Below are 60,509 nucleotides of genomic sequence, written 5' to 3'. Positions count from 1 at the left end.
ACACTAGTGAAGCACGAAGAGCCAAGGCTTCACCTCCTCCAGCACGGGTTCACTATTCACTCAGGAGGAAAGTCGGGTTGGTGGTCTGTATGGGTCGCCGGCGTGTGGACGATTTGGCTTCAGCGAAATGAAGTGCTCTTCAAGGCAGGGACTGTAAATGCAGAAAGGGTACTGAACCTAATGCAAAAATATTAGTGACTTTCTTTTGAAAAAAATCTTTAAAAAATTAATATATCATATAAATTATCAATTTTTATATTAATCTTTTAGTTTTTTGAGCTGCGAAATTATTTATCATATTTTTATAATTAAAATATTTCACTTTTAATAGATAAAATAGTTAACACATTCAATCTATCTTATAACATTGTTGACCTTCGATACGATTTGAACAATTTTAATTTTGAAAAACTTCTTTCAACAACAGCAATTATATAGAATGACAATAAAATTATATTAATAATACACACGCACGACTTGCACGCACGACACACGCGCGCGCACACACATGCCTGTTAATATATATTGTTTGTAGCATAATTGTAGCTACCTTCATGAAGAGTTAGGGACATATATGTTGTGATAGCTACCTTGCGTGAAGCACCAATCTCCCTCCCTCTTATCCACTTTAATTGGAATGACTTTTGTCTCATTGAGCGGCTGGCATAATTTTTTTTAATCTATTTTATGCAGTTTTAATTCGTAAAGTTTCAAGCAAGTCACACTCATTTGTATCAGTTTGTGTACTGTGTTATTGAATTATAAAGTGATCATGGAAGTGCTTAATAAAGGACCTTTCTTGGATGAGTTAATTGAAACATTGTAAAGCAATTTAGGCCTTGTAAAAGCACATCAGAGAATGTCAATCTTGGCCAGGAGTTAATTCATATCATATGATTTGTGGTATCTCTGTTTTAAACTTCCCTAGGTTCAGGTGGATGAATTTATACCTTATCTTCATGATGAAGTAATGGAAGTTGAGCACAAGAGTATTACAATATACAAAAGATGAACTTATCGAGATTCACAAAGGAAAATAATCTCATACATGAGAAAGTGATAATATTCAATTTCTAAAATGTATAGAAGCATCTGCTCATGGAACACCACATCTCTAGTGACATATATGATGTTTATGTATACTTTTGGTAAATAAATGAATCAACAAACAATCTAAAATTGAATTCAAATCATTTTTAGGTTCTTTGCGAAAAATCTAAAAGTGACAAGTTTCAGTAATGTATATGATAGAAGTTCTGCAAAAATTTAGAGATTTTGAAAAAAGTGGAATAGAAGACTAGTTTATTACATTAAATCCAATAAAAATAAACAATAAATTAAGTTTAAGCAATAATTAAACTACAATATATGAGGACTTTCTAAACTGCCATTCCTAGGTTTGGTGTTTGCTGCAAGCTTTGAAAAATCTATTACCAAGTACATTAGACTCTCAAACATGTAAATTATTCATGTTTTGTATAAATTTCATTCTAATGTCAAAGACTAAGAATCTTACATTCTCATGGGAGTAAACGTTACTTCTAACTAACACTTCATTTTTCTACATTTTCATTTTTTTAATCATATAGTTTTTAAAAATGTTTCTGAGAATGATGAACACGGACTAAACATAGCTTTTATGTTATGCGATTTTCACACATTGGACATGGTCTATTTTGTGATGCATATTCAGACACGCAATTTGCATGATATGTGTGTCTGCATGGATAATTGAGAAGTATGTAATCGTCTACAAAAGTATATAAACATATGACACACTCAGTTAGATTGAACGAGAGTGAGTTATCTGAATGAAAAGATAACCTACTCAATTCAATCGGAGGTCGTGCTTGAGCACGTGCTTCAGCATATCTTATTAAAATAATTTTGTATAGTAAATATGTAAATACACATATAGCAAGAAAAAAAAAGTACAAATTTAATAATTTTTTGATAATGATCTCCACCACCTTCTTTTCTTTGACGAGATAATTAAAGTCATTTCCCTGGAAAAAAGAAAGAAAGATATATTAGAACCTTCATCAACTTAAGCAGATTCAGATCCTCTCCTGCAAAGGTCCTCTCTAGCGCCCCTCTAGTAGGAATTTCAGCCAATGGATTAATCCAATGACACCAAATAATCACGCACGGACTTGGTCAGTGCAGGTGTCCAGATTACTTACACGATAATATATGTAAATCTTATTTTCTTATATAATCGTGTTTTGTTTTTTTCAAATTACATGTTTATTTTATCAAATAGCCGAAAGAAAAATTTAAAAATAAAACAAATTAAGCAATATATGAAATTATATATGAACAAGTTTAATTTTTACTTGTTGAAATAAATAACTTGAACCCAATGGGTGTTAATCGAAGTGGTAAAAAATGGTTGTTTTAATTTATAAGTCGAAAGTTCGATTCCTAGGAGCTACAATCTTAGAAAATCTTTGACGTTCATCACACGCGGGTCGAAATTGAGAGAGCAACTTTAACACACTAAAAAAATTTTAATTTATTCGTATAAAGATAAAATTTAAAAAGAGAAAAAAATTTACCTTGATTTTGATATGATCTCTTAGGCATAGAAAATTAGGTTGTCTAATTCACGCGAGATAAATATAATGTGCTCTAGTGTTTCTTACCCGTGCGTTGCACGGCAAATTTTACTATTGTATTTGATACATTAATTGAAACTTTTATTGTAAAAAATTTAAGATAAAATAAAAGTATAATTATAATAAGGATGCTGACCTTTAAAAACATAAATTGAGACCCTCAATTATAATGTTTTGTTCTCATACATCTATATATCAAATATAAAGATACCAAAAAATAAAGGAATTAATTGATCAAAATCTTCAAGTCTTTTCGCACATGTAAGGAAAAAATTATTTTTGCTTACCAAGATTTAAATACATAAATTTGGATATATTAAGTTGGGACCAACAAAATGAAACAACACTATTAGCAAATGATTAAATTTAATTTAATAATTGAATCTTTATTCGATGGAAGTGAAAGAAAACGTGACCTTGAACCATATGCAAATATTTCATATGACTTCATCAATAGTTTTCTTTCCATAACAACCATACTTATCTCTTGGCTTCCTTATCATTCTGTTAACAACCGTTGTTGAATCACACACAAATCATATTGTATTGTTCGCAATTCATTTTAAGGATTATACACAAATCAATACCCATATCACCTAGTATGTTTACCTGTGCATTGCATGGAGAATTTTTCCCTGAAACTTTTAAAATTAATAAATGTAAATACATTAAAACGCATGCTAACACGTAAGTAGTCAAACTTCTTGTAGAGAATATTAGGATCATAGATGCTCAACCTAGCATTGTCTCCCCATAGCCCACAGCCCCTTACACACATCAATGGATGGGGTCTCCCTAGTGTCATCAGTGTCCTTGTTGAAAGCAAAACCCAAAACAACAATCTTCTATATTGAGACTATGTTGAATATTGAAGAAACCCTCAGTTCACGAATCGAGCTTTCTGGTAGTCATTCACCTGACCTATTATTTCTAGCATTCTGGTCAGGCAAATGGAGAACAATGAGGAGTGACCATTAGCTTCACATGTGACAAATCTTTAGTAGTTTCAAGCCACCGATATTTATGAAAAGGTTGAGGGGCTAGAAGGGTGAAGTAAACGACTGAAAAATAAATGTCACAAAAATCAAAGTAAAAACCGTGTAATCTAGAATCCATAGAGACATGTATTCTCATATAAGAGAAATGAAATGCAATGCACACAGACATTCATGTTGTCAATAAAGGAAGGAAGGAAGGTCATTGTAAAGCAGTTTTAACTTAAACTTGAGCTAAAAAATTTGCAATCAGGTTCTAAAATATTGTGCAAGTAATTTTACCTTATAGTGGAATATGGTAAAAAGTTCAGGCCAGAGAAAGCAATATGCATCAAAGTCACCCGTGATGTGAAGTAACGAAAATCTGATCTAGAAAGTGATTTTGTTTTCATAAAATTTCAAGCCTGCTCTTTTTATTTTTACCAAATATCACAAACTGTCAGTATGCTGACTGCAAAATATAAATCAACAGTCATCAACTTCTTCAATGAATTAACGAAACAGGATGAAAGAGGATTAGGACCTCTGGAAGCTAAAAACTTATATAGAAGATAGAAAACACACTCACATTGTTTTCTAAGAGGCCCCAACCGTCATCAACCAAGTTCAACATAAATATCTTGTTTGATCTTCAAAATATAATCAAGTGTATCAACAGCCTGAGTGAAAAGTTTCAATGGCAAGACAAACCTTGAAACATAAATATCAGTTTAGAATTCTAAGAATGGTTATAACCACAAAATATGCAGACTCAAAAGTAGTTCCCTAGAATAATAGATAAAGAAGTAAAAAAATGAACTAAAAAGTATGAGCATTTATCCAGAAGCTTAGGAAAAAACATAGGCTGTCTTCTAACCAAAGACTTCAATGAAAAAAATCCCGACTGAATTTATAAGGTCTAAGAATGTATAGAGGAAAGGAAATTGAACATAAGGAAATCCTAGTAGAATGCCAAACATCTAGTTTTATGTTCACCATGAGAAAACACTTCCTTTGCTACTCTTCCTAATTCATCTTTGAACAATTTAAAATATGACACTAAATTTATAAATATAACCATTGAAATAAAAGCTAACCAGAGAATGCAAAGTAAATACAATCATTGATATAAAAGCTCAACTTGAAGCTAACCAGCGAGTGTAACATTGAATCTAGGACAATGCAGAGCACATACAAATATAAATACAACTAAACAGATAAACTGATTCGACTCAGAAGTGTTGAGCATCAACACAACAACACATCTATATATAAGCCAGTGACTACATCTGAAGCTTGAAGTATGTGTTCAAACGAAATCCTCCGAATAAAGTGTAGTGGGGTGCGAGTATAGTATAACTCAAAAATCTCGAAATCAACCGAAGATCAATAAAATAGATGCTAGAATATTTGAGTAACAAAGTACATGAGGTGTTTTTGAAACCTAATCTATGAACAGTAAAAAGTGTCCTCGGTATTAAGGAAGTAGAAGATACTGGCAAGGTCTAAAGATTGACCAGCTATAAGATTAAGATTTTCAATTTACATAGCTAGATAAGGTAGGAACATAACAAAGAGAAAGATTAGTCAGTGAGACTATATAATCCAAAGAGAAAAATCTAGTATTCTTAAGGTTCAAACCTCAAAACAACCAAAATAAATACATCACGAATGGAATTTGACTAAGTGGAACTGAATCCAACGTTCAAAGGTCAAGGCTCTTTGTCAATTAAAGTTTCAGATTCAAAAATAGGCTACACTGAGAAACCTTATACTTTTAAATTTCTTCCTATGAACGTTCAAACTTGAAAATTTTAACTATACTGATAGTTCTTTGTCATTCAAAATTTTCAGTATCCTGTGGTAGCAGAGGAGTGGCTATCTGTTAAAAGCAAATCCTTTTTACTATCACTTCAAATAATATGTACCAAGAAAATTAGGGACGGAATGCAAGTACTTCTACTTGGTAGATTAATCACTTATGTATAAAAAATAAAAAGGTTGGTATAGTCCTTTTTCACATATTCGAAATGCTTTATAAAAGAGAAAAGAAACATAAGGGAAGGAGGATAGTTCTTGAAATTTTTTGATGAAATGTTTTTTTTAAGTATGAAGGGGTTACAAAATCTTAGCCATTTAGTAGAAACCAACACTGCATGAGGTGGATTATCATAAAGCAGGGACATTCCAACTCTTTTATTGTGAATATGTCTAAGCAAGAGCAGCTGCCTGTTATGCTTGAGGCAGGTGTTTGCAAGGCCAGAGGCAAAGCCATTACAGCGCCAAGTGGAAATGGCTTTTTATTTATGTATCAAAGGTAAGAAATGAAAACAATAAAGGCTTGTGTTAATTATATAAGCAAAAAGAAGATGACAATCAAGATTACATCATTATTGAGGAAGAAGAAATTTCTGAAATGTGAAATACAGAAAGAGCGAGAGGGAAAGAGAGCCATGCCTTGGATAAAGAATGAAGCTGGTGGCTGGTGAAGTTCACATTGGAGCCAGAAAATCACTGACGAAAATGAGGTTGTAGCTTGCTGTGTCAATTTAAAACTGCCTAATAAATGCAAATAGACTGATTGAGTAAAAGCAAGTAGATTGAACTCAAAAATAGGAACCAATGCAAAAGATTTCAGTTGAGATTATAGATGAAATTTAGGGATTTGATAGACGAATTTGTGCAAACATAGTTGACATAACGAAAACAATGAGAAAAATATTGATCGAGTAAAATGAATTTTTAGATAGGTACCTACATTGTTTCTAAAGCATGTCTCTAAATTGAAGTCATGATAGATACTTCTAGTTGTAAGCTTCAAAGAAAGGAACTGCAAGAAAAGCCATAATTAAGGCTAATATAAAAAGATTAGTAACTCAAATGACTCTTACATTAATCCTCCATGCATCCCTCCCACCACAGAGTTTTCCAAGGATTGTTAGTTCCCGCTGAATGAGAAATTGGTATTAGTATTGAGATAAGATATGCAAGAACAAAAGCACAAAGAACTCTTGATATATGTCAACACAAATGCAAATAGCTGAATGTGAGAACATTGGCAAGGAGTGGGTTATACACATTGAGCAAGAATATAGAATGGAAATATGGAAGGGGTGAGGATTAAGGAAATAAGCAAGCAAGTTGGAACAGAACAATTAGCTAGATCCAAAGATAATTCACGAAAATTAACCCAATGAGATAAACCTTTGCATTTGTAGTACATGTATGTTGTATGGGTACAATTAGCTAGCTCAAAGTCTAATTAAGAGAACAACTACTGGAGAAACCTGACCTAATAGTGTGCAACAAAATAGCAGCAGAGAAAAATGGTAGTAATATGCATAATACAAATGGGTAGATGCAATCATCACGAAAAATAGAACCAAAATTTATTAATGACTGACTAATAGAGAATTAAGCTATTAAAAACCACATGTTAGCACACAATATGTGAAGTCATGTTCCCATAAACACCACATAACATTTCTCTGCATTTGAAGACCTTGACCATTGTCATATAAAATGCACTTTATTCATTTAGATGGGAACAAATTCAAGCTTGATTAAAAATATTTGCAATCACTCGACCATGAATGAAATATGAAATACATATGTAATAGAAAGCACTGAAACAAACAGGACAGAACTAAACTTACATTATGATACTGCTTTGGGCATGACATTACTCTCTTTTGGACTTATCTCTTTTCATCATCAATATCAATACAATAAATTTTTCTGCACCTGGTGAAATACAATAAATTGAAAGTGAAATATCAACTTGGATGGCAGATTCACATCACACATAATCGAGTTGATCAAAATTAAATGTATCAGCCGAATGAAAGCAAGAGAGACCAAAACTCCACTCGACTAATAGACATGCATTGAGTGAACGATGTACAATTTTATGGTCTCAAGGTGCGTATAAAGATTGAAGAGTTTGATGGTCGTAGATCAGAACTTGAGACCATATACATGGCACTCCTTAAAGAAAATATGGTAAGGTTTCATTGTTTCAGTATTTCCTGTACTTTTGCAATGTATATTTACAGCTTCTACCTAATAACGGTGATACCCTATTTGAATTGAAGGATCATTGCTGGATTCTAACTTGCCTGAAACATTAATAGATTTGTTTGTGTCTGCACATTGATGCATTTTGTGAACTGATATTTGTAGGAAATTTAGAATTAGAATATTGTTCCTCTTAGGCCTTAATGACACTCATTTCCCATAAGTTGCACAACTGGTTCCAATACAACGTTGTTCCCTTAATGTATATGTGATTTGTTTTTGATTCATACATCTTTTATTCACTTTTTCTCTAACTCAATTTTGCATTGATAGGAATTTTCTTTATCAATCTGACTGAATTCTTCTTTAATTTACAGGAGGGTAAAGCAAGGCACAAAGTTGAGAAAAAAGGTTTAGCATGTTACTCCTTGCCAGAACAGCTCCTACTCAAATCCCTCATCTCATTCGGACTTCAAACCCAACCAATTCAAGGTTCTTTTTAACAATTTCTTTTAAGACATCTTTTAATTTTTATGCATTTTCATCCATCAAATGCCTGTAGTAGTAAATGTTACTTGAATAATTAAATATCATATTGCAGGAATGCAAAGTAGCATCCTTGCCTTAGCTCTTCCTAATAATAAGTTCTTTCAAGATCCAATAGTTTGCATGCCTTCTGCAATTTTTGTATATTCCCCATTCCAGTTACACATCTATTACAACCATACTAATTCTAAATTTCTATGTGCATAAAAGGACGTCTATGTAGAACTCTAAAATTTCATGTATCTTTGTGCTAATTGTGGCTTGAATATGTGCAGAATTTGAGCAACAATGTTCGTCTCATGGTTGATATTCGTCGTCGTCGTCCGCCACATCGCCACCTAACCAGGTATTTTCCGTTTTCCCTTTTTTTCCAATTGCATTATACGTAACAAAAATATGTTCTAATAATATGGGTTTAGAAATCATTTGGGAATGAAGTGTCTCTGAAATTTTTTGTTTACATGCTTTGGATGCTATTGAAGGAGTACATACATTCCTGAATTATTTATGTTCTCTCATGTGATATTCTTCTACAGCTCTGGGTCTGATTGCAGCTGGTGCTTTTGTGGCGATTGGGCAACTTTCTAAGCCAAATAATTTTGTGTTTCTATATGTCAAAGAGTTTGATAAGAAAGCCATTATTCAATCTTGTTGTTCCTTTGTTTGGTTGTCTGCATTTTAGCTAAGTATGTGTGTGCCAACTTGTCGGACCCGATGTTGTAACAGCTTGCCTATGACATCTGTCCCTCAGTATCTGCTGTTAGTTGATTATTTGGTTATCTGTGAAGCTTTGTTTTTCAAGTTAGGTTTTGCTGGAAGCTTCTGTGCGCCGTCAAGGGATATTCCTTGTGTAATCAAACCCGATTCAAGGGGGTTTGATTTGGAGCTATTTATGGAAGTTGGAATCTGCTTATTTACAAGGATCTGAAGCAGATTTGTTACTTGGTTGTTTTCAATTAACAACTTCCTGTTTTGTGTATGGGTCTGCTCTTTCAAGCCCAATGAAGACAAGGCCTTGAAGACTATATATGAAGACTCAAGACCTAGTCTCGAAAAAAAAAGAACATATTATTATATTAGGGTTTTCATTGAGTTCATACTATTTTGTACTCTTAACAGCTTTATGCAATAGTTGTGAGCTAAGGGTGAGTGTCTTTCTGTGTGATCTTGAGATCTGTCTTTGTAACTCATACTTGAGTTCAATCACTGTGGCAGTGATTGTGAGAGAGGGTGAGAGGAGGTTCTCATACTTAGGGGGAGACCTAAGTAATATTCCACGGGTAGAGATAGGTAGAAAATATAGTTGAATTGGGGCAGTTCTTGTGAGACCTTTTATGTACAATTTCTCTATAATAGTGGATTATCTCTCTTGGGTGAAAACCCTCCAGACGTAGGTGATATTGCACCGAACTGGGTTAATAATTTCTTGTGTCTTTTAATTGTTGTTCAGTTGTTATCTTGTTGCATTATTTGCTGAGTTGTTCATATTGTTTTACAAGATGTCTTAGACATTTGGTAGAACATCCGAGTTACACTTGCCAGAATTTCAATTGGTATCAGTGCAGGCACCCCCTGTTCTACTTTTGGGTGATAATTCTGGTATTATGCATAACAACAAGGAAGGAGGATCTGTTCATAGGCCACCAATCTTGGATGGTACTAATTATGACTATTGGAAAGCTCGTATGGTAGCATTTTTTAGATCCATTGACAGCAAGACATGGAAATCCATTGTCAAAAGGGTGGAAACATCCTGTGAAAAAGTGACAAAGAGGGAACTTCAACCACTGAGTTGAGGCTGAAGAAGAATGGATCAAAGAGGAAGATGATGAAGCCTTAGCAAACTCAAAAGCACTGAATGTCATCTTCAACGGAGTGGACAAGAACATGTTCAGGTTAATCAATACCTGCACTGTGGCTAAGGATGCCTGGGAAATCCTCAGAGTAGCTCATGAAGGTACCACAAGAGTAAGAGTGTCAAGACTTCAACTTCTCACCACTCAGTTTGAGAATCTGAAGATGAAGGACGATGAAATTGTGTCAGAATTTCACATGAGGGTGCGCGACATGGCAAATGCATCATTTGCACTTGGAGAACAAATGTTTGAGGAAAAGCTTGTCAGAAAAATTCTCAAATCTTTACCCAAGAAAGTCGATATGAAGATGACAGCAATTGAGGAAGCTCAGGATATTGGCAGCATAAAAGTAGATGAATTAATTGGTTCATTACATACCTTCGAGATGTCCGTGAATGAAAGGTCAGGCAAGAAGAGCAAAAGCATAGCCTTTGTATCAAATACTGAAGATGATGATGCAAGTGAGAAAGAGTCTGATGAAAATCTATCTGAAGCAATAGCTATGCTTGGGAGAAAATTCAACAAAGTAATGAGGAGGTTTGAAAGAAGACCTAAACCAAATGTGCCAGACAAGCGGTCTGATATCGGAAAACACTCTGGCTTTGCTCGTAGAAACAAGGAAGAAGACAAATCCAACAAAAGCAAAGGTGTCATGTGTCATGAATGCGAAGGATATGGGCATATCAAGGCAGAATGTGCAACTTATCTAAAGAAACTGGGTAAAGGAATGGTGGCAACTTGGTCTGATGATGATACAGAAGAAGAAGAACCTCAGGTCATGGGTCTTACTGTGAAGTGCAACTCTGGATCAGAATCAAGTGATGGTGAAATATCTGAGGAGGAACTTGCTGAAACCTACAAACTTCTATTCAATAACAGGAAGGATGCTTGTGAAAAAGGAATGAAATTGGAAGGAGTTGTCAAGAATCTAGAAGTTGAGAAGCAGAATTTGCTGATATTGAATGGCAGCCTTCAAGAAGAAGTCATTGTGCTGAAGTCAAAAAGCAGAATGGTGTCTCTCTATCTACTGCTGAGGCTGAGTATATAGCTGCTGGAAGTGGGTGTACTCAACTATTATGGATGAAGCAGATGCTGAAGGAATACAATGTCGAGCAAGATGTCATGACATTATTCTGTGACAACTTGAGTGCCATCAACATTTCAAAAAATCCAATTCAACATAGCAGGACTAAGCATATTGACATTCGTCATCACTTTATCAGAGATTTGGTGGAAGAAAATATTATCACTCTTGAGCATGTGGAAACAAATAGGCAGTTAGCGGATACTTTCACAAAAGCACTAGATGCGGCTAAGTTTGAGGAGTTAAGAGGAAAATTGGGGATTTGTGTAATAACTGACTTATAGCAGTTATTGACACATGTCAAGGGCAACGACTATAATTTCCTCTATTTAACCGCCCTTGCTGCGGTTGAGGAAGACACAGAACTTATTTGTCTTGGTTCCACAAACTTGATTTATTCTCTCTCTTTGTGTTTTCTGCACTCTAACGGTTATTTTGGTAAGTGTGTCAAGTTGCTCTCAATCATGACTCAAGATTCAGGAAAGAAGATCGTTGCCGGTCCCAAACCTATCAAGAACTCATATGGAGTCAAATTTCTTGGTTTGAAGACTGCATCTTCTACTCCCTCTAGGGTTACTCGTTCTTCTGCAAAAATTGTCACTCCAGAATCGTCTGGACCAGCCAAGAGGACAAGGAGTATGAGGATCAAGCATGTTGTCAAGCGAGGCACAGGGAAAGCTTCAAGCGTTCAGGACATTTCAGAAGATTCCATTCCTGATCCACCGGTTGATGATAATCAAGAAAGCGATGTCGTCGATGCTGAAGCAGATCAAGTTATCCACAATGTCTTAGAGACTCTTGCAGATGTTGCCACGGCACAGGATGTCATGCCAAATGTTGAATCACAGGATGATCGTGATTCTGAACCAAACTCTGAGGCAAACCCTAGTGAACTTGATACTGAGAAGGAAGATGATACTGATGTTGCTAGTCAGGAATCTTCAAGTGAGAAGACTCCCTCTGTTGAAATTCCCCATGAGAAAACCCCTGAACCTTTGTCCAAGAAAGGTAAGAAACAAGTGTCTGTTGCCTCTGAAGAAGAAGACTCTGATGATCAAGAAGTGCACAAGAAAGTCATTGCCTCTGCTAGTAAGAAGGCCACAGTTTCTACAAACAAGAATGTTGCAGGTTTGAAAGAAAAGAAGAAAAAGGTTCCTGGTTCTCAGACTCCCAAGACTCCAAAAGCATCTCAGGTCTCAGTTCCTGAGAAGAAGACAAAGAAGGACAAGAAAGATGAGAAGATTGTTGCATCCACTGGAAAGAAGAGGAAACATGTTGCTGAAACTGACTCTGAGCTAGATGTTCCTGACATCACCACTACGGCCAAGAAAAGGATCAAGGGGAAGAGAATTCCTTTGAATGTTCCCGAGGCACCAATTGACAATGTATCCTTCCACTTTGCCAGTTCTGCACAAATTTGGAAGTTTGTTGTTTAGAGAAGGTTAGCCATAGAAAGGGAGCTTCATGCAGATGCCTTGGAACTCAAAGAGATCATGGAACTGTTGGTTGATGCAGGTTTGATGAAGACTGTCAAGGACATTGGCAGATGTTTTTCTCAATTGGTTAGGAAATTCATTGTGAATATCCCTACTGACTGTGATGATGAGAGTAGCCCCGAGTTCAGGAAGGCCTATGTTAGAGGAAAGTGTGTTAATTTCTCTCCTGAAGTTGTTAATGAGTTTTTGGGAAGAAGTCCGGTTGCTGGAACCGATGAAGAACCTGATTTAAATAGGGTTGCTAAGACCCTTACTGGCAAGATGGTCAAGAAGTGGCCAAAGAAAGGATTGCTTCCCTCTGGGAAGTTAACTACCAAGTATGTTGTTCTTTTCAAGATTGGGTGTGCAAATTGGATGGCCACCAATCACCTATCTGGTGTAACTCCTCCCCTTGCAAGAATGTTCTATCTGATTGGCACTGGTGGTGAGTTTGATTTTGGCAAACTGGTTTTTTATCAGACTCTGAAGCATGCAGGCTCTTATGCTGTGAGACTGCCCATTCTATTTCCATGCCTATTGTCTGAACTAATTGTCAAACAACATCCTCATGTTGTGAGGGCTGATGAACCACAAGGTAAGAGACCTTTGCCTCTCAAGTTTGATTATCGCTTGTTTGCTGGGACACATGTTCCAGACATTGTGCTATCTGCAGTAAAGGGTTCTGCCAGTACCAGTGGTACTCAGGCAGTTGGTGCAAGCAAAGATGATATTTTGGCTGAATTGAGGGTTGTCTCCAAATCCTTAGATGCCACTATTCAGGCTTGCAAGATTAGGAAGCGGAATGTGGACAAGCTCATCAAAGCCACGACACAGGTTCCTACTGCTGGTGCTGAGGAAAGTAATATTGAAGAATCTACTGAGAATGTTGAGGATGACAATGCTGATGTTGAGGAAGAAGAGGCTTAGTATGAAACTGCTGGAGAGGATGATGATGAGTCTGACAGGGAAAATGAGGAGTATACTGCAGAAGAGAAGGAGGATGTAACTGGTTCCACCAGTTCTGGCCCTCGTAGCACCTCTCCTTAGTTATTTTTTTTTCTTTTGGATGTATTTGCTACAGTCTTGTGTGGCTCTATACCTACTACATTTGCTCCTGGTCTGTAATAAGCTTCTGAGTACTGCTCTTGGATTCTCTCAACACTAGAATGACTTTTCTATAATAGCATGATTTTTCTTCTTTGAGCCTTTGCCAAATTGAGCTAATAAGGGGGAGTAATGGATGTATGCAGTAATTGTTGAAGTAGTTGTAGTTCTTGATGATGCTGATGTGATGTGATCTTCTGCTGTGAGTTGTACTCTGTTTGTTTCTAGTCTTTGGTACTGCATCTGGGTATTCATAGCTGTTGATAATAGCTTTGTTGTTGAAGAATGTTTTAAGCTATTTCAAGCTACAAGTGCTTCTGAAGAGTCTTTATGGTAGTGTAGTATATTAGCTAAAATTTGACAAAGGGGGAGATTGTTATTCCTTTGTTTAGTTGTCTGCATTTTAGCTAAGTGTGTGTATGCAAACTTGTCGGACCCGATGTTGTAACAACTTGCCTATGACATCTGTCCCTCAGTATTTGCTGTTAGTTGATTATTTGGTTATCTGTGAAGCTTTGTTTTTCAAGTTAGGTTTTGCTGGAAGCTTCTGTGCGCCGTCAAGGGATATTCCTTGTGTAATCAAACCCGGTTCAAGGGGGTTTGATTTGGAGCTATTTATGGAAGTTGGAATCTGCTTATTTACGAGGATCTGAAGCAGATTTGTTACTCGGTTGTTTTCAATTAACAACTTCTTGTTTTGTGTATGGACCGTGTGCTCTTTCAAGCCCAATGAAGACAAGGTCTGGAAGACTATATATGAAGACTCAAGACCTAGTCTCGAAAAAAAAAAAGAACATACTATTATATTAGGGTTTTCATTGAGTTCATACTGTTTTGTACTCTTAGCAACTTTATGCAATAGTTGTGAGCTAAGGGTGAGTGTCTTTCTGTGTGATCTTGAGATCTGTCTTTGTAACTCATACTCGAGTTCAATCACTGTGGCAGTGATTGTGAGAGAGAATGAGAGGAGGTTCTCATACTTAGGGGAGACCTAAGTAATATTCCACGGGTAGAGATAGGTAGAAAAGGTAGTTGAACTGGAGCAGTTCTTGTGAGACATTTTATGTACAATTTCTCTATAATAGTGGATTATCTCTCTTGGGTGAAAACCCTCCAGACGTAAGTGATATTGCACCGAACTGGGTTAACAATTTCATGTGTCTTTTAATTGTTGTTCAGTTGTTATCTTGTTGCATTATTTGCTGAGTTGTTCATATTGTTTTACAAGATGTCTTAGACATTTGGTAGAACATCCGAGTTACACTTGCCAGAATTTCAAAGTTGGAGGTTTCCCATCATCCCGCTCTTCTGTATGCGTTGCTTCCTTTAATCAGTTAGTCCAGATTTCATCATTTATGCCCACTTGAGAGGTAAGATAATTCTTTGGTTTCAGCTTGGTGTTTGACTCATGGGAAATTCTCTCAATCCTTTTGAAATTTGAAGTATTATTACTATAAATTACTTATATGATCAACTATGATTCTGTTAGAGATATTATTTTTTATTCAGCCACATTTTATCTTATATCTTCTTATTTCTTATGAGATGTTATGTATCAGGAACTTCAGATTTCACAAGTCAATACATTGGTAGAAACCGGGTAGCCATTTCAAAAGCTGTTTTGTTAGTCTGAAGTTTGCATGGCTCATTGGATTTCCATTATTATTTTTAATTGTTACTGCAGAGGGCATTGCTAATAGGTGATAAGAACTTTGATCAACATGCAAGAAGCTGAGAATTTCATGTGCAAGATCTTGCCTAACTCTCCCTCTTCAAGTACACAATATACACAAGGTAAAGACAACATCAATAGTAATGTTACACAACCAGTTAACAGTTGAATTTATCTTAATTCTTAAGTCATGCATCATGATTATTACCAACAAGGCATTCGTAAGCTACTGCCAAAGTTCCTATATTAAGCACTATATTCAATTCATGTGCAGGAGGACTCATGTTCAAGCTACCTCAAAGAAATCTACAGTATGCGACATCCATAACATTCCTCCTTACAACCTATTCCAAGTATATGGCATTTAACAAGTACACATTTAACTGCGGCAATGTTTTAGGCACTCCAAGCACCTTAAGAAGCGTAGCTAAAAGACAGGTAAGCCTTTCGTCCTTTCTGAGTTCAATTTACCATGTGTTTGTCTTCATTTGGTTCTCAGGAAACAATATGTCTTGAAAAGTGAGGTTCCAGGCTAATGTCTAAGATCTAGGTGCAATCCATTGACCAAAGTAATTAGGTGATGAATATTGATCTTATTAGTACTTGAGTTTTGCGGTTTTGGCAAGTTACCCATAAATTAAAAAGGTGAGAGTAGCCCAGCAAGAGGACTTTAAATTTTGATTGTTTAACCAGCGAAAATAAGCTGTGAGGAAATTGGTTTCATTGATTTAGTTGTCCAGTGGACTGCATTCTCATAATTTCAAATGAAGTAATTTACAAATTTGTCAATGTGCATATTTGATAAATGATTTTGGTTCTTGATTTAGTAAGTTTTTGTTTTATATAAAAAGTATCATTATATTTTTTTAAACAATCATTATATTCTAAACTAATTGATTGATATTATGTTAAATTTCAAATAAAATCAAATGAGATTACACCCGAATGCATTCAGTTATTAATGATTGGGAATTGTTATTCAGACCCCCCCTCCCCCCACATCTATTTAGACCCCTCAAAAAGTGCAAAAATACTAAACTACCCTTAATGAAAAAAAAAATCCTCATCCCACTCCTTACATTCTCTCTCCTCTCTCCTTACCTCTTTCCTATTTCTTCCACCCACCACCACCACCACCCACCATCTCCGCCACCACCACCGCCGCCACCACCCCCACAAACTCCATATTATGTCATTTTTAAAAATTTCAAACATAATGGAGTTGATTATGTCGTTTTAAATTTTTTCTGCAATTAAACGCACTTTAAAAGTGTGTAGTTAACGCACTTTAGAAGTGCGTGACAAACCCCCCTTAAAAGTGCACGCACTTTAACATTGCGTAGTTAACGCACTTTTAAAGGGCACGCACTTTAAAAGTGTGTTTGTCACGCACTTCTAAAGTGCGTGAGTCAGGCACTTCTAGAGTGCGTTTAATTGCAGAAAAATTTTAAAACGACAGAATCAACTCCCTAAAGTTTGAAATTGTAAAAAATGACATAAGATGAAAATTGTGGTGGTGGTGGCGGCAACGATGGTGGCGGCGGTGGAGGTGGTGGGTGGTGGTGGTGGTGGGGGCGGAGGTGGTGGGTGGTGGGTGGTGGTGGTTGGTGGAAGAAAGAGGAAGAAGGTAAGGAGAGAGGAGAGAGAATGTGAAGAGTGGGGTTAGAATTTTTTTATATTTTTTTCATTAAGGGTAGTTTAGTATTTTTGCACTTTTTGAGGGGTCTAAATAGTTGTTGGGGAGGTCTGAATAACAATTTCCTTAATAATTTTGTGGTAACTAAAGTAATCTTCAAATATTTTCTATTATGTAGATATTTTCAATGATTTTGAGCTGACTAAAGTGATCTTTTTTTTTCCTCTTCCTTCTCCTCTACAGATACAGATCATTTTGTGTGTGTCTAGTGTGTTGTTTATTCACTTAATGCATATGCTATAAAATGTTATTAACAATCTTTGATTGTGATGGCATACCTATGACTTGGGTTTTCCTTGCCCACATTACTGCTCCCAATATTTCAACAGTCATTTTCTACTATGAAACTGAGGTTCTGAAGCTGGAAGCGTCTTTTCTTGGGACCGCCCCGGTTGTTGGGTGGTCAGGACTTATGCTGGGAACCTTTAATTTATAATCGCCACCTGAAGTATATGACCCTGAGAAAGATTCTCATGTAAGCAATTAAAGAATAATTTTTAGCATTGGATACATGTGCTAATAAGGGTTGAAAGCCAAACTCTCACTTAGCAGAATTAGATGGGATTTTTATTCATGTAGCTGAAAATCATATTTTGAGCTTATGCAGTATTCTCTTTCATTTGAACCATGGAAAAAGAAAAAATGGTTTTGATACATTCATCGTGTTCTTTCTCTTACAATTCATTTCCACTCTCATTCTCATGACTCTTCTTATATCTCTTTTTTCTTCCTATAAGATCACCTACCTTATCTTTTATTTCTCTCACTTAATTAACTAATTGTATTAGTTGTTACTTTCTTAGAAGAGAAAACTATAGTATAACCATTGAATGAGTTTCATTTCATTGGTCATGGCCCTTCAGATTTAAACGTAATTGCAAAACTTACGCTATATTTTATTCAAAGACCCTGCTGAAGAAGCAACTGGTTGTATTTGAGGTGAGTGATGGTTTTGAGTTGGGTTTTCTTCCTTTTTGTTTTATCTTTATCTACATAACAACTCCTTCTCACGCAAACTGGAATTCTCTTCGTTATGCAGATAGCCCTTTGGGGATACAATTTTGCAATTCCAATAAACTAGCAAGCTGCAAAAATGCTCACACTAGGATTTAATGTTAGAGATGCTGAAGTCACTATACAGACACTTCATTAATGTACAAATTTTACTTTTCTGTTGACACACTAGGATTTAATTTAATGTAAGAGATGCTGAAGTCACTATACATACACTTCTTTCACTGCTTCCATGTTTTTAGTCACTGCTGTAGAAATTTTTGAGAACATATGAGTGGAAACGAACGTGCATAATCGTGTTCACTGTAGATTAACTCAGCTATTGTTTATTAGCCACCATTAAACCGTTCCCTTATACGTTTTGCAGTATTTGAGATTTCGTTAACCAATCTTTTTATTAGTTAATTAATCGCACAATTTCAATCTATGCAACAAGGGATTCAATTTAAGACTTTTTAACCACTTACTTAGCATTTCAGACTCTTTTATTTCATATGTTGTTTAATATGTTGGTAATTCCTTACTCTATGATTTGTGTTATTGTCTTAATGTTCATGACAAATGTCATACGAGTTCCTGTTGATCTGGATCAGGCTTAGAAGAAAAGTCTTTTTGTTCACTTTGCTTCGCATTTCAGACTCTTCTATTACACATGTAGTTTAATATATTTTAAAAATCAACATATTAATTAGCGTATCAAATACGATAGACATATTCCCTGTGCAACGCACGGGTAAAAAAACACTAGTATTTTAGAAAACAAGTACTTTCTCCTCTCATACAACCGGCGAGGAGAATAAGAACCCTAAAGCCACTATAGTAATCTGGTAAGGATTGGCGGTTTCTTCTATCGAATAAGGATAACATATTCTAACAGGCAAGAAATACAATAATATCTCACGAGAACAAGAGACCTGAGTTGTCACGAGAAAACTTTCATTGATCGCGATCTCCTGACATAACCACTTCTGATTTTGTGTGCATTGCTCGATCTCATATCTCACACTGCTCTCCTTTTCTTTTCTTTTCTTTTTTGTTCAAAGGCTCTCTTTCTCATATCTCACTGATGTGTATGGTGCTTGCGGGCTCTCATACCAAAGTGGTTTTGGTTAGTTGAGGTTCTCTTTCTCCTCCAATTGTTGGTGATGGAGAAGACGTGCAAGTGGGTTGAGGGAGAAAACATCGACATTGTTTAAAAGAAAAAAATGGTATTTCCACATAATTAAATTTATCCATGTTATTGTCCATTCAGCACACACTGTTAATATTTGGATGGAATGTTAATGGAATGGAAGGACCATATTTGATTGATTAGAAGTTCAAAAAATATTTGACTGATTAGAACAACCAGAGGACAAAAATTTTGCGTAAAAATTAATGATCATCATCTTGTCAAGCAATGACATAATATGTTAGTTATTCAAAGTCTCCAGGTAAATTTAACTTGTATTCATTTCTGTTAGTTGATATTTATCATTCATTCAAATAACAGAAAAGAAAATTACACCCACCAAAACCTATATGATATCCACTGACACTAGAAACTGTTTCTACAAAAATGTTATACAACAAATTCAACCTCTCCTACGGTATCTTAGTTTTATCAGCTTCATGCTTTCATTTGTACCAACCGGCAAGCAGATACCTCAGAAAGAAACAGAAACAGCATGCCAAAGCCTGTCCAAAGAAAGAAAATACAAGTTTAACATGGGAAGCATAAACAAAAATGGAAAAAAAAAGATGCAGGCAAGGGGGGGAAACCTGGAAAACAAGAAGATAAACACAAAGCGCCTTTTCAGACTTCCGGCCTAAAGTTCTTAAGAAGAAGTTAACGAGTGTCCCATCATTTGTCCCAGTCAGTAGTCCAGTTTGAGGGTCAAACCTGGATGAGTAGATGATACATGAGGTTTCAACCAAACAAGGACGTGCAAAGATGCCCGGAACAATCACTAGGATACATTTATGCAAAAGCCTACCTCGGCAGACGATGACGTGGACATGGAATGTAGCCAGAAAGCTGGAGGAAAACATACAAAAAATTCTTTAACAGTTTTACTTTGACAAAATTTCTAATTGTAAACGTAAATGGTTAGATTCTTAGTATCATACCTGGGGAAGTGACAAGAGGAAGTTCAAAACTTGAGGTAGGAAGAAAATCAAGAGTGTTTCACTGAAGCAAGGATAGAAGAGCAAAATTATTACAAGGCAGTTAATAATCACAGTAATGCTAGTTCATAAAACTGACAGTGCAATGGTTCATACAAATGCACTAACATTTACACTATGTTTGATAGAGATGAGTTTGAGAGGAGAGAGTTGGAGTGGACAGTGGTAGGGGAAAGTGAGAGAGGAAAGAGATAAAAATATGTGGGATCCACAAACTTTTTGTGGTCTCACCAATTTGAAGAGAAAGGGGGGAGAGAGTGCCATTTTTACCTAGTTTCCCAATTTACTCCTCTATCATTATCATACTTATTTATAAATGATTATATATTTAAGGTAAAAATGTCATTTCAGCCAAAAATGTCCACATCATTTTTTCTGCTCTCTTTCTCATCTCCTTCTGTCATACCAAACAACTTACAAGATCTACTCTATTTGCCATCTCTTTGTCTCTACTAATCTTCTCTCTTCTCTCTTTCTCTCCTAAACCAAAACAAAGCATTAGCACTAAACTATTGTTTCTCTCTTGTCCAGGTCCAATCAGGTCATCATCTGCTAAAGGCTTACATTGCAAATATAACAAAGCTCAGAAAGCCAGATTATTCAATTTTTTCTGCTTTTATTTTACTTAAAGAACTAAGTTTATGAATATTCTATGGAAGGAGGAAAAAGGTCGAATGGACAGGAGAATCCTCAGGGACAAATGAAATAGTTACTTACTGAGGACAGAAAGGAATAAACCTTTCACATTTGAATGGAAAACCCTCACCTCCAACAACCTTCTGCTATTATATGGGGTAGAAGTTAGGTTTTAGAACATAAGAGACTTGGAAGGTCACTATTACAAGTTCTTCATTATTTTGTCCAATATGATTGAGATGAAAATCACATGGTCCATTTGTTGACACTTTAGGTAGCTTATTTGTTATATAGAGTGAAAGACGGTAGGTTTTCTTATAAAATGTACTGAAAATCATTCATGAAAGTACTCCAAAAATGAAGAAAAATGGAAAGATTCAAGTGATACCATAAGAAGGAAACATAAATAGGTTTCAAATTATAAAAATGAAGATTGACCATATTTGTCTTCACGACTAATCCTTTTTAGAACAGAAAGCAAGATTGGCGGTGTGAAATTTAGTGAATCTATATCGAAGCACTGAAAAAACACAAGTGGATAGACAAATTAACAGTTCTGTCAGATGAAGTAAGGATATACCTAAAATGGCCTAAAATACCAGCCACAGCCATAGTCATCCCAGCAAAGTATGTATAGGTATCACCAACAAAAACAGAAGAAGGATACCTAGAATAAGAAAATAGTCAGATTGTTCGTAAGCTACTATCAATCATGTGAAAATAAGGTCTCAAACATAAAGATAAAGATCTAATATTAAGTACCAGTTGAAAGAAAACAAAGCCAAAGAGGTAGCTAGCAAGGGCTGAACTAAGTAAATGGAGAATGCATGAGCTTGCTTATACTCAGGATCTTTTGATGCTCCAATTTGCATAATATTGTGCATCAGAATCTGCAAACCCACAGTATCTATCATTTTCTACACCCACAGTATCTATCCTTTACAAGCTCTGATACTTACAGCTGATGAGATAACCACTGTCTGCCCAACTTCAAGGCCATTTAATCCAGCATGTATATTGATGGAATTTGTGCAGAAAACAGCCAATAGCCCCATATATAGTTTATATATCCATCCTGCCCCATCGAAAAGTTATAGCGAAAATTTTGAATCTTTAGAGCAATTAGATCACTTAAGTGTAATTTGAATATAAAGGTGTGGAAAGCTAACCGAGATCCAAAATCTCAATCCCGATGTGTTGGACAAGTGGCTTTGGTATAACTATAGTTGTGTGTCCAGCATATGCCATTAACAAAGGAAGTGCAGCAATTGAAGGGAGTAGTAATTTTCTGTTCTTCAAATAGACATATAAGCAAAATAGAAACTATTCTAGCATTAGTGACAAACATGCACAACTGCAGAAGCAAAACATGAAAACTTATATACTCACACTCTCCAGGGTACATCGAGGACATCATCGACAAATCCAAGCAATGTCATGAAACAGACACATGCTAATGCCGCATTGTACTCAACAAGCCACTGCGAAATCAAAATTGTTGATATAGTAAACTCTCCATTCTTCTATTGATATCATTCCTAATATACCAATGCTTCACTGAATAGTCAGATTACCAAACTTGTAGCTTACGAGATCATGTACTTACATTTGAATCTGCTGTGAAGTTAAAATACTGAAATAAGATCCCCACAACCAAGAAGACAATACCAACAACTATACCCAATGATTCGGGCCTGCACATAAAAAAGTGTAGCATAGGCAAAACTTCAGTATCAAAAAATTATTTTAGCTGAACAGAATGCTTCTTGTGTACACATGATGGACATACATAATATATAGAATTAAAGGGATGTGCACCGTCAGTGTAAACATATTTTACACCAGCCATCCAATTGAATTCCACCACATCACAAAACATATCTTTGTTTTAATTAAAATTTAAAGTGAATGTTATTATTCCTCCTACATGGCATGTTGTTTCTCTCGAACTTTTTTAACTGCAATTTTCATAACTTTCTGACATTAATAGTCTTCCTAGTACTCTCTTCAATTTAACTTCACTTTTCTCACTATACTACACCCAAACAGTTCAATGTCTATGTGCCAAATGTTTCAAGCATAGTAGTTGATTATTAGCCAAAGCCCAAAACTACCACTTTGCTTGAGACATCCTCATTGTCATCATATATTTCCTCTCAAAACCTAAAATGAAATGCCAAATTCAAGAATTCCAATGACAAAATGAATGAAAAGGAAAATTTAGAAGTACAAATATTATCAATTCAACAACTAAAGTATAGAATGAAATCAAAGAAAACTATCTATAAGGCTACAATTTTTATATCCATATTTAGAGATTTATCAAATGGAAGCATTATCACAAAAAAAAATACCCAGATCGTGAAATCAAAATCCCACGCATACCCACTTAAGAAAAAAGGAAAATGAACAGAAAAACTTACACTTTGACATTTCCCTGAGAGGTACCCTTCTTGTTGATATCATATCCAAAGAGATTTCGCTTGAGAACGTATCTGGAGGCGACGGGGATCATTCTGACAGTGACGAAGAACCCAGCGAGGCTCATTCCGGCATTGATGAGTATGGATCTTCGGAGTTGTGGGTCGATGGAGTAATGGTAGAAGATGAGATAGAAGTAAGGGATGGAGAAGATAGAGAGCTTGAGAAGGAGACCCCATTTGGGAGGTGCGATTGGAGGATCTGGGTGTTCTTGTGGCTGCTTCCGCTGTGTGCTTTCGGAAGAAGGGTCGCCGGAAGACACTGCTCTCTTTCGTGCTGCCATTGTTGTTCGTTTTGCTCGGTGGAGATTTGCAGTTGGTGAATGAATCACTGATTTTGTTTTCTACTATTTCTTTTCAAAAACGAAAAAAAAAAAAAAAAAACTAATCGTCATAATGCCAATGGGATGTTGCCAACTCATCTAAGGGTTGCCACGTGGGATGTTCACTTTTTTTGTGTAAAAAATCTTAACTATTTGATTTATGTAGAAAGACCAAGGCTTAGAAGTTGTATGATCGATAGAGTGTAATGTCATTTGATCATTTTAAAAAGTCTTATCATAGTAGAATATGTGATATGTGAGGACTATCCCTTCCCACAATACAGCATAATATCTTGCAAGATAAATTCTCCTACTTAATGGGACTTTATGAGGATATCCTCTTTGTGTTAAAAAACCTCACTACATTTGATTCCAATCTCAATTATATCGACTAATAAATATGACTTATTGTTTGGTTAGGCATACATTAGAGTCTTTTTGTTTTTGACGTTTTCTTAGGTTAAGACCGAGCAAAGGTTTTATAAGCACCGGCATATACGTAGTTATCTAAGTCCTAAGCATATTTACTTAATTGACTAATAAACGCATGTGTTTTCACTATGACATTTGTTTTGAACATTTTGTTTAAATTTTCAAAAGAAGATGGGAAAGTATAAACCGGTGTGGAAAAATCAACTTTCTCACCTCATTTTTCCGTGTAGCAAGGGATTTTTTATATTCTTCTCATTCAACTAGATCCGGCTAGCGACATATCTTCCCTACGACCTGCATTATATTGATTGTTCTCCTCTTTATCTAGTTAGTTTGAATATCTCTCTTCTATCAGATAGTAAAATGCCTATGGTTTTGAGGAGATGTATTTTTACTAGTGCTATGTTTGGATATGCTATAATTTATATGAATTGTTCTATTATTATCTACGCGTTCCCTTCCCCATTATAGTTGAACCTTGGATGTGTTACTATTTTCTGTGCAATTGGAAAATTGATAAAGATTAGGGATTTGGGAAGAAACTGAATAAGCATTTCTATGCCTTAGGGATAAGGGTAATGCTTATTTGTATTGGCTAGGAAAATATTCTTTATGTTTGATTAAATAGGATTAGGTACTAAGAAATTAACTAAAATGATTACTTAACTATGGATTAGTAAGTAAATGACTAGGCACAGCACCACAGGAAGAAAAAAAGCACGCCACATGGCCTGCTTCATCACTAAATTAGTGTCACGTCAGCCCCTTCCGTTAGTTTTTTAACGTTTGATTGACGGAGGAGCATTCGCTTCACTTTTGTGAAACATGGAGGGTACAAACGTAAACAACAAAAAAAATCGGGACGACTTTTTCACAAAGTTGAAACATTAGGGACAAAAACTGCTTTTTAGCCTATTTTTATAGATAAAATCCTTTACAAATAATAAAATGCGCAATATCTTTTTATAAATTAAAAGTAGGCAATTCTTTATAATAGTAACATAAACACTTATGTACCAAAAAAAAAAAGTAACATAAACACTTATAAAGAGAAAGAAATTGCAAGAAATTTCACTTTTTATTCAAACAAATTGAAAATTGTGAGCTTAAAATAGTAATTGAGAAAAATGTTAATGCATTGACTATGTAAAACTTTTTTACACGAACATCTAATTAATTTCTCCAATTTCAGAAATTTATTTCATTTTTAATTAAAATTAAAAAATTGTTACCGTTTAATCCTATGTGGCATAATTTAATTGGTTGCCTATGTAAAACAATTTTACCCTCAATGCATCAAAATTGAACACATAGCAATTTAAGGTTTAATGAGAGGTGGAAAGATTATTAATTATGTGTTGATTAATGATGGAATGAGAAGAATGAGTATGTGAACTACATGTGCAACAATAAAATTCAAGCTTGGATGAAGAAGAATATAATTGATAGAGAAGAGTTGTGGTTGGTTAATATGAAAAGTGATAAGTGAGAAAAAAATTATTAATTGAGGATATAGATGGAAAAAAATTAGAAACAAATTCATTGATTTTCTAAAACAACAAACAATTTAGAAAAAATTGAGTCACTAAAACGAAAATCTTTCTGGAACGGAAAGAGTATTGAATTATATTAAGGTAACCCTAAATACAATTTAAAGTTGATACTTTTTTATAACAAACACTGATACTTTTAATGTGTAAATTCATACTTTTAATTATCCACATCCACAATGTAGTTCCGAGCATAATAAATATGAACTATGGGAAACTCACGTACGTTCATTTTCTTTACCTGCACTTTTTTATTTCCTTTTGACTTGTAGATAATTGCTTACTCCCAATTTTTGTTATAGGTTCTAGTTTCTTTATGTTCTTTCAATTAACATCACATGATTTGATACCCCGTACACCATTCTGATAGCTTGGTTGAAATCATGGATTAGAATGCACAAGGTTGCTAATTTTCAAAGATGACGCAAGCCAGACAAAAAAAATGTAAAATCCCTGCTTGCTCATAGATTACAATTTCAAGCAAACATTCCTTACAGATTCAGACTGGGTGCTGCATTCATAGAACTAAAGCTTGATAATGAGGCCAACAGGACAATGATCACTACCCATAACATCAGGGAGAATGTATGAATCATGAACTTTGTCTGCTATGGATTCTGAGACAAGGAAATAGTCAAGACGCCATCCTGTTTCAAATGTTGAAACAAACTATTGAGAGAACACAGAAGAAACCTTATTGTAAAGGTCATTCTCATAAAACATATTGCAAATTGACTATTCACTACTAAAATGAGATAGATATACACAAAAATGAGTCTTGTGTGTGCTTCTTCTAGATAATTCTTCCAAAACATTTGCAAATTGAAATTAGACGCTTTCGTAAAAGGACAAAACTTAAGTACAGTTTCATGTGTGCAATTTTTATAGTTGCTCAACTAGAACATGACACACGGCCTAGAAAAGGGTAGTTCAGGAAATTATCATCATAATAAAATATCAAGTAGTGGGTAACTAAGTTTTTTCCTATTGGTTGCAATTATCTCCACAAAAGGAAAAAGCATTTAAAAGACTCCCATCCAGCAAACAAATTCGGGAACATATGCAAAGGGGTAAGGGGAAAAGTCAAGGGGAACTACCACAGTACCACATGAGCAAAAATCATGTAATAAGTAGTTATCAATCTAATTGTCATTTTCTATTTATCAATTTTCACACATAACATCACCAGATCATTTTATACAAACTACAAATATGCAAGAAAACAATTGTAGGAGTGTGATAAAATTACCTCTGTTAGTCTTGCGCCCACCATGCCGATAGCCCCAATATGTATATCCAACGACATCAGGATGCTGCCTACGGAAGGTATCAACAAATCCCCTAGATAAGAAGTTTGCTGCAAATGATTTTCTTTCTTCATCTGTAAACCCAGCACTTTTTTTGTTACCCTGTGGATATACGTAACAGTCAGAATAGATTAAAAACACTGATCTTTGTGCTCTTGGAAACTTCAACACTCCATTTGATTATTCATGATATTGATTAACAGATAGATTATTTTTTAAAATTCCATCTTGTTTTTTATTTTCTACATACATATAGCAAGCACGGCCTATGACCACACAACTTTTGCTAATTTGATTCGATGGAGATAAACCAAGCAAGATCGGTTGGATTAGCACACTTTTCAGTAGTTCATATATTAACCTATCAGTCATGCTATTTGGCACGACACTCACAGCACGATAGCCTTGACGAAAAGCAAATGGCCAATCACAGTTGTTGATAACATTACATAATTACAGGTTGAATTTAGTAACTGCTAAATAAAAAATAACAGGTAATGTGTCGTGCGCTTTCGTGAAGGCATTCCTTGTGCCAAGTTCCAAACAAGCATTTCCCTTTGCCGATGGCAGCTTTCTTAATTGATCACTTCTTAAACTGTATTGGCATTTTTTAAAATGGACTATCATAGTGTTAAGTAGTTTTTAGAAGATTACGTTAATACTCCTCCACTTGTAAACATTGATATGTAATGTTGAAATTTTCTTTCAATTTTTATAGCAAGCCATAATGAGAGGATTGAATTATAATTGCAGTCAAATTGATAGGTACTCACATATTAGGTAGTTAGTTAGAAGGTAGTAATAAGGCATGTTGCCTATAAATAAGGGATGAGTGAACATTAGGGGTATCTTTGTATTCAGTTAGAAATTGGGTTTAGAGAGAGAAGTGGTTCTCTTTCTAGGGTTAGAGAGGATGTTTGGTATCTCTCTCATGTATCTCCTCTGATTCCCAATTTGGGAATTAGGGTTTGTTACAGAAATTGAATCAGGTTCTGTCACAAATTCTCAAAGGCATATTAACAAAAATATTAACAACTTTTTTATTACTTCTCCCCCTTTTCTACTAAATCTAGTAATTTCTAGAAGAAACAAGTGCTGAGCCTCATTGGTATTATTTACTGAGGTATCCCGATGTGAAACATTTACTGTTTTCATGGAGAATATCAGAATAGTAAATCAGAATCACTCACAGCAGGGTTATATATGTCTATCTCTTCATGAGCACAATTCAGATCCCCAGTCAAAACAACAGGTTTTGTCTTTTCCAGCTCCTGTATCAAGAATAGAATTAATCAAGAATCCTAAAAATAGATACAAACAACTAACGTTTTTGATAGCATGTAGATATTCCTTCTTAGAAAATAGCATTTACACAGTATATCAACAAAAAGTTAAACACAGATGGCAAAGAGTGTAGTGGTGTACAACATGAGGCATCACCCTGCACCTCGATTTTTTTGTTGAAATAAAGTGATCCATCCATATACCCAACATTGTGAATGGTTTTTCAAGGAATTTAATAATTGATATAACAACATTAGCAATACAAATTTTTCTAACACATGCAAACATGAATAAAAAAAACTCTATCTAGGGCATATCATTAACCAAATTTGGCATAAATGACAAGAAGAAAGGTAGCATCACATTAGGATGGATGGTGTATTCTGACAAGGGAATATAATAGTATGAAAGGAGCAATATATACCTACTACAGCATTAATCAAGAATTATCGCATTAGGTGAGGGGAAAGGAGCTATACATACTTTCAAATAATTGCTGAGAGAAGGATCCCATTGAGTCACCCTGTAAGACTATATTCAATTACAGAAGGATTAGCTGGATGAGGATACACCATTGTCAGATTGAAATATAGAACATATAAGGTTTAAATACTCTGGAGGTCCCTAAAATTGTATGCCGTACGAAAATAAGTCCCTGGAATTTTTTTTTCCGATTCCGAATCCCTGAAATTATTTTTTTAATCAGAATAAGTCTCTACTCGTGTTTCCAGCCTATATGGCTCAATTTTTGCTGAGTCATTTATTCCACGTGGCTTTTCTATTTTTTTAAATACACATATATTAAAAAATAAAATTAAACATTTAAATTTAAATTTAAATTTAAAATGTTATTAACCTAATTAACCCTAAATCTAATTAACCCTAAATCCCTAAAAAGATTTTAATTTTAAATTTAAATGTTTAAATTTAAAATTAAAATCTTATTAACCTAATTAACCCTAAAAAGATTTTAAATTAAAATTAAAATATTTAATTTTATTTTTTTAATCCATGTGTATTTAAAAAAAATAGAAAAGCCACGTGGAATAAATGACTCAGCAAAAATTGTGCCACATAGGCTAGAAACACGAGTAGGGACTTATTCTGATTAAAAAATATTTCCAGGGATTTGGAATCGGAAAAAAAAATTTCAGGGACTTATTTTCGTACGGGAGACAATTTCAGGGACCTCCAGAGTATTTAAGCCAAAATATAATAATTTAAAAATATAAAAGGAAAGTAATTGAACGCAATACCAGTCTTTTCAAGCCATCACCAGAATTGGGGATGTATCCACATATCAAATAAAATGTATCAAACTCTGCGGTCACAAGTCTACCCTCAGTATCATGATCAGATATACCTAGGCCATATCTAACTGAAAGTGGCTTTATCTGCCAGCATTTCAATTAATAGAAAACCAATATTAGAGACAGAATGACTACTTTGAACTGCAATTCATAAAATGAAAATCCAATAGCCAGTCTATCTGCTAGAATGACAATCATTTTATCTTCAGTCTTCACTTTTTCAGGCTCCAATCTCAATTCCACAAGTTAAATGAATAACCAACAGAATACCAAACAATCGTAATTTAGGATAAAACATGATTAGTATTTATCTCTGCTAAAGAAAGAATATGACTAAAGTAGGCTGAAACCAAAGATGCACCTCAAGTAGGGAAAAAAGTAATTCTTTCATCAACATTAATCTCTATCCAAAAATTTCATGTGGAAAAGATTGACCAAGACATTGTTACTTAATAATCATGCAGCATTAAATTTTAAGTTCAATAATAAAACTTGGAATGAGTCAATCTGCAAGGAGTGTCATTACTATAAACAAACTTTTCTTCTGCGCATATAAAAAACAATTTAATATTATGTAGTAAAAGTTCCTGGACAAACATAGTCAACTCACCCTTGAAATTATTGCTGTTCCAGAATAACCAAGTTTAGAAACACTACAAGTCCAAAAGCTGTTCTCATAGCCATCTATCAACTGCCGTTTGATTTCATTAATATCCTTCTCCTGTGAACAAAATTAGAACAATCATAAATAGGAGAGAATACAGCCACTATGAGTTTTCAAATAAACATCTTCATCATGACTGATAGGCTATTAAAGACAGCAACTAAGACTTATGATTAGCTTCTCACGATTCACATATTTAACAATTTGCAAATAAACATTCTTTGCTGTTATGATACAGAAACTTCAGGCCTAGTTCTATTATAATAGTTGATAATTGATATTATATGGTGCAATTTTACATTTAATTCATTTACCCTTAATGTTCTTCTGCTATAAAAGGATTGAACTGTTGAACATCCATCTTCCATCTCATAAACAAAATATCCTACAAACAATTCCTATCTCCCTAACAACAAGACCACCTTAACCAGTGTAAATCAGACAAACTGAATATTTTATTGATATGTTGTTTGATCTGTTGTATTAAACGAAGTTACAAGTTAAAATAGTAAAGATACACCCGTCTTCAACAAAAGACCCACAAGTAGAAAGTAGGTTCAATGGAACCAGTGAAAGGTGATGAACCAAATAGGATAGGAAACGCGGCGAACGGACTTTGGGAAGGTGGTGCCAGGACCACACGTACCAGTGAAGGCAGCACAGGCTGTGAGCCATGGCAAAGTCTCTAGTAACGGTTCTTAGAGAGAAGGCTGAACACCGGCCTATGAGACAGACGACAATTCTACCTTGGTTGTCCGATGACGTTATGAAACTGGGTCAGCCTCCTTGGCGGCAGCTGAACACATAATTAGAGTTCCTAGACCAGAAAACTCTGATACCATACCAAGCTGAAATTACAGAAACTGAATATTTCATCCATACTTTGTATGATCAGTAGTGTGTGTGTGTGTGTAGTTACAAGGAACAATGGTAAAGAAGGAAAAGGTCATCCAAAATCTCATAGATATGATTTGATATCTTATTTCTTAGTCCTAGAATTTGAGCTAGGCCTAACTCTACCCCAAAAGCTAACTTTGAGGTGAGGATTGCTTCACCCTATATAAGGACTTATTTTGGTCATATCCCTAGTCAATGTTGGACATCTTAACACACACCCTCACGCCTAGAGCTAGACATATGGAATGTGAAGTTTGCAGGATTGGACATCCGCGGTTGGCCTATTTATGGGGGTCTCCAATAAACAGACCTACGCTCAGATACCATCGTACTAAGGAGACAGGGGAGATCAAAGTAGAAGAACCTTACCCAAATGGCCCAACGCAACAAATCACCAAGAGAACCTGACACCAAACAAAACTAGTATTATCCAAGTCAACTATAATAAACTAGTAATACTTGAAACTTTTATGCCCTAAACAAAACAAGATTAAGTTCCCACAATCTGTTCCTACAGTTTCATGAAAATTAGAGGCCCTTTAGTTCTTGCAACTTGGAAGTTATCTAACACAAACCATCACCAAACTTCTATAGAGATCAAACTAGTTGAAGGTGCAGAATGTATTGGCAAACAAGACCGAGTGAAAAATGCATAAGTATCATATATCACAAGAAATGTTGAATTTCAATATCTTATTTGCACTATCTTACATAACAGGCTAAAGTTTGATTACAATCAGAAAACTTCGAAAATATTAACAACTAACACCTTAAGTTAACGTCAAGCAAAACCTAAATGACTAGCATATCTGTGTATCAGGATTTCAAAGGCAATATAGATCCATAACTCCACAAACATTGTGTTAAGGTTTGTGCCTGCCCTTCTTTTTTTCCTTTCTTTTTCAACTTATCTACAATGTTATTGACTTGAAGAATGAATCTTTATAAATACAAACCCCAAAAGCAAAACTAACTTGATTAATTAAAACAATGTATTGAAATCAGCTATCTCTAAGCCAGCAACCATCAGAACATACATAATTTGACATAACCACAACACAAGATGCACATATAAACCAGCAAAAATAAAGGGAAAAAAAGTACTTCTCTAATTTTATTTTTTTTATACAAGCCTCAAACTAAAACTGTGGACTATGGGAAAATACAATTCTGAAAGGCTTAAACAAACATCAATATTCTACCTGCAGTTTAGTCTCTTGCAAGCACAATACATCAAAGTCTTCCCTTTGGGCAAGTTCAAGGGCTGAGAACCCTTCTAGTTTTAACAATGCTCTCAATCCATTGACATTCCAAGACAAAAGCTTGACAAATTTTGTATCCCGAGTAAGAGGTTGGGGCCGCATAGTTTTCGGATTATATGCAATCCAATCTTTTTGAGGCTTCTTGTGGGCAAGAACAGTCCAAGGTTCAGTTGGAATAGTGGTCGTACTGATTTCATCTGACTGTGAAACAACCCTGACAATATCTGAAGATACTCTTCTCTTTGCCCTAGAAGGCTTAAAATCTGACAACAAACACCCACATAAGATTCGATCCCTAGTTGAATGAGTGACATTTGAACCAAAACTGACGAGTCAGGGAGAAAATAGCATCAAGAAATAATTTAAAATGAAAAAGAGTTATGCTTAAAAACATTTTAAAAGTAGACATATCAGAACTCTACATATTCTGCAACACAACCTGAAACCTCGTCTGATTCCACTAACAGCTTCTTCTTGGTTGTAACTTTGACAGTTTCACTCTCAGATCCTGATTGTTTTAACCTTCTCTTACCCCGGCTATGTTCAAATACCTCTGGATTGTCATTGATATCATCAACATGGTCTTCATCTACCTTTTTAGTTTTCACTTCGACAGATGTATTCTCAGAAGAAATCAACAGCCCGTGTTCTTCTTCTATTTGAGGATGCTGTTCTGCAGTGCATGAAGAAACCTATTAACCATTCAAATTATACAGCTTAAGCAAATTTTAAATGAGCAAATCGAAAGCTATAGAGTAAAAGACAGTTTGCATGCAATAATTAATGTTTAAAAAAAAACTCTCCATGACCTTCCAACCCCAGAAACAGTAAAAGTTCAGATGATGAAAATAGAATTGTATACCACCCATATTATTGTCCATGAAACTCTTCAACGTAGACAAAAGATCTTCTTTACGACCTTTGGCAGGGACCCTGATACTCCTGAGAATTCAAAACCATTCCCAAAATCTGACATAAAAAATATTTCTTGAGCTAAAAAAGTAGCTACTTTATAAGGAAAAGACATGGCTTCTTACTTCAAGGTTTTCCGGAGTTCCTGAACAGTCATTGTGTCTACAATGGAGGGGTCATTTCTTAACCTCTCAATCTCAATGGAATAGCTATTAGCATCATTTCCCTATATTAACAAATTATAATGAATAACCAAAAAAAAAAGAGGAATACAATTCACTAAGTAGCATAAGAATGACAATATTACTGAAACACTAATTAGACCTTAATAACATGCTTCTTGGAACCTGGACTTGCTTCCAACCCTTTATTAAGCTTCATATCCTTCTTTTCCTCAACAAATGGTAACATGGGTTGTGAAGAATTTGAAAAAAGTCTCTGAGACCCCATTGCTTTCAGGGTGGGACAAACCAATGTCTTAGTGTTCAAATGCTTATAAACCACTGCAAAACTACAACAATATTCTCAGTCAGTTCAGTAACCCTGTAACTTGAAATTCCAAAAAGGGTGGTACAAGTACTACATTTTTGAATATGTTTTGAAAAAGGGAAAATAAAAAAAATAAAACCTTTCCCGTAAAAGAAGAACAGAATAAATCAATTTTAATTTTCACGCAGTTTTGGGATATGAAAATGAAGAAGAGGCGCAACAGAAAAGAAACCTGATGAGATTGATAGAGCTGGTATGCACCAAGTGCAGGAGTTGTTTCATGTCAGGTAAACACCGAACAAGAGAAAAAGAACCGCCAACAGGCTGAGAAAGAATAGGGCCTGGGACATGAGAGGGGCAAGGAATTTGTTAATATATATTTTTCTAAAACAATAAATATTTATGAAATTTTCTTTTAAATGATAGTAAAGAAGAAAAAAAAAATAGAGGGTAAGCTCGGGAAATGATGGTGAGGAAAACAAAAACCAAAACCTCAAACCATCTACCAGAATACACAAACATTTAACCACCCTATAAAATATAAACAACAATAACCTCCCTTAACAAAAGAAAAAGGAAAAAAAACAAAGAAGTAAAGCCAAAGACCTAAACCAGAACCCAAACCAACACTAAGAACGACCATGTCACTCAAGGCGGTCACCACTCCTTCATTTCCTGTGTTAGGCCGCGAATAGTCGTCTTGCCCCCACGGTCAAACGTACAGCCCAAAAGCTTGCCAACCATCCACGCCTTCTTTGCTCGCGTCCAATAACGACCACCTGGAGCGTTCCCTGAATCCAACGAATCAGCGTTTTTCAAATAATACTCGTACTTGTCTCCATACTAAAAAATTAAGCGGATCCAACATTGAGAAAGCCGGAATTTTTTATGGAATATCAGTTTTGATTTTCAAATCCGAAACCAATCTAATCCAAACCAAATGTTTACATATATATATAATTTTATTTACACATGTATCTAATCATTCATACTTACATCCTTACATATTTATATAATATTATATGACACATACTTATTTATGAAGATATATTTAGGTAAATAGAGTAATAATTTGAGAAACATGGATCAAAGTAAACATAGATTTGAAAAATATGTCATCTACTATGCAGAATTAAATTATTTCTTCTTATTTTAGAGATACTGAGCTAAAAATTGTGAATGTGGTAATTTGTTTGAGACTTTTGATTTGTCTTTATTATTTTATTTCAAACTCTCATCATTTAGGCTTGTAAAGTGAAGTTTATACGATTCAAATCAATTTTTACTTCTTCATTGATTTTGACATTTACAACGCCTTTGTAAACTGAAAATCAAACTGAAATTTTTTTGGATGATGAAGTGATAAAACTATAGTGATTGGATGGGATGATTTTTTCACTCAAAACCGAATCAATCCAGACTGCGAACAGCCCTACTTTTTCTTCATAGGGATGTCAATTCGATGGCACATTGGTTATCTCTGTACTCATTGTCTCATGAGGATGATGTTTGGACTGTCAAATTTCCTTATTGTATTAGGGTCACGCGCTATTACTTTTATCCCTAGACTTTCAAAATGCTATCCGTAGTTCCTAAAAGTAGAAAATGTCGGTCAATTTAGTCTCTCTGTAAGTTTTTCCAGTGAGCCAAACAATTAAATAATAATAATGTGAACTCACCAATATATTTAGTTAGCTTCTGGATTTTAAATTAAAACATTAAAAAGGGAGTGAGCGGATTCAAACCTGGAATTGAAAATGGAAAAACACACTTACTACCAAATGAGCCAAGATCTAAATTGGTTTATATGGGAATGCAGTTATATTTATTACCTAATAAAATTGATACAAAGAGAAATTATACTCATAATTATATTTGTATTTAAATTCAACATTATACTTTAACAAGTTTAATTTTAATATTAATTTTAGAGTAAAATACACTTACCCCCCTCAAGATTTGCTAGAAAAACACTCCACCCCATTCTTATTCAAAATCTACACTCCACCCCACTCATTTTATCATGTTAACTCCATCCAAAAGATGCCAACGGAATATTCTATTCAAATCAAAATTACTTACTGTAAACTTGTTTTTCCATTTCTTTTTTTTTGGTTATTTATTATTATTATTATTTTCAAAAAAAACATCATGTTCAAATAAAAATCGTTTAAGGTCAGTTCCATTTTTAAAAAAAGTTAGTTTCAACAAAAAAGAATATAACATCACAATTACTAGTAATACCCAGTTTATAAAGAATTTTTATAAATAGTGAAGTATATAAAAATATTTTGAAATTAATTTCATACTAATTAAAAATTCACCAAATAAATACTAATTAAATTTCTTTTGCCTAGGTTTATAAAAAAATGTTGCTTATGAATTCATTGAGTGATGTCTAGATATTATTTAATAAAATTCTCTTATCATATATCAATAACATCCCTCATTTTCAATTACTAAAAGTAATATATACTTTAACATTTAACATGCTACCAAAGCGATCGTATTATCCAAATTAATTAATTAAAATAATAATATAACTTTATTTTATTTTATGGAGTGGAAGTTTAACTTACTTTTACCATAAGTTTTAATTTAAAACTATTGTATACATATTTATTCTTGAATTATTTTTATAACATGGTTACTTTATATACCAGCTCCAACGGTATGTAAGAATTGAGAATATTTGTTTGGTCAAATATTAGAAAGTGACCTTTTTTTCTGAAAAAAATAACCAGAAAAAAATGAAATGGAAAAATAAGTTTACATTAAATAATTTTGATTTGAATGGAATATTTCGTTAGCATCTTTTTGGATGAGGTTAACCTGATAAAATGAGTGGGGTGGAGTGTATATTTTGAATAAGAATGGGGTGGAGTGTTTTTCTAGCAAACCTTGAGGGGGGTAAGTGTATTTTACTCTTAATTTAACTATGTTGAGTGTTAATTTGTTGAACTCTTTATACTAAAAAAGATTAACACCATAAATTATAAATATTAACATAAAAAAAAGGGGTTTGTTAACTTACTCCCACTAGATTTTGTGAAGGAGTAAGTTAACAAGGAGCACATTTTCTTTTGGACTAAATTTGCCCTCAACTTTTTTAAAGAAAATCTTTAAAATTTGGGTTTCTAGTCATTTTAAATGCCCAAAAGTTAATTCAATTTTAAAATTCAAAATTTCTTCTCTCCATATTTAATACTTGCTTTATTTTTCTCTCTCTTTCTTCTACTTCTTCTCTTTTCCTTCTCCCTTTCAGCCTTTGTCTTTCTCACGTTCACCATGCTTCCATGAACAAAGAAATATATTTGTTGACATTAAAATCATTATGGAAATGAAAACCCAGTTTTCGTTGAATGTCAGTCATTCAAACCTGATAAAACTATGAATTCATAACCTTAGAAGTTATAATTGATAATTTGGTGTGAAGTTCTAAATCTTGAGTGAATGTTAATATGATTCATCAGTCAACACCAAGAATCAGATAAAAAAGAATCAATTTGAAATTTTATCAAAACGGGTTTGATTGATCACCATTAACGTGAGACTGCAAGTCTGCAACCAGGGGAACGGGGAAGACGGGTAGTGCCAGATGACAGATATCAGTTTTTAAAAATTGATTTTCTTAACCAAATTACAATTATACCCTGGAGACTGTGTTATTTTAAAACTAAATCATTTGGTTTTTTAGTCGATCAGAAATAGGTGTAGCTTGTTAACTTACTCCTTCTAAATTTCAAGTGGGTGTAAGTTAACAGCCCCCTAAAAAAAATACTAACATTTTAGTATTTTTAATATAAATTGACCTTTTTATGGTTTAAATGATATTTTTGTTTTTGAAATTATGGTTTATAAATTATGAGTCTGAGGTTGCGTAGGGGGCAAGTCCATTGATTTGCACTACAGTGGGCCAGCAAGGCCCAATTCTCTTGGTTTAAATGATATTTTTGTTTTTGAAATTATGGTTTAAAAATTAGGCTTAAAGGGTCAAATGACCCCTGAAATTGTAAAGGGAATTAGTTCTAAGACCTGAAAATTTTTCACATCAAATTAGGTCCCTATAATTTTTTTTTAATTCTTTTAAGGACTTTTCCATCTGATGTGTCTTAATTTTGACCTGGTCAACTTTTCCACATGACTTTTTTTATTTTTTTTAATTTCAATAATGCCACATGTTATGATTAATTGAAAATTAATAATAATCCATAATTAAATCATCTCAGCGCCCAATTAAGTGTTGTGTTGGAATTAATTAGGGTAAAAAATTTCAAAACAACGAAATCCAAAACGGAAACCATAAATTGTTTTTTGAAAGAGAAACCATGAATCTACAACATGAACCCAGAACACCAACCCCAATCCCCAGCAACATCAAACCCAACCCCTTCATTCCCCTAATTCCTCCCACTCTCTCCAACCCAAACCCATCAGCAGCAACCTTTAATCCAAAGGGAAACCAGCAAAGGAAGAAGGTGAAGAAGGAGTTGTTATGTTCTTTGGATCGAAGGAGAAGTAGTGTAACGTCACTTTAGTAACCAAATAAAATAAAACAACGGAAAATGAAGGTATTTTTTTTTAAAAAGGTGAGGGAAATAAATATGAAAGACTAGTCCAACGTGGACTTAATGAAACTCCAAACATGTCCCGATAAACTAATATATATATATATATAAACAGATATAGCCCATGCTGTACCGCAAACGTCACCAGAACCTGACGGTGACAGAAAGTATGCCAGAAGGCAAGTGTACGCAACAGTGATCAAAGTAAGTGTAATAATTACAGTCTTGAAAATGTGAGAGAGTCAGCCCAAAACAGCCTCCTCAGACCTCCTAACGTCTGACTACTCTCTGTGAAAGGTCAGGAACCTACCTTGTCCCAAATGTACAACGACTAACCAGAGCTACTACTGAATATACACCCTAACCCAAGTCATGCAAAGAAGCGGGTCTCCCAACCCTCTTCCTCCTCCTCGCTCGTGTAGTCGTCCTCCGTGTCTGAGTCCACAGTAAGCACCTCGACATCCACGTCCAGAACCTCACTCCTAACTGTCTTCCGCGCCACCCTAGTCAAACCAGTTTCCAGATCGACTACGTCAGTAGCGATCTCCTCCTCAACCATGCGAACCAAAGGTTCGACATGGTAACCACGAGAGGGAACAGATGCCCCAACACGAGTCAGAGTCGTGGCGACAGGCTCCTCCTTCAGCTCAACGTGCCTCGAAGATGACGCAACGTCAGCAGGGTCCACGCAGCAGGCGGTGTCGGTCCAGACGGTGTCACAACAACAACATCGATCTCGGAAGGATCCTCCTCATCAGATGACGACGATGATGATGACGACGACGGCGTAGGTGGTCGTAGTCCAGTACCTGGTCCAAAGCGAACCATCGGCGGCAGGTCAAAGGCAACGGTGTACTTCCGCAGAACTCCAGTAGTCATGTCTACATGATTGTCAATCACATCCTCCAACACTCTCCCTCGGTACGTCGCTCGGTGGTTAGTAGGGTCCAACGTCCAAGTGGCAGGGTCAACACGATCAATCAGCTCGTACCTGATTACCCCGGACGGGCGAACCAAAGTAAACCACTCCCCCAGCTGTAACGCCCCGATTTTCAGGGGTTACGGTAACAATCTGATAAAGTAAATATGCAATGTTTTTCCAAAAGGATTCATAAACACGAGTATTATTTTTTTTTTCTTTTCAAATTATTTCCAAAACATGTCATGCATACTCCCAACTGCAAATCAAATTACATCGAGCCTTGAACAAGGCAAGTACCCGAGGGTAAAACGACAACACACAACCAACAAAACCTAACAAGAATCAGATTCAACAAAGAATCCATTATGCAAAGACACCACAAAATCCGACATACTCCCTGCGATTTCCACATCGGGGAAACGCAAGAAAGCAACGTATCGGAACCTACCAGAAACCTCAAATATAAATTCCTAAAATCATTATGCGAGCTTAAACCAATAACGGTAAGCTCTCTAACCCAAGGCTCTAGCCTTAAACCTGACTCTACTCGTCGAGTACTCCACTGTCCTTCAAGTCCTCATCTCTAACTCGCACCAAGGTCAAGTTTCATCGAGATTCTCCATCGCCTAATAGCGTTAAGCGCCCAAACAACAAATAACAAACAGAAAGGGTTAACTCCATACAACTACCACGTATAAAAGAGAAAAGCATACTATTCAAATTTAACTGCATAACATGATAAATAGACTAGCAACTTAATTCAAGTTAGATGACAACTCATCCAACAATATGAAATCAAATTACCTATCAACGAAATCGACAATAGGGATTTAAAACATATATCAACGACTTCACAACATATAACCACAAATAGATAAGCTAACAATATAATCCAAGACAGATATCAATAGAAGCAGCAACATAGAATTAAACCAGATATAAACAACCTTAAAAATATAACATCAAATCAGATATCAACAACTTCAACAATGTAGAATCAAATCATATGAGAATAACCTCAAATCAGATATCAACAACCTTAAAAATATAACATCAAATCAGATATCAACAACTTCAACAATATAACATCAAATCAGATATCAACAACCTTAAAAATATAACATCAAATCAGATATCAACAACTTCAACAATATACATCAAATCAGCTATCAACAAAACATTAGAAGCAAATATTATTACCCTATAATGCAACTATATGCTGCAACCAAAATAGATCGATCAATAATGTCTCGCAAGACGGGACAGAGCGAGGAACGGACTCCCCTGAACTATACCAAATAGCGCCCATGAAAGACAGGACAGACGGAGAACGGACTCCCCTGAATGCCTCTTAATAACGCCCATGAAAGACGGGACAGTCATGTGAAACTATCCACTCCACTGCCACTTAATAACGCCCATGAAAGACAGGACAATCATGTGGAATGAAACCACTACACTACCACTTAATAACTCCCATGAAAGACGGGACAGACGGAGAACGGACTCCCCTGAATGTCACTTTATAACGCCTCGAAAGACGGGATAGTCATGTGAAAATATCCACTCCACTGCCACTTGATAACAAATCAACATAGTATCAACAATTTCAAATTCAATAATCAAGTCAGGATAACCACATGTTATTCATATTATCAAGACGCATAAGTCAATTCAAATACATACCAACTCAGTTCAATGACAGAAACCAGTAAACGGCCGAAGCCTCTCAGAAAACGGAGACACACGTCTCAATAAGTTCACTCGGCCGAAGCCTCCAAAAAACATTTGGCACAAGCCTCATAAAACATTCAAAATAAGCAAGCATACAACATTGCAAAACATGCCAATATTTCAATCAATTGCCAATCAAATTAAACACCTTCATCTCAAATGCATGCAGTGCGATAAAAGCAGGCAAGACTCAAAGACACGCTAAAACTGAGTTACCCTTACCTTTTATTTATCCATCCAAGCTTAACATAACAGTCGATCCAAAAGCAAGTCCCCGAACTCAGCAAGTTCCCTGAAGCGTCCTCCTCCGCCGTGAAACCTCACCGCTTGCTCCAAAGTCTCTTTCCTCAGCTCAACTCGTTCCAAACCTTAAGCAAAGTATCATTGCTTCGTCGCTAAGAAACAATACAACTAATAACACTAACAAAACCCAAAAAGAAGCTTTCAAAGCTTTAGAGTTCGACATTTAGGCACGAATGGACAATAATACATGTTTTCGCTAAAATGCTCATAACTCGAGCTACAAAACTCGGAATGACACGAAACCAAAGCCAAAATTTCGACAACAGAGAGGGCTACGCTATGGCTCAGGCCATACAAACCCAAAAATTATTTTTGGACACGGTACAATTCCAACAAGTTTCGGGCACTTCCAAAAATAGGGTTTCCCGAACTTTTTCTTCGATCTAATTTAATTCCTAGGTATTCTTAGGCGATATCTAGGCCAGGGAAACTCTCAGAAAAATTATCGGTCGAAAACTAGAACAGGGGTATTTTGGTCAGTATTTTTAGCTCGGAAATTCAAAGTTGGAGTTTCGAAAAATAAATTTGATGAGCTTGATCCTAACGACATTTATAACAACTAATCCTACTGGCGCTAAGCTCAGTCGAGAGTTTTCGAACAAAAAAGCGAAGCTTTTACATGAAAATGGGTATTTCCAGAAAAAAAACGAAGCTCTGCGACGATTCGGCGAGATTCAACGGAAACAACTGGATATTCATGCTCTTGGGCATGTAGGGAATAAGTTTTGACAGAGAAATCAAGTTATTTGGACACTTTTACAAAAAGCTCAAAACTTAGAGCATAGAAAGACATAGAGAAAAGCGACAGAATTTACGATTAGAGGTAAGGAATAGCATTAGTGCTTCGAGGTCTACGCGTAGCAACGGACAGAGCGACGATCAGACAAGAATCGGAAAATATCTCTCCTCCTCCTTCTCCTCTCCAAGCCGCGGCCTCCATGGGTGAAATGGTGAGGATTTTTGGTTTTTCAAGCTATTTATAGGAGAGGGAAAATGCGGAAAAATAAAAATTTCGCGATTCCGATTTTTCCTGCACATTCCTCTGTGAATTATAAGATAGAATCCAGCGACAGAATTTCAAAACTCGAAACAGGTTTCTTGGAATTTAAGCAAACGATTCACTAACAGTGTTAATCGATTTAACCCGAAAAGTTACTTTTTGCAGTTGATGTCGGAAGAGAAAACTTCCTTTTGAAGAAAGGTCTAAAACATCGAAAGAAATGGGTGTATGCGTGTGGAATCTTCGTTTGAAGCTCCGAATAGAAAAAATCTTCATCGACAGTTTACTCTAAGGTTCTTGAGCTATTAGGGATTTAGTTTCGGCAAACTTCTGAGAATTGAAATCGATCGTTCGTACATTCCAGGGTTTCGTGTCGAAACACTTGTCAGGGAAAGGAATAATAGAAATTCTTATAATCCTCTGAATATTTTTTAATTCCGCCTCTACAGTGCTTTAAGAGCGGATTAGCCTTTTACTAACGCTTTCGCCCTAAGGCGGAAGTGAATAAAGCTCGTGCTATAACCTATAGCGACTATAGTATTATTCTTTGTCATTTCCTGAACTTTCTCCTTCATAATACTAATCCAAACATCAACCACAAGTCAAGTTCCTCTCACGCTTACACAAAATCCTATGCGTGAGTTGGAAATTAATTATTTATTTAATTCTAAAATCCTGGGTCTTACACCAGCGACATCTGGCAGTTTGCCGACCGCCCAAGCACAAACAATACACACAAGGCAAGGCGCGAGGGTCAACTCACAAAATAGGGTAGATAATAAAGAGATCAAGTAGAGTATTGGGGTAGATATATATAGGTTCGATAAATGTTATCATGGTATATATATCAATACATCCTAAACTACTAAATCATCATGCACAAATCATCGATTCAGCAATAACATAACGATTTTTATCAACATCAGATCATCAAACTCAAATCATTAGATGAATGGTATCAAATGCAATGTCATGCTAAAATAATGCCCCGGAAAGGAATGGGCATGTGTGTACGACTCGGTCTTTTCACCGGCCTTTGTGTTAACCATAAGACTCGGTGTCTCTTACAACCTGAATAGTGTGGTCACACGTGGTGATCTACGTGCAAACCCGATCTTTCGATCCCGCTGGCTCCACAGAGGACCGACATACCATCGCATATCCTCGGACATGAATGAATGATGCAATATGGTTAGCCAAACATCGAATCGTCCTCACACGTAAGAGTCTAGCTAAGAATATTGTCTCTAAAATTCCCTACGGTAATTGTCGAACTATCGACCTCGAATTCCTACAACGATAGAGTGCAAATACTCTTGATGATTACTCGAATCATTTGACTCATCACTCGGATGGTCGAACTGCTCTTAGAGCAAAAGGTGTGCATCGTACTTAGAAACTTATTGGTTTCCCAGACTTATCCATTAGGTAGCCCTAATGTTAACTGCCGATTGGCAAAAGGTGCATAAACACTTAGGGTTTTTCCCTAAACTAGGATCATCGACACTTCTCATATTCCCAAATTCTTACTCAAGCTCTAAGTCTTCTTCACTGATTTATCGATACTTTAAAGTGTTTGAATGTTGTTTAGCGTATTATGATTTTCATTTGTAAAATGGTTTATAATTCTATAAGTTATGGGGTTTTCCCTTGAACACGTGTAATTCCCCGAGAAGGTCTCGATCTCCTAAAATAGTAAAGGTTCAGACCTTGGTCTGACCTAACGATCATTCTCTTAATGGTTTCAGTTACTAGCATGGCATAAACTCTCTTTATCCACACTCCGACGATATCACAATATACGAATAAATAATTGCACAAACAGTCAGTACAATACAATAACACATATATTCAGACATATCATCATGTTCTACAAATAGCCACTTAGCACATAAGCATGTGATTCAGTCAACATCAATCATAGAACAATTAAAGCTTATAAACATATATGTCGTCTAAAGCCTCATAAAGCATTTCTCAATTCAGATCAATCAATCAATATCAATAGTCAAATAAACAAGTCGAAGTTATCGACGTCTAAATCATTATCTAGTAGAGTAAGTTGCCCTCACCGATGTCTCTTCCAGCGTTACGATCCTCAAGCTCCTCAAAGGAATCCTCAGCAGCTCCAAATGCTCCCAAATCCAAACCCAAACCTTTGAGTAAAAAACCAATTTACTAAGTCAGAATCAATCACAACAGTTCATACAATTCTAACTAACGTTCGACGAAACTTTAGAAGTTTCAGAGTATGAGAATTTAGGACAAAAGACAAGTTTTTACAAAAAATAAAAACTCCCCCAACACCCACATAGGCCCTCGGCCACTCCCCCCCCATAATTGCGTTTCGACGCTTTTTCTTCGATCTAACTTGATTAATGGTAATCTAGGGGTATAACTAGGGTAAATCAATGCTTGGAAAATTTTTAGAAATTGCTAAGCTACTAGGTGCTTTTGGGTCCAAACTTTAAGCTCAAAACTCAAAGTTAGAATTTTTGAAAACAAATTTGACGGGGTTGTAGATCGTAGCATTTATAACAACAAGGTTAAGTCGTGAATTTTTGGTTCAAAAAGAGAAAGTTTGGTGAATATGGGTATTTCCACAGTTTTTCAGATCTACGGCGACTCGATCGAAATTGGCGCGCATCGGCGAAGAATATATGTTGTTGGGTTGTAGTAGAAGGTAGATCTAAAGAAAAATCGAAGTAAAAAGATAGTTTTGGAAATTGCTCCAAACTTTGAGCACAGAAAGACATGGTTTAAAGCTACAAAAAGTAGAAACAAATGTATGGAATAGCAAGATTACCTCGCTGTCGATCCACAAAAACTGAAATCGGGACGACCGGACAAGAAATCACGAAGAAATCCTCTCCCTCTCTCTCTAGAACCCGCAACCTCTCTCTCTCTTATGGTGGGAAATGAGATATTCGCCTTTATATAGCGGATGCTCGAAAAGCAAACTTCGAGGTTTTTCGAAACCGATCGTTCCGGTACCTCCGTCTAACGATAAGAAGTGAATATCTGGCGACAGAATGCCAGAACTCCAAATGAGGTTCTCATAATTGAAGAAAATGATATAAACACAGTATTGGCCCAAATATGCCAGAAAACTACTTTTTACAGTTGGCGTCGGATGAAAAAACTTCCTTATGAAGAAATGTCGCAATCGCTGAAAGAATTGTGACAGCGCAGATGGAAACTTCGTTAGAAGCTTCGAATAGAAAAACGTTTCATTAAGGGTCTTAAGTTAAGTCTCCGAGAGATTAAAGCCTAGCTTTGACGGACTTCCAGGAAGCCAAACCTATCGTGTGAACAGTCCAGAGTTCCGTAGCGAAACACTGGTCATGGGAAAAATAAAAAGACATTCTTATTTTTCTAAAGATTTTGAATTCCGCGTAAACAGTGCTTTAAGAGCAGAAATAGCCTTTTTCGGACACTCTCGACATAAGCCGGGTGTTGAAATGGCTCGAATTATAACTTAAACTGTCTATGGCATCATCCTTAGTCAATTCCTGAACTTTCTTCTTCATAAAGTCGTCTGTTCTGGGAATGAACATTAAAGGAAGGGATAGTACCTAGAGAGTGGAAGAATGTGCTAGAGAGAGAAAGGGAATGAGAGAGAGAGTGCTGAATTTCATGTGCTATTTTATAAAATGAGCCAAAAGTCCCTTACATTTGGTATCTACCTCCTATTTATAGAGCTTGGGTACTACCTATTGGGCCAATTGGGCCTCTGAAGTTGAGGCCCAACTTAAGGCCAGGCTCTCGCCCTTAGGCGAGCCGAACCCTGGGCGTCGCCCCTCTAGGGGCTCGCCCAGTCCACTAGTCCACAAGACACCGAGCTCGAAGCATGAGAGCTAAGTGTGTCTTTTAAATGCTTTTACATGCATCCTATGGTGTGCTGGAATCTAAACTGCCAACATGGCTTGAGGAAAAAAAAAGAAGACTACTTCGCCGACATGGCGTAAGCGAAAGGAAACAAACATCTTTAGTCGCCCAGTCCACGGGTCTTGGCGAGCAACCAAAACCGGCAAGTCCACAAGTCCACAGGCGGCGGGAACGATCGCTTTGTACTGACGGTTAGTTGGAGTAGGCGAGCGTCTCTCGTCGGCGAGCTAGGTGACAGGTGTCAGTCATGTACTGATCATCCAAGTGTTGGCTGACGATGCCCTTGGCGGGCAGCTAAACTTCATTGGCGACACCATTTGTTAGGCGATGGCATTTAGCCTTCATGGCGGCGAGGCGTTTCACGCTTTCCCTTATTTCAAAAACTTTTCAAATCTCTGACTGCTCCACGTGATACGTCAGTTACGTCAATTTCCCCTTTTCTCCGCAACCGTCACCTCACTCCTCATAACCGTCCAATCATGCGCAGTAACTCCTCATCACACGCGTCCCACTTCCCAAAAGCCATAATGACTTCCAACATTCCACACGCGTCCACCACGCGTCACCCTTCCAACTTCCTCCCTTTGCCTATAAAAACCCTTCTTCCCTACAATCATCCCTTTCCGAGACCTCTCTTTACTTCTCTTATCGCTTACCAAGCTCCCTCTTCCAACTTCCGCTCTGGTGCCGTCGCCTTTCACCCTTTCCGCTACCCACTCTTCACATCTTTACCCGGTGAGTCCTCGTTCCCTTATCTCTGCATCTTATCTCTGCTTGTCTTTTTCTTTTCCTCATTTAATTATCAAAGATGGCTTCAAACCCTAACTCCCCTAATCACACCTCTTCTTCTTCTGGGAGCGACCCTGACTCTACCGCAGCCGGCGGCCTCCGTTTAGAGGTCCCGGAGATTCCTCATTACCGATTGAGAACTTTCGAGACCCTGCCCCTTCCCGTCCAGAGAGCACCCTCCCACGAAGCTATAGACCAACCCTCCGTTTTCCAGGATAGGGAACTTATCGTGGAACTCGTGAGTATCCTTGGCGGTTTGTCTGACGATGATGAAATAAACGACAAACTCAGGATTTGGCCCTGCAGCGCTGAGGACCGCCCCTGGCTTCATAGGATCGATGGCGATGTGAAGAGATCTCATTTTTTCTTCGCATATGAGTATATGTTTGGCGAGCTTGGAATTAGGCTTCCCTTTTCGCCCTTTGTTCAAGCCGTTCTCCGTGATATCAACGCGGCTCCTTGTCAACTCCACCCCAACGCCTGGGCCTTCATCTGATGCTTTGAAATCTTGTGCGCCGCTGTTGGCACCGCCCCATCTCCCACCAGCTTCTTCTACCTCTACGATGTTGACTCCAAGTCCATCAAAAATAGAGGATGGATCTCTTTAAAGGCCCGAGCCGGCCGTAAGTGCTTGAACCCTCATAAGAGTAACGCAAAGTCCTCCTTTGCCTGGAGATACTTCCGCGTGGCGGTTCACCCCGTCTATCCTGAGGCCTTCACCCTTAGGGATGGGACTGCCCTTTTTCCCCTCTACTGGACGGAGAAGCCCAATGGGATTACCGATCCTTCAGAAGAATCTTTGTCTGTCAACGACAAAGCCTTTTTGAATCTCCTCGCCCCGCTTCCTATCCTTGACAGCTCAACAGTCCTTGAGGGCGCTCGCCTCTCAAGGACACCCAAATACTTAGGTCACTTATAATTTGTTTTTATCATCGCCATTTCCCTTTCGTTTTTTTCATCATCATTTTCTTTCTTACCCCTTATGTTGCTACTGACCCCTTTTTTTTCCATTTATTGTTGCAGAAGATATGAACTTCACCAACGCCGAGCTCCTGAAAGCCCGCGAGAGGAAAATGGCCCGTTTCTCTCCAAAGTTCAACACTGAGGGCGATGGGAAAAAACGGGGCGGTGCTGAGAACCAAACCGAGGGCGCCCAAGCCCCCAAGAGGAGGAAATTAGTTAAAGTCTCCTCTGTCGCCCCGGGATCTGCAGTCGCCGGCTCCTCCAACCCCGACGCTCAACCCACCACTGCCGCTGTGTCCAAAGGCAAGAATGTTGCCAAAGCCTCCGCCAATGCTTCCGCCGCCACGGCCACCGAGTCTGCCACTGTCACAGCTCCCAATTCAGCTACCGGTGATACAGCCACCGTTGCCGCCGCCAAGTCCACTACTCTAGGCGCCACAACCGCAACTGCTGACCAGTCATCAACTGCTGGCACAACCACCAACACTTCTCAACCCTCAGCTGTTGAGAAGCTTGCCGCCATCAACGCCACAACCGCTGCCGCGTCTTCCAATGCTCCCGCCGGGGAGAAAGAAAGAGAAAAAGAAAAAGAAACCCCCAAGTCTCCCCCTCGCCAAGTCGCACCTCCTAGCTCGCCTCCAACGAATGATGGGCGTTCCATGTCTCCCCCGCCTCATCAAGAAGAAAGACCTTCTCCTGGTGCCGCCACTACCTTTGAAGCGGCCCGGATCGAGCAAGCTCCTGGCAACGAGGGCGGCTCTTCTAGCTACTACAATATGCTTCCCAACGTCATTGAACCTTCAGAGTTCTTACTTACTGGCCTCAACCGTGACGCCATAGAAAAAGAAGTTTTGAGCCGGGGTATTAATGAGGCCAAGGAGGAGACCCTTGCTTGTCTTCTACGCGCTGGGTGCATCTTCGCCCACGCGTTTGACAATTTCAACGCCACCGCTACTGAAACTGAACGGTTGAGGGCTGAGAATGCCAAGCACCAAGAGGACGCCGCCGCTTGGAAGAATCGCTTCGATAAACTGTTGGACCAAGCGGGCAAAGAAAAAGTTCAGGCCGACAAGTTGATTGGTACGGCGGGGATTAAAATCGGCGAATTGGAGGATCATCTGAAGCTGATGAGGGAAGAAGCGGATGACCTCGATGCAAGTCTCCAAGCTTGCAAAAAGGAAAAAGACCAAGCTGAGAAGGACTTGGCCGCCAGAGGCGAGGCGCTGGCTACTAAGGAGTCAGAGCTCGAAGTGTTGCGCGCTGAGCTGGAGTCAGCAAAAAAGGCGTTGGCGGAGCAGGAGGAAAAGTCTGCTGAGTCTTTGGCTTCGGCAAAGGCGGATCTGGAGGCGGCGATGCGAGCTACTTCTGAAGAGATCAAGAAGGCGGACGAGGCGCATGGGGCAGCCCTCGCCGCGAAAGATGCCGAAATTACTTCCCATCTTGCGAAGATCAAAGAGCTAGAGGGCGAGCTGGCGGTGGAGAGAGCCAAAGCCGTTGAGGCGAGGGAGCAAGCCGCTGACATAGCCTATGACAATCGTGAGCGTGGCTTTTACCTCGCCAAGGACCAGGCTCAACACTTGTTCCCTAACTTTGACTTTAGCGCCATGGGAATAATGAAAGAAATCGCTGCTGAAGGACTGGTTGGTCCTGGTGATCCTCCTTTGATTGACCAACACCTCTGGACCGCAACTGAAGAAGAAGAAGAAGAAACAGGAGAAGAAGAAAGAAATAATGAATAATGTAATTTTAATTTTTACCTAACCTTTACCGCCGTTGCTTTCACATCGCCTTTGTATACTTTGTAAATCTCATTGAATGATTGTTAGGTTTAGGCGATTGTTGAATGATTGCTCTCGCCGTAAATCCTTTTGGTCGCCACTTTGCAAATCGCCGCATTCTTATTGTTAAAAAATTTAAGAATGAATTTCATAGTTAAACGCCCCGGCGCACCGGAGTAATAAAATACTCAACATCCTGAGTGACCAAGCACTCGCCTTCCACCTTATTCATTCGTCGACCTTATATCTTGCGCTATTTTTCACGCGTCATGTGATTGAATTACGCCTAACGATTTCGTGCATTAATTTTAACTAGGGCTTGTTGCTTGGCATTTTTCACCGTCAAGACTTTAAACATTTTCCACAAAGGGATAAATGGCCTCCATTCTTGAGGGCTTCGCCCGGGGCTTTGCCCGCTCGGGGCTTACAATGCTTGGGTCCCAATGGCCATTTGGGGGTCCCAAGACTTTTGCCTAGTTAATGGCGCTCGTCGTATTCTGGCGAGACTTACCCAGCACATCGTTTACGGGATCGGCGATCACATCAGACTTTCCGGGGGGAGATTCCCAGGCGTCAAAGGCCATTTGTGGAATCGCCGCCACCTTCAGGGTTCCAGCAAGCCCCTTTGGGGATCAAGCTTGTCCCACCTAGTGATCGCCGTAATTCTTTATATCGATCGGCAATTCCAATCGTCAGGGAATCCCTGGAATCTTTGGACATGAATTTCATGAATTTTCGTTTTATTGATGGAGCGCCTCGTTAAAAAACTCCTTTCGGAGAAAAAGAGTACGCTTGTGTCATGGCGATACATTGGAGAGTTTGGAGATATTTTTAGAAAAATTGAAGATATCTAACTTTGGCGAATTCACTTTGTTCATCAGAAGTTCTTCCATGGAGCTCCTTGCCTTTCCAGCTTTCTCGTCCACGATCAACTGTAATAATAGCGCAGGCTCAACCCGTTGAATGACCTGGGAAGTCGCCTTCCATCAAGCTCTTCCAAGTGATAGGCCCCTGTACCAAAAACTTTGACAATGCGGTAGGGACCTTCCCAGTTCGGAGTCAGCTTGTTTCCTGAGGTTCCTGGTCTCCACTTGAGGACCAGATCGCCAACTTGCATATCCCGGGGGCGAACCCTGCTATTGTACTTGGCGGCCACGCGCTGCTTCATCGCCGTCTCTCGAATGTGCGCCTCGTCACGCGTTTCAGACAAAAGATCCAGCTCCATCGCCATATTGGCTTGATTCTCCCCTTCAAAATCCGGCTGAGTCCGCCATATGAAATTGTCAATTTCCACCGGCAACATAACATCTACCCCATAGGTCATTCTAAAGGGGGTTTCTCTTTTAGTAGATTGCTCAGTGGTGTTGTACGACCAGAGTACCACAGGGAGTTCATCCAGCCAGGCTCCCTTAGCTTCCTCAAGCCGTCGCCTTGGGATCCCGAACCTGCAAACAATACGCTTCCAGTAAAAGTTGACTATTTTTGCAGAGGTTATTTTGGCCAGGGGCTCAGCTTCAATCCATTTAGTAAAGTAGTCCACCGCTACTAATATAAACTTCATCTGCGACCTGGCGGTCGGAAATGGTCCTACCAAATCCACACCCCACATGGCGAAAGGCCATGGGGCGCTCATCGTTACCAGCTCCTTTGGCGGTGCCTTGGACAAATCCGCAAACACTTGACATTTTTTACACCGTTTCACAAAGTCCATACAATCCTTCCTGAGGGTGGGCCAGTAGAAGCCCGCCCTTAACACCTTGCAGGCCAAAGACCTCCCCGCGATGTGGCTTGCACATACTCCTTCATGCACCTCAGACATTATCGCCTCATATTTCTCTGGCGGTACACACTTTAACAGCGGCGTCGAAAAACCACGACGATACAAATGTCCGTCAATGAGAGTGTAGTGGCTCGCCTCTCGCCGTTGCTCCTTCGTGCATTGCTCCACTTCCGCCGGGTCCCCCGCCAAGATAGATAATATGGGTCCCATCCACGTCGCCCCTCTGTTCACACATGCCATGAGCTCGCCTTCGATGCTGGGGCACGCTAGCGTTTCCTGAATCACACTTTTGTTGTTGCCGGGCTTCCGTGTGCTCGCCAATTTGGCCAACGCGTCCGCCAGCTGATTTTTTGCTCGAGGAACATACTCTACCACAACTTCTTGAAAAAGTGTCATCAAATATCGCACTCGCTCAAGGTATTTGATCAGATTGGGGTCCTTGACCTGGAAAGTTCCCTTCACTTGACTCTACCAACTGCGAGTCCGTTCTTATCAACAACCTTCCGATCTTTACTTCACGCGCCAACTTCAATCCAGCGATGAGAGCTTCATATTCTGCCTGGTTGTTTGTTGCTTTGAACTCGAATTTCAGCGATTGCTCCAATACTAGATCTCCTGGTCCTTCCAACGTTACTTCTGCGCCACTGCCACTGCTATTGGAGGATCCATCTACAAAGAGAGTCCACTGGGTGTAAAATATCAGATCTCTGAGTCCTCTGGTATCAGATCTCTGGCTAACAAAATAAACAATTCGCTGCTCGCCATCTATTTCCTGCAGTACCACAGAACTCAGAGCACTATCACTCACAGCAAAATACAAGTGCAGCGGGTGTCCCAGCATTGGTTTTGACAAGATTGGCGGTGATGACAGGAGTTCCTTGAGGCGAACAAAAGCTTCTTCACACTCCGCCGTCCACTCAAATGAAACATTTTTTCGAAGACACTTGAAAAAAGGGAAGGATCTATCACCAGACTTAGGAAGAAATCAAGATAAAGCTGCTATTCGCCCTGTTAAACGTTGGACCTCTTTCACATTAGAGGGGCTTTTCATCTGCTGAATCGCCTTGCATTTGTCTGGGTTTATCTCTATTCCTCTGGACGTGATCATGAAGCCTAAAAACTTGCCGCCCTGAACACCAAAAGAGCATTTCTCCGGGTTGAGGCGCATATTGTGCTTCCTTATCTCACCAAATGCTTCTTCCAGATCTTGATGATGGTCCAAGCCACGCGCTGATTTAACGATCATATCATCAACATAAACTTCCATGTTTCTCCCAACCTGCCCAGCAAAAACCCTATCCATCAATCTTTGGTAGGTCGCCCCAGCATTCTTTAATCCAAACGGCATGGTGCGATAGCAATAGTTGACTCTGGCGGTCATGAAAGCCGTTTTGTCCTCGTCTGCCGGGTGCATGCGGATTTGATGATAACCAGAGTAAGCATCCATCAAGCTAAGCAGTTCGTTGCCCGAGGCACCATCAACGAGACCATCAATGCTGGGAAGGGGATAAGAATCCTTTGGGCACGCCTTGTTTAAGTCTGTGTAATCCACGCACATTCGCCATTTTCCATTCGCCTTCTTCACCATCACGACGTTCGCCAACCACGTCGGATATTTCACCTCCCTGATGAATTCTGCCGCCAGCAACTTGTCCACTTCCTGTTGAACCGCTTTTCCCTTGTCTCCGCCCAAGCGCCGCCTAAGTTGTGAAACAGGCTTGACACTTGGATTCAATGCTAATCGATGGCAGATGAAGTTTGGATCAATTCCGGGCATATCCTTGCAGCTCCAAGCAAACAAATCTAAGTTCTCGCCTAGCAACTTTGTCAGGCGCGTCTCTTGCTCGTCCGTCAATCTGGTCCCAATCTTCAAAGTGCGATCGCCGAACTTTAGCGCCTTTGTTTCCTCAATTGGCGTGGGCCTGTTCACTCGCCCCTCGCCACGTGGGTCAAGATTTTCATCCAAAGTTTCAATTTCATAACATCTGTGTCCAACCAACGCACTCTTCTTGCCATACAGGTTGAGGCAATTATTATAACATTCCCTCGCCATCTTCTGGTCAACCTTCAGCTTACCAACTTTGCCATTGCTTAGTGGATACTTGACCGCCAAGTGGGCTGTTGAAATTACAGCACAGAGGCGATTCAATGTATTTCGCCCAATGATGACATTATAAGATGCCACCACCTGGAGGACCAGATACCTTACCTTCAAAACCTTTGCACACTCATCTTCCCCAAATATTGTGTCCAGATCAATGAATCCTCGCACCATTACTTGCTCTCCTGCAAAACCCACCAAGGTTCCCGCATATGGAGTCAGATCATTGTCAGTCAGTCCCAACTTGTCAAATGCGTCGCCATAGATAATATCAGCTGAACTTCCCTGATCCAGGAGTACCCTTCTAACGTTGAAACTATTCAACCTTAATTGCACTACTATTGGGTCATCCATGTGAGGTTTTATCCCCTCAAAGTCTGCCATCGAGATTGTTATGTTAGGGTGCACGAATCCGAAAGCAACTTCATGAACTGAATTAACTGCACGAATATGACGTTTCCGCGTCGCGTGGGTGTCGCCTCCACCGCCAAATCCTCCAGCGATGGTGTTTATGGTCCCTACGGGCGGTCCTGAGTGTTGGGCGAACGTGTCATCAGCCCCTTTTGTGGCGATAGCCGCTGATTCTTGCTTCTTCTCGTTTTTATTGTATGTTCGCTCCTCCTCTCGCTTGTCCGTTTTGTTGCGATCGCCATTGTTGCGCCACTGGCTTTGGCGATTTCCTCGATTTTGCCCAGCACCGGAACGATTGTCCTGACGTCTATCGCCTTGACGCTCGTCTCCTCGCCCATCGCGCCTGAAGTGACCCGTCCGAATCAACTTATCAATCTCCCGCTGCAAAGTCCAGCAGTCGTCCGTGTCATGCCCGATTGACCGATGGTATTCACACCACTTCTTGGGATTGGCGTCCCGTGGTTGATACTTTGGGGCCTCTGGCTCATCCACTAGATGTGCGTCCCTCGCCTCGCGGAGCATATCCGTTAAATCCGTGTTCATCACCATGTCAGCCTCCTCTCGCTGGCGATGAGACTTAGATTGCCAAGGCCGGCGTTGTTCATAATCATCGCACCGTGGATACAACTGTTCCTTGGTCAGTTTCAATACCGCCTTTCCTTTATCTTCTCTTTGCCGCTTGCCATCCCCCTTATCTTCGCCACACTTATCTTTTTTCACACGCTTGGGTGACGTGTCGCCTTTTTCCAGTTTCGCGCGCTTTCTTTTGAAAGCATCGTCTTCCTCGTCAAGAATATAAGTGCTAGCGCGAGCACGCATCTCTTCCATCGAACGTGCAGGCTTGCGTGTCAGCTTGCTGTTCAACCTTCCCGGTAACAAACCATTCTTGAATGCTAGAGCACAGGCTCGAGGCTCCTCATCCTCTACCTTGACCGATGCAGCGTTGTACCTTGCCATGTACTCCTTCAGTGACTCTCCTTCTTGTTGGCGAATGTTGTATAGATCATTGATCGTCACCGGCTGATTCTTATTCGCCGAGAATTGCACTAGAAACTTGGATGAAAAGTCCCTGAAATTCGAAATCGATCCACGCGGCAAAGTTGTGAACCATGCCATCGCCGTCGATTTGAAAGTCGATGGAAACATCCTGCATTTCACCGCATCTGATGCCGCGATTATCACCATCTTCGTGTTGAAATACAGAAGATGATCCTTCGGATCAGAATCCCCGCTGTAAGAATCCAGAACCAACGTTTTCATATTAACTGGAATCGCCACATTCTCAACGTCCTCCGAGAACGGACGGAACTCAGCTACGGAATCCACTTCTCTGCCTCCATCATCTTGTTGCCCGCGGCGGTAGAAATCCAACTGAGCTTGTAAATGCTCATTTCGCTGCTGGATGTCGCCAATGCTGCGCATCATATGGCGCCATTGCTCCTGCGTCACTGCCGGTTGTCGCTCCGGAGTAGGTGAATTCTCCGGTGAGTGTAAGACCTGAATTTTCAGAACAAGCTAGTTTCCGACTCACGCGTAGGATCAGTGTAAGCGTGACAGGAGTTTGATATTTGAGGAAGATTAATGAAGAAGAAAGTTCAGGAATTGCTTGAGGAATGTTGCGTAGTTGTTTTCGGAGTTAGTGCGAGTCGTCTGCACACTTACCTTAGGGCGAGCGTGTCCAGAATAGGCTATTTCGCTCTTAAAGCAACGTTTTGAGTGAGATTTCGAACTCTCGGAAAATTTAAAGATTCTCTTTATTTTTCCATCGACCAGCGTTTCATTTCGGAACTCTGGACTGTACGCACGATAGGTTTCACTTTTCGGATGTCCGCCGACGCTAATTTCTTTGCTTCGAAACCCTATTTTCGAGCAATGGATGAAGACTTTTTCTATTCGGGACTTCTAACGAAGATTCCGTCCACGTTGCCAGACTTGTTTCGACATTTCCAATCTTTCTTCAGTAGGGAGTTTTGTCGTCTGAGCATCACAACAAAAAGTAGTTTTTCGGGGCAGATTAACCGACACCGCTTTTGAGTTTTTCGATATCATTTTTCCCAAATCCTAGATATTTGTTTTGAGTTCTGGAATTCTGATGCTAGAATCTCTCTTAGAATTCCACGGTGATCGTGCTGCAAAAATCGGAATCGCGAAATTTTCATTTTCCCGCGATTTCGCCCGCCTATAAATAGGCGAAAAAGCAAAATCCTCTTCATTTTCACCCATCAAGGCCGCGGTTTGTAGAGAGAGAGGGAGAGGAGAGATTTTCGCGAAATCTTGACCAATCTTCGTGCAGTTCGTCCCTACTTCTAGGTATCAAGGTAACTAACACGATTCCTACCTCTGATTGTTGTTTCTGTTGCGTTTCTGAAGTCGTTTCTGTGCTCTAAGTTTTGAGCTTTTTCTAAAATTGTCCGATTTCTCTGATTTCTCGCTTGGGTTATGTTCCTTATGTTCCCCTGAGTCTAAAACCTCTGTCAGTAAACTCTGATTGCGATTCAGTTGTCCAGGATCTGAAAAATTGACTCAAAACTCTTTTTGTCTCACATTTCGAAACTTTATTGTCGTAAAGCTATAATCTGACTTCGTGCCTTTAGGATTTGTTGTCACGGATGTCATGAGGATCGTTGCTGTCAAATCTGTTTTCAGAACTGATAACTTTGAAGTTTTGAGCCTTTATTTTGGACCAAAATGCCCCTGCGTAGTCGTATTTCGACCCGATTGTCCGAAAATTGTTCTGACAGTTTTCTTTGCCTTAGTTTTACCCTAAAACTACCTTGTAAACTGATTTGATCGAAGAAAAAGAGCCGAAGCTCTTTTCTCCTTATGGCCGTGGGCTATTTCCTAAGGGGGGGGAGTTTTTCGTTTTCGAAAACTTGTCTTTTCGTACCTGATTGTCCTATTCTGAAGCTTTAATGCTTTGTCTATCGTTTATGTATTGTTTTGCGATCGAACTAATCGATTTTGTTTGAATTCTGCTTTGTTTTTCTCCGAGGTTCAGTTGAAGGAACTTTGGAATATTCAGAGCAACTGTTTGAGGACAACCTTGATTTCGAAGCTGGAACAGCTCGAGGTTAGGGCAACTTACATATATATTAGCTATGATTTCATGATAGGCGTCGATAAATTCGACTTATGCTTTGCTATGATATTAATTATGATGATGGTTTATTGTTATAAATGTTTTCATAACTTATGATGTGATGTGGTGTGGAATGGAGCGTTTTGACGCGACTTCGGAGTGGAGATTCATTGATCTGGTGATCTTTGATATTTCGGGTTGGATGAACAACCCTAGGCAAGTCCAAATGAGGGGTTTGAGACTTAGCCTGTTGGTATTTGTTGGTTTACATAGACTTTCCCCGGGAAACTTCTTTTGGGTGGTTGGTTTTCGGAAAACTTAGAAGGATTAGAATTTCGAAAACTAAAGACTTGGGAAACCTAGATTTTGAGAAATAAACTCATAACCTGACTAATCCGAATTGAAATCATTTTTATTAATGTTTAAGTATAGGAAAACTGAAGGGGGAAAATATTTACGAAAGACGGGGAAAAGTCGACCTTTGCTGTGAGTTATCGGAATTGGGGAAAGCCACTAAGGTGAGCTATGGTGATGATTGAAGTCACCGAGTACTTTAGTACTCTTGGGGAGTGTTGTGGAGCCGTGTTGTATTGACCGACACCTAGTGCTCTTGTTGTTTGGGTTGTGTTGTATTGACCGACACTAGACCCTTGTGTTTTCTTGTTGGAGTTGTGTTGTATTGACCGACACTTACTCCGAGTTGTGTTGTATTGACCGACACTAACTCATTGGGTTGTTTGAGATTGGGTTGTGCGCTAGACACTTTCGTGGTAAGGACGATTCGTTGTTTGGCTAACCACGTTGCATTCAATCGGGTGAATAACGGGAATGGTTCACCTGTGCATATCATGGTGAATAACGGGAATGGTTCACCTTGCATAAATGATGAATAACGGGAATGGTTCATCATACGGTGAATAACGGGAATGGTTCACCAAGGATGAATAACGGGAATGGTTCATCCAGGATGGATTTCATCCAGGATGGATAACGGGAATGGTCCATCCATAGTGAAGAACGGGAATGCTTCACTTGTGGCGAACGGGAACGCGTCACAAATCCGGATTCATATTGTGCATTTCACGCATACATTCATGCTGACTGAGACTGTGTGCTGTTTGTTTATTGAAGCAATGTTAGAGCCATAACATGCTAGGATTACTTATATGCTTATATAACAACTTATATATATACCCTGTCACATGTTGTGTGTATATGTACTTATTGCTGTGAGTTGACCCTAGCGCCTTGGCTTTGTTTGTATGTTTGTCTTTGGGCGGTCGGCCTGCTGCCAGATGTCGATGGCCGACTGGTTCTCGACGGTCTCTCCCTCGGGGGGGATCAGATATGAGTTGCTGGATAGGGATGCCCCCACCGCTTGGGTGATCGATGTGGCTGGTCACCGGGCGACGTATAGGGGAAGGGTCATGGAGGACCAGACGGATGAGCGAGGACGCCTGACGAGCGGAGTGTTACGGCGTATGGAGCTGAGTTTTGACTTGCCGCCCTCAGTTCATTGTGGACCAGGCACTGGACATGCACCACCTGCACCACCTCCGACTTCACCTTCTGTTGAGGAGGACCCAGAGGAGATCGAGCCTGCTGCTGCTGCTACATCTGTTGTGCCACCTCCGGCTACTGCCATCGCTTCTACCGACGTGGCGTCGTCCTCTAGGCTCGTACAGCCGAGGAGGGAGTCTGTTGTCCCATCTGTCTCACGTCTCTTATCTTTCTCTTCACCGCACGGCTACCGTGTGGACCCCTTGATGAGGGTGGAGGAGGAGGATTTCTCACAGGAGAGGTGGATGTGGAGACCGGCTCGACTAGGGCGGTGCGCAGGACAGTGAGGAGGGAGGTTATGGATTTGGACACCGAGATGATTACGGTGGATTCCGACTCTGACTCCGAGAGCAGTGGGGAGAGCTACTCGCCGAGCAGCGATGAGGAGGAGGATGATTGGTGAGCTGAGCTGGGAGGGTAGGTTAGGATTAGCGACATTTTTTGTGTAGAGCTCTGATCGTCAGTTTCTTTTTGGGACAGGGTAGGTTCCGATGTGTGGCTTTTTGTGTGGTTCTTTTGAGGAGGATCACAGAGAGTCTGCCGGAGTATAGGGGTCTTCCTTTCAGGCCATTTTTGAGTGCCGACTTTCTCTTGGATAACTGTATTTTGATACTTTTACTCACAGTTCTGGTTTGTATATTTGCTTGCGGGCGTACTACTTTGGAGTCACTGCGGCTTCGCGTGACATGGAGTGCAGCCGAGGCTGTACAGATGTATATATATTTGTATATCGGTTAGTTTAGTTGTTGGGTGTTGTCTCTACTTCTTTATCGCTTTGATTTAAAGGAAAGAAAAAAAAAATTACCTGTTTTCCGCGTAAAGTTTATTTTTGGTTACTAAAGTGACACCTGGAAGTCGGGGTGTTACAGTGAGCGCTCCGGAGATCCGATCTGCGAAGGCGATGGAGGAGGTGGTGGTGATGGAGGAGGAGAAGGCGACAAAGAAGTGCGTGTAGCCTGTACTCCCGCTGTTCGCATCGGAGAATCCAAGACAACACGCTGAGGCCGCCGAGGCGGCGAGGTTCGTCGTCGCACCGGCGAATGATGCTGCTTCCTGCGTCGAGTCTCCATCTGAACCAGGAATGACACAAACTCGATCGGAAAACAAGCACCGATCACAGAATCAAACCAAGAAAAACTTTAGAATCGCCGAATCGTAACTAGAGATCGCCTCTTGCACAATCAGTCCACGTGAATGGGAATAGAAAGTTTATCTTCCCCACAGACGGCGCCAAATGTTCTGGGAATGAACATTAAAGGAAGGGATAGTACCTAGAGAGTGGAAGAATGTGCTAGAGAGAGAAAGGAATGAGAGAGAGTGCTGAATTTCATGTGCTATTTTATAAAATGAGCCAAAAGTCTCTTACAATTGGTATCTACCTCCTATTTATAGAGCTTGGGTACTACCTATTGGGCCAATTGGGCCTCTGAAGTTGAGGCCCAACTTAAGGCCAAGCTCTCGCCCTTAGGCGGGCCGAACCCTGGGCGTCGCCCCTCTAGGGGCTCGCCCAGTCCATCGTCCAAATTGGTAAACACTTGTTCAAGTTCCTCATCGGTTACATCAGAATCCTAATCGTAAATAAGAAAATAATTATTTAACCTATCTTAAAAACTAGGGTCTTACAAGTAGAAATCTGGATTGAAAAACTAGATCGTAGAGGGTGAAGCAGGTAGAATCCTCGCTCATCTCCACCATACCTCTAATCTCATGGTGGAGTGGTCGTGGATCTCTTCCTCTTCCCCTTCATCTTCTCTCGATCTCGTCTCTGATGCCTGAGGATCCTCGTTTAGACAACACACCAGATATGTTGGGTTTGCTTCTTGGTGATTTGATACTATGAGGACTTCGATTTTGCAACTCAGGGG

At 38.5% G+C, this 60,509-nt stretch overlaps 4 protein-coding genes across 6 annotated transcripts; 2 read left to right on the top strand and 2 right to left on the bottom strand.

Annotated features, from left to right (window-relative positions):
* Positions 1-11,559: 11,559 nt before the first annotated feature.
* Positions 11,560-12,531, top strand: LOC130719443 (protein pxr1-like). The gene has a single exon (XM_057570070.1). It carries the CDS (start codon positions 11,560-11,562, stop codon positions 12,529-12,531), a length of 972 nt encoding a protein of 323 aa, XP_057426053.1.
* Positions 12,532-12,588: 57 nt separating this feature from the next.
* Positions 12,589-13,497, top strand: LOC130719441 (uncharacterized). Its single transcript, XM_057570069.1, has one exon. It carries the CDS (start codon positions 12,589-12,591, stop codon positions 13,495-13,497), a length of 909 nt encoding a protein of 302 aa, XP_057426052.1.
* A 5,987-nt stretch (positions 13,498-19,484) lies between these two features.
* LOC130720627 (uncharacterized) lies at positions 19,485-23,670 on the bottom strand. The gene is made up of 11 exons (XM_057571297.1): positions 23,282-23,670; positions 22,465-22,552; positions 22,248-22,339; positions 22,028-22,146; positions 21,818-21,933; positions 21,621-21,748; positions 21,439-21,525; positions 20,166-20,226; positions 20,033-20,073; positions 19,818-19,938; positions 19,485-19,733 (listed from the first exon to the last, which is right to left on the bottom strand). The coding sequence occupies exons 1-11, from the start codon at positions 23,620-23,622 to the stop codon at positions 19,674-19,676; spliced, it is 1,254 nt and encodes a 417-aa protein (XP_057427280.1). The 5' UTR covers positions 23,623-23,670; the 3' UTR covers positions 19,485-19,673.
* Positions 23,671-26,014: 2,344 nt separating this feature from the next.
* LOC130720961 (DNA-(apurinic or apyrimidinic site) endonuclease, chloroplastic) lies at positions 26,015-34,156 on the bottom strand. Of its 3 annotated transcripts, XM_057571670.1 has the most exons (12): positions 34,001-34,156; positions 33,604-33,790; positions 33,405-33,505; positions 33,230-33,309; positions 32,807-33,040; positions 32,308-32,630; positions 30,155-30,265; positions 29,491-29,628; positions 28,718-28,765; positions 28,141-28,221; positions 26,893-27,052; positions 26,015-26,290 (listed from the first exon to the last, which is right to left on the bottom strand). In XM_057571670.1, the coding sequence occupies exons 1-12, from the start codon at positions 34,048-34,050 to the stop codon at positions 26,169-26,171; spliced, it is 1,635 nt and encodes a 544-aa protein (XP_057427653.1). In that variant the 5' UTR covers positions 34,051-34,156; the 3' UTR covers positions 26,015-26,168. The 3 variants fall into 3 exon arrangements, with proteins under 3 accessions (XP_057427653.1, XP_057427654.1, XP_057427656.1); XM_057571671.1 differs by lacking the exons at positions 28,718-28,765; positions 29,491-29,628; XM_057571673.1 differs by lacking the exons at positions 26,015-26,290; positions 26,893-27,052 and having other exon boundaries at positions 28,659-28,765.
* Positions 34,157-60,509: the final 26,353 nt, after the last annotated feature.

This window comes from Lotus japonicus, chromosome 5 (assembly GCF_012489685.1).
Source record: "Lotus japonicus ecotype B-129 chromosome 5, LjGifu_v1.2".
Taxonomy (NCBI): Eukaryota; Viridiplantae; Streptophyta; class Magnoliopsida; order Fabales; family Fabaceae; genus Lotus; species Lotus japonicus.
Note: the sequence above shows the minus strand (reverse complement) of the source record. Positions and strands in the feature narration are given on the sequence as shown.

Coding starts and splice junctions, on each gene's coding strand:
- LOC130720627 (XM_057571297.1), bottom strand. CDS start 23,622: ATGGCAGCACGAAAGAGAGCAGTGTCTTCCGGCGACCCTTCTTCCGAA. Junction 21,526..21,620: donor GCTTTGTTTTCTTTCAACTG/GTACTTAATATT, acceptor TTCTTATTCTAG/GTATCCTTCTTCTGTTTTTG. Junction 20,227..21,438: donor GGTATTTTAGGCCATTTTAG/GTATATCCTTAC, acceptor TCCTTGCTTCAG/TGAAACACTCTTGATTTTCT.
- LOC130719441 (XM_057570069.1), top strand. CDS start 12,589: ATGGAACTGTTGGTTGATGCAGGTTTGATGAAGACTGTCAAGGACATT.
- LOC130719443 (XM_057570070.1), top strand. CDS start 11,560: ATGACTCAAGATTCAGGAAAGAAGATCGTTGCCGGTCCCAAACCTATC.
- LOC130720961 (XM_057571670.1), bottom strand. CDS start 34,050: ATGAAACAACTCCTGCACTTGGTGCATACCAGCTCTATCAATCTCATC. Junction 32,631..32,806: donor GGAATCAGACGAGGTTTCAG/GTTGTGTTGCAG, acceptor GTTTGTTGTCAG/ATTTTAAGCCTTCTAGGGCA. Junction 29,629..30,154: donor GAACAGCAATAATTTCAAGG/GTGAGTTGACTA, acceptor AAATGCTGGCAG/ATAAAGCCACTTTCAGTTAG.